At 37.9% G+C, this 72,089-nt stretch overlaps 1 pseudogene; it reads left to right on the top strand.

Annotated features, from left to right (window-relative positions):
- Positions 1–8,835: 8,835 nt before the first annotated feature.
- LOC142431046 (serine/arginine-rich splicing factor 11-like) lies at positions 8,836–18,233 on the top strand (annotated as a pseudogene).
- The last annotated feature ends 53,856 nt before the right edge of the window (positions 18,234–72,089 follow it).

A 72,089-nucleotide genomic window follows, 5' to 3' on the forward strand; every position in this document is an offset into this window, starting at 1 on the left:
AATTGGTGTGATTATAGTATATGCTCAAAATCTAGGTCCTTTATGATGGATTTTTGAAGAAAACTTTCTGCTTCCTAGCAATTACTTCAGAAGAGCAACCACATTCTGTACGGACTGCTTTCTGTTGGTCCGGCTCAGGTGCAAGTGACTTCCATGGCCATGGATCAGACATCGTGAGAGGGTTAGTACAGTGCCCAAGTAGATGGTGTTCTGGACTAGCTGTGGCCCCAAAGACTAATTCCTCGCACGTAGATTTTGCTTTATGTAGCGTAAGAGGTGATGTGACAGAGCGGGATTTAAAGTGTGAGGCTTCTGTTATTGTCCAGCATCATTTCCAAGCAGGAATTTTACTGGTTACGTAGTCTCTGAATTCAAGTACTTCCATGAATTGAATTAGTAGACACGTAATGACAATCCATGGGCAATAAAGGAATCTGTTCATGAGAGTGGTTTGAAAACTAATGAGTATGAAAGAAAACAATTAATTATAATCCCTTCATTTCCCCCCTCTTTACACATATTAAGACTATTTTAAGAATGAATCAAAACAGATGGAGTATTTTTCTCCCTCTAACATTTTACTCATATTTGTTCTTGCTTGAGACAATAAGGACCATGGTTTCCACTAATTGACTATATCTCCTTAAATAAATATGTTTAACACATACTCAATTTATTAATTTGTAGGATGAAAGTTAGAACTGAAGAGCCTTAAGATGAATTCTAACTGTCACATTCTATGCTTCTACTTCTGTGGTTCACCTCACTGACTAATAAGCCAATTTTTTTATCTGGACTAAAATTGCATCATAAGGGAATGGCCATCAGTGTGCTTAGTGCAGGGCAATTCAGTACATACACAATTTGAGACAATCTAGTTGGCTAGGTTATATTTTCAATCTTTTCTGAAAAGGTCTCACTGTGAGTAGGGTGGTGGTGTACAGAGTAGACCATCAGCTGTACATCCAGGCCTTTGTCCTATCTCATTTGTTGCACTACCCGCAAAATAACAGCACCAACCCCACTGCCCCTTTCCTGTTTTCCTGCCTCCAATCTTCTTTCCTAACCCTTCGGAAATGTGTTTTTTGGGGAAATCCTTCCCTTTTGATCTAAAATGTTTGTTTATACTAAGCTGTGCATGGCTCCCCGGGGCTATTATCCCCTTCACAGACTCATCCAGTGAGCCACGGAGATGGTTCAGTTCCAGATATGAAGGGTGACTAAGAAGCACAGTTTTGAGGATCTATCCAAACTCTATCCAACCAGTCAACATTGCCTGTTTCATGATTCTGAGGTTTGCCACATTTCCATCCCGCTCTATCCAGGATCGTTTAATGTGTGTCCTTTCAAAGCAGTTCGTAATGGCAGCTATGTAGTTCTGGTGTTTGAATTGTACACACTAAGGTTTGCATGGTTTTTAGTTTAGTGGATAAATTGTTTTCCCAAGTGTCTTTGATTTTGATCACTCATCTTTCCTCTGGAACCCAAGCTAGTTGGTTCTAACTCATAGGGATCCTAGAGGACAGAGGGACAGAGTAGAACTGCCCTCGAGGAAGGATGACTGAGACTCTAGCTTTTTACAAGAAGAGAAAGCCTCATCTTTCTCCTGTAGTGCAGCTGGTGGTTTTGAATTGCTGACATTGTGACTTGCAGCCCTGTGTGACCTGAGCTACATCCTCAGTAGGTCGCAATGACTGGCTTTATTGCTTGTTTGGGAATAGTGGCCCCACGCATCAAAGCAGGAAGACTGTGTAACAAGTGTTTGAAGAATTCAGGCACTTTAGGGCAGGAGCAGGGGGGGAATTAAAATGGCAAGATTATGTGTGTCTACAGATACGGTCCACAGGATTTCTTGTTGCGGTGAGGGAGGAGAAATTATAAATGACACCAAAGTTTGAGACTTGAGCATCAGTCAGAATGGCCAAGTTGGTGGACTTGAATATCCTACTCTTTCTTTCAGTAGCCCAATGCTTAACTCGCAGTGCTTGCAGTGCTACCTTCCAAAGTAGACCAACAACAACAACAAATTCACTGCTATTGAGTTAATTCTGACTCAGACCAACCCTGTCAGACAAGGAAGAATTGACCTTGTAAGTTTCTGAAATAAGCGCTTATGACATTGTTTTAAGGCATATTGGTTGGGGTAGAACAAATTCTGTCAGTCAAAAATGCTCAGAAATTTATATTAAGTACTGATAAATCAAAACTAGAATAGTTACACTTTAGGAGGTACTAGTTACACTTTAGAAAGCAGTGGGTTTTGCTTTCTTTTGGATTGAGATGTTTCTGTTTTATTTTGTTATTGCATTGATTAAAACATTTAAAAAATTCTTTTACATATATTCCAATCCCAGATGACCACAACAGCTTTTTTCATGGAATACCATAGACTACTTCAGTACTTTTATGGTATAGATAAAGAGATGTTAAAATTGAGACATTCTCTTTTGGAATAGCATCTGTGATCTTAAAGGCTTGTCTTAAAACAGTCAGCCAAAAAAGTGCAGATAAAATATGCTAAAATATAACATCTTATAATTTTCCCTTTTGATTCATTTTTAATTTGTTATGGTTTTTAGCATGTTCTTTCTTCTGGATTGTGATGGTTCTGTTTTATTTTGTTATTGCATTGTTATAAAATTCTTTTACATGATTTTCTTCATATGAAATTCAGGATAAATAGCTGGATTATTAGTATTTTAAAAATATGACAGGAGAGGGAGGGACATGGGGAGCTATTAATAACAAGTCCAGAAAGAAAAAAACGTTCTAAAATTTATGTGGTTAAGATTGCACAGCTCTTGTTAATTTGTTTAAACCAATGAATCAGATATTATGTGAGTTATATGGAAATAAAATGTTTACATCATGCTTATTTTGCATCATGCTTGTTTCCTAAGTGAAAAGGGATGTGGAACTCTAAACCAAAACCAAGCCCATTGCTTTCAAGGTGATTCTGACTCACAGCCGCCCTGTGCTTTGCTGTTAACCCTGTCTTCACAGGAGAAAGTAGCCTCGTTTTTTACTGCAGTGTGGCTTTTAGATTTGAACCACCAACCTATGGCTATGAAACCAATGCTTAAGCCACCTTGATAGAAATCCCCATTTCAATCCAATAGTTACACCACCTATCATGTTTTTGTCCTCGGGATGGAGCCAGGCTCCATGGACTAGATCCTATCCCCTTCTAGAGACGGCGAGGCTCTAAACAAAGACACCAAACCCATTGCTCATAAGTCAATTTCAACTAATAATAATCTCAGGTGTGTCAGAATAGAATTATGCACCTATGTCCAAATCACCAGGTTTTTCTTTGTGAATCCCAAACTTGTGGTTAATAGAGGAATGCTTAACCAGTTGTGCCTTCCAAGTGAGGCTTACTTCTCATTTGGATATAGGTTGATAAGCTTCAACTGTCTGCATTGTAACTGTGGATGGGTATTTTTAATAACCAGCAAAAACTCAAGATTTCTGGTTATTCCTCATTATCTCTGTAGGAAAAAAAAGCCTTTATTCACTCTGACTAATGCCAATATGGTGGTTATGAATTTCATGTTTACAATTTTTAAAATGAAGTGACCAATTATATTTCCAAATGGAAAACATTTCTTGAGATGTATATAATATCAAGTGCTTAGTTTATTCTATTAGCCTAAGAAGATTTTTTTTAGCCTAAGAAGATTAAGGAAAGGATAAAAAGAAAGGGGGATAAAATACAAGTATGATTAGACATGTTCTAGAAAACCCATGCAGTATATACTCAAAATATTAGAAATTAAATTTTAGTAAATCCGAATGATAATTTTTATCTGACAATTCCCTTCGGAATCTGATACTGACTACAGCTTGCCTCTCTCTGCTCGGATGCATTTATTGACTTTTCTATTCAGTGCCTTGCGATGCAGTACCACAGTGACTGGATCAGTATGTTTTCCCCTTGGGATTATGGTTAGAATCTTGGACATCTTACGGATGAATTTATTACATTTTCAATTTTTTAGTGCTTGCTTAATCAACCAGGGATTTAAAGTTTTATGTGGTGGCATTCTGGGGAAGGAAATAATTTACTTGAGCAAATCCAGATAGTTTCAATGTGATATCATAGTTTCTGTTAATAGAGCTTACACCCCTCAGAGAATAGCGTATGACTAAAATGGGCTTGACCAGCTTGCAAGAATGCGTAATGCTGTCACTAGCCATTTTTAAAAATCTAAACCACCTTCATTTCTTCCTCGATTTAAAGTCTAAACTTATTTTGCTAAATTCCACTATCACCACTGTACCTTTTTCACATAACCCCATATCCTACTTTTCGGGGGAGGTGGGAGTGGGGAAGAGTAAATTGTTATTTTTGTGCACACCATGAAGTGAAGGGATTTATTTAAAATTTTTGACAAATAAGCTGTTACCAAGGACTCGAGTAGAAATAATGTTTTGAAAAGGCGGATGGGAACAAATATACAGATGTGCTTGACCCAATGGATGCATTGATTGTTATAAGAGCAGTACGAGCACATAATAAAATGATTTTTAAAAATGACAAATTGAAAATTTTGCATCTAAATCATTTAAAATATACAGTTGCTATATTAAGTGAACAACATGTTTTTTTATTTTATAAAACATTATTGTAGCCTGACTGAAGACTACTTTGAGAGGCCATACAGCTTTTACTTATATTCTTAGCTCTAGATCTACAGTTTCTTTTTTTTTTACCCTTATCTTGATCTGCTCCCAATTCTGATACTTTTCCCTATTTTATGGCTTTTCTAAATTCTGAACCATTATTTAACAAATGATCTAACAGACTGGTTTTTCTCCATTAGGACTCAAGAATATGAAAGAATAGGAATCCTGTTATAAGCAGATAAAACCTGATTTGATTATTTTGCCTTAAAATTTCAACTTCATGCAAGACTAGCATCCAATCATGTTCTGTGTATTACTCACTAAAATCTCCAAAGAACCATATGATATGTGTTTCAGGGGACGTGAGCCTCAAATTGCAAAGTTGAGTTCCTGTATGTACTCGTGTAGAAGCCGAGTTTTTCAGCACATGTTTAGTGCAGTTTTGGTGGTAAAATTAGGTGCCTCGGCTGATATTTGGGTTGGCTTATACTCATGTATATGCTGTAACTAAATATTGTGCATGGATAACTGGACAGATTTGGCTATGCTACCAAAATAGAGCACATCAAATCTCGGTGGCTTAACTAGCAAGTCCACAGGCTGATGCAGAGTGAACTGCCCTCCCTCCTCTACTGAATGTGATGACTGGACTGATTATTGATGGGTATCATGAAAGGGACAGAGATGGTGGGGACATCCTGATGTCCTTTTATCAAAACTTTTTCCTTGGCACCAAACCAAAATGAAATTTCCATCACTCCCATTGAATGGATTTTGACTAAAGTGACGCCATTGGACAGAAAGAGATGTTCCATAGGGTTTCTGAGATTGTCAATATGTACTGGAGCAGGCAGGCTCATCTTTCTCCTTCAAAGCAACTAATGGGCTTGAACCAACCACCTTACAGCCTTCTGCCCAACACTTAATTACTTGTGCCACTAGGGTTTCTTAAAAGAAGCCCTGTTTAGGCACATGGGGTATTCTATAAAGAATAAATATGTTTCTGTCACATGTTGGAAGAAGTTGAGTTTCAAACATTATGATTCCATTGCTGTTTCCACATTATGCTCTCTCCAAAAAGTTTCATCTTTGTAACTAATGCAATCACTTTTCAGGATTTCTTTAACAAAGGAAATTTGAGTGGTTACCATCTTGTATGTATGTACAAAACTCACACAGTGCATACAATATGCACACATATATGAAGAGGATTTCAGAAAGTTCATGGAGAATTGAAATTTTAAAAATCATTTTATTGGGGGCCCATACAACTCTTATCACAATCCACACATCCATCCATTGTGTTAAGCACATTGGCACATTTGCTGCTATCATCATTCTCAAAACATTTGCTCTCTACTTGAGCCCTTAATGTCAGCTCCTCATTTTTCCCTCCCTCCCCACTGCCCCTTCCTCGTGTGCCCTTGATAATTTATAAATTATTATTATTTTTCCATATCTTGTACTCTCTGACGTCTCCCTTCACCCACTTTTCTGTTGTCCATCCCTCAGGTAGGAGGTTATATGTAGATCCCTGTAATCGATTCCCACTTTCCACCCACCCACCTTCTACCGTCCCAGTATCACCACTCTCACCACTGGTCCTGAAGGGATCATCTGTACTGGATTCCTCGCATTTCCAGTTCCTATCTGTACCAGTGTACATCCTCCGATCCTGCTGGATTTGCAAGGTAGAACTGGGATCATGAGAATTTAATTTTAAAATGCTATTTTTTCATGAACTTTTTGAAGTTCCCTTGTATATATAAATACAAATATAAATGGTGACAATACTAAATATAAGATAATGTACAATGCTTTGTTTTTATTCACTTAGCATGTTAAAATGAGTATTTTCATGTATTATTCCAAATAAATATCATCTGAATATCTGCACTATAATTTTTTGAAATAATTTTCTATCATTGCAAATTCAAATTGTTTCAATATTTTGGTTAGACTGAATAGCATTGTTATTTAATTGTTTACAATTCTTAATTTAATCTGTTATTCAGAGAGAATTCCTGATTGGAAATCATTACAAGAAATATATATTAACAGCATTAAGACTGCAAAAATATTACTAAATTTCTTTCCAGAAATGTCCTACTAGTCTGTACTTTGATGTTTTTAGGTGGCAGCAGTGGGTTCTGATTCATAGTGACCCTTGGTACAAGAGCAGGGACATAGTCAATTTACATACTATCCTAATAGTTGCTATTAAGTGTGAGCCCATTGCTACAGCTACTGTGTCAATCTGTCTCATCAAAGGCCTTCCTCTTTTTCAGTTCCCTTGCATTCTACCAAGCATGACATCGTTCTGCAGGGACTGGTCTCTTAACAAGTACAAAGTATGTGAGAAGAAGTCTCACCATCCCTGCTTGGAGGAGCATTCTGACTTTTCTTTCTCTGAGTTTGTTCCTCCTTTGTTTGTTCTGTTGCCAGATCATTTATTTTCTATTCTTCTCCAACAACCTAGTTCAAATGCATTGATTCTTTTTTTTTGTCTTCTCTCTTCAATGTCTATATCAGAGATTTAAAAATATCATGACTTTGGTCAGATGCACATTACATTCTTCTTCCTATAATCCAACGTCTCTGATTATTTGTTTTCAGACAGACAGAATAAGTATAGTGAGAACATTCAACCACATTGCAGAGCCTTCTCGATTTTAAACCAGGCAGTATTCCTCTGTACAGTTTGCATAACTGTCTCACGTCATTTAAAGGGGAGCATGGGCACAAGGTAACCGTACGGCATTTGAAGTGCCAGTGGCATAGATTCCAGCTTCACAGAAGCACACAAGCCACCACAGCAAGACAAACTGACAGTCAAGTGGTGGTGTGTGCATAAGAATACACCTAGTATTTGTGTGTATATTGGGAAATTATTTGTAGGTGGGTCTTTGATTTTTGTTTTAACTTTGGTAACCCGATCGTTGTTTTATCTCTTTGTGAAGAGATACTGCCTTTACATTTGTAATCATTGATTTGTGTTAACTTTCATCTGTATTTCAAAATGATATTATTTCTTTGGTCATACAGTTTCCAGTTTTATCTGCAGGATTGACATATTAGTTATGTCGGGCCACTTTCTCTTCTATGCTCCCCTATTCCTTCATTCGTAGTCGCCACACAATGGATTATTGTTCTTGTCTCTATGTTTATTCGATCTCATTCTATTCATTTGCTTTTCACTAACAAATTTCATATGAAACACTGTGCAAATATGGAAGCCTTCCATGATTAAGAGCTAAATGACACAGAAAGGGGACTGAGGTAACGATAAAAACGAGGGATGTGTGTTAAGAAGCAAGTGTACAGAGCACCCACCATATAAATTGCATAGAAGGTAAAATAAAAAAAAACAGGGTAAACCAGTAATGATTAGATTATTAATTTGATTCTTTGTGTTTATGCTTAAATGATTCTCTGTGAAAAGTTAACTGTTCACTCTTTAGATCATATTTGTAAGATGCAGCATGGCAAAGTCCTACAAATGACTCTGATCTCAGGAATCTGGCTTCTGCTTTATTTGAGGCACTGTGCTCTCATCACCAGCCACCTACTTTCTATTTTTCCATCTGCTTTATTTAATCAACATGAATTCAGGTTACCATTCCTGTTCTATTGATTTTGGGAGCAGATTTCAGTTGCACCCACAGACAGAAGCAAGACAGTTCCCCGCTTATCCTCTGATTGATGCATTCTTTTACAACACATGACAAAGTGATAGATGTACTTAGTTAACTTTCTCCAAAATCATTAATGCCACACTCACCGGTTGGCTACTCAGGGATGGGTTAAGTAGGTGTCATGCATTTTGCTACCTGCAACACTACTATACTGAATAAGGAGGCTATTAATTTTCTTTCCAGCTCAACTGAAAAGTCTAGGTATGAAATGCATAGTTACAAAGAAGTAGAAGAGTACACCTAGGCTTCCAAGTGATATTGGTTACTGCAAAATTACAGCCTGAGTCTGAGATTAAAAAGGAGAAAGCAAATTGATTTTCTCTGAATTTACACTTGGGAAAATTGTTTAAAATGCTAATGAGTTTCCTTGTAAGCTATAATTTAGATTCTGAGTTCTCAGGTGTATGTACATAGCATTTAATTTTTAATCTCAAACTTACAAATATACTTAGTCGATGGCAGATTCTAATTTTTAGGGAGACTGTTTATAAATGAGACAGGAATAGAGAAAATGCACAGACCAAAAGACAAGGTAAGACTTTTTATAGTTAGAAAAGGAATATAATGGATATATAATTAATGCGCCGCAAAATGAGGAGTTACTGAACTAGAAGAAATTCATTTATTTCTTATATTTTAGTGAAATAATTTAATAGTTCTTTTCTCCATTTCATATCAATATTACCCACATAAACTCTTTAAGCTATAATTGGATTTTCTCTTATGGAATAAAAGCTCCAGTTTGGCTTTGGCTTCGAATTCAAGACAATTTCTCTTGTATCTTTAATGAGGCAGTAACTAAAATAAAAGAACTGGTTAGTCAATTGAATACTATACAACCTTTAAGGCTTAAAGTGGCTGGCATGCTTTTCCTCTTGCTCTCTTCTACTTGCTATATCCAACTGGGAACAAAGACCTTACTGCTGATGTTGTAGTTTATTGTTTGTTTGTAGCATAATCTCTTTAAGAAGACACCCTATTTCTCGAATAATAGGTCGGAAAAGAACTAAATTAACAAAAATGCCTATCTCTCTCTCAAAATGAGAAATGAGAAATCTGGCCATAAAAAGAAATAAAATTTTAAATAGCACACTTTCCCTCCACAAAGAGTTAACATGTTTTCTAGGAGTGCAGGGGCGGGGGTGGGGTGGTTGAGGAATCGAAGCACAAGCTTTGAGGAAAATATAAGAAGATGACAGTTCAGGCATTAAATGTGGTACAGAACACAAAGTACTCTTTTTCAAGAGTGAATGGTGGGTTAGGCAGGGCTTTCTAGGGAAACAAACAAACAAACCAAGAAAGAAGAAACTCATGAAAATATAGATGGACAGGTTTATACACCATGAAGAAATATAACAGCTAATTAGTGTACATAGCAGTACAGAGGGCTCAGTTTAACTCACTTCCGTGGAACTGTTAATATACTGGAAGTCCTTCACCTGAAGAGGGCTGCTGGGTCCCCGGTCAAAGAAGCAGACAGCAAAGTCTTTCCTCAGGCAATGCAGGCAGCCTGCCCACTGCAGCGAGCAGCAGGTGGGTCACCAACAGTCAGCGGCTCAGGAACTTAGCAAAGCAGGCCTGGATGGGATATCAAACTCAAGCAATGTGAGACGACAAGGTCCACCAGCCTCAAGCTCAAGAGATGTATACGCCAGCAGTGTGGCGAGGCAGGTCTTGAAGGAACCTTTAGCTCTAGCGACAAGATCAACAGGTTGGCTTTTCCCACAGGTTGTGCAGCTCACAAGTTGAGGCAGAGAACTAGCTAAAGCAGCCTCCAGCTGTTCTGATCACCAAAGAACACGAGAGAGAGGGGGCGGGCCGTGGTGAGCCTTTTGCCTCTTTGACTTTCAATCAAACTGTGACCTTATTAATCCCACATGTTCCTATTGGTCAGGTTGGCACAATAAACCCACCTATCACAAATAGCCTGGTAGGGCTTCTTGGAGGCAGTGGCATCAACCAGAGATCCAGATGTGAAGAGCAGGCCATTATCAGTGAAAAGAGTATTCCAGGCACAATTACCAGCCAGGGTAGAGGCCCTGGGGTGGATACCAATGCCGGGAGTTAAAACAAATGAAAGAATGGAAAGAAATCATTATAGCTGGAACTTACCTGTTGTCTGTGAGTTGTAGGAAGGGCAGTTGAAGGCATGTTCTATTGGAAATGGTTGCAAGGGTTGGTGCTTCATCATTTTAACCTAAATGTCACGTCACACTAAAATACCTCAAGTGTATGACTTGAGGTATTAGAATAATAATGTTGAAAATCTATTATAAAACCATTCCCTTTCTATTGATCTTTTTTCCACAGAGGTCATCATAGTGTTATTATGATTTCCACCTAGTCCTTTCCCTTCTGTACTGCTGTGTTAAGCAATCAATACACTTTGTCTAGAAGGAGAAACCATCTTTACTTCTCGTATCATTTTTAGGTAGATATGGGGAAAAAGCACTCTGGCATTGGAAAGCAAACACATTGCTGTTTTCTGGTACATACTAGCAAATACATTGTTTATTCAGAAAGAACCACTTCTGCTTTCAGCCAAAGCTCTCTAACACCTGGCCATTTCAAAAGGCACACTGCAGCCAGGAGGCCGCTAATAAAGCAAAGTGAAGTCCTCAGGCAGTCCCACATTTAGAGCGAGAGCTGCCCTTTGAATCTAGACAGATGTAGACCGCTCATTGATTTATGGACTTATGACATGGTTTTGCTCTCAGACTCCACTTTTAAAGCAAAATCAACTTACCTAAAAGGCTTTCTATATCACCACCACACCATATCATTAGTAACAGGCCTCATACCATTTGTTTATATGCTCTACATGATTAAAAGTGGGTTATTTCCCCTCTTGCTCTACTGCTTTCAGAAAAAGTATCACAGAAACATTTTCCATTCTATCCATGTACTCATAAGGATGATTCAATATCTTTCATAGATTTGTCTGTCTTTACTAACTAAAAACAAAACTGCTGCCAATGAGTAAACTCTGACTTATAGTGACCTGGCAGGACAGAGTAGAACTGTAAATCTTTCTGAGGCTGTTAATTTTTGCCGGAGTCCACAGCCTCATCTTTCTTCCTTGGCTTAGCTCATCATGAGTTTGAGCTGTCAGTCCTTGGTTAGCAAGCTGACACTTACTCACTGTGTTATCAGTGCTCTTTATACCAGCCCCTAATTAAAACAAACGAACTAACCAAATCTTATAAATTTCTAAAAAAAAATAGAATGTTCCAAATTCACAGTCGGAATGTTGAAGAGAGTGACAAGACTGGCAGCAGATTATGTAATATTAGGATATGGCAGAAAATGAGAAACAACACTGCTTGCTAGTTTGTGTTTATCTGATGTATCTTTGAGAATAATTTTTAAATTACACTCCTTGAATATCCATTATATATTAAGAGAGATTCAGAAATTTATTCTAAATTTATATACATGCACTCATGCATTAGAGGGTTCAATAGTAAATTAATTTCATTGCAAAATATAATTGTACAAATAGAATGATAGAAAATTTCCAGGGAGAGAGGTCATGTAGGTAATACAAATCTCACGGCAGAGGTCCTGCATGGATCTGAGAGTAGGTAGCATCTAAGGTGAAGTTGAAGTTTATATTATAGCACATGGTAATATAGTTCAGGGAGTAGGAACTGAATAGACAAAGATATAGAGTTATTAGTGAGCACAATATGTATGGACAAGAGGAAAGAGCTCCTTTTGTTTTATCCAGATAAATTTTAATAGTTGGTAGGGATTAAGCACAAAATATCTTGTATACCATGCATGCAGGCTTAGATTTAATTTAATTAATAAGGGGAATCCATTTAATCTGTATATAAAGGGGAATCTTGGAAGACTCTTGCATAGATTTTCAGAATGAGAATTTTAAAAATTGAGGGCTCTGATAAAAACTGGAATATAAAGAAAAGTGGAAATCTTTATGAGAAATGAAGTCTCAGGCGTTTTCTTTTTCCCAAACCATTTTATTAGAAGCTAATCCAGACATCATATGATTCCATATAATTCAATCTCAGTGAGTAGAATTGTACAATTGCTATCACATCAGTTTCAAAATATTTTCTTCCTTCTTGAATTCCTTGATATCAGCTCCCCTTCAGTTTCCCCTCCCACCTCCCCAACCACAACCCCCCAGGAACCCTTATCAATTCTGTATTTCATATACTGAAAAATAGAAAATCACATAGCAGAGATTCATGGAGGAGATCCACAATGACAATCCTTAAGTGCTATATAGCAGAGACAGTGAGTGACTCTAACAAACAATTGTCCCCTGACAGTTTAGGGCGCTCGAAGTCCATGTCCAGGGTGCTGACTCGGAGAGAAGCTCTTCCCTCTGCACCAGGGTGGTCGGGGGTCGGGGGATCTTGTCCCTTTGCGCTTCTGCTCCTATGTGATGCTCTGTGGCTTGGCATCCATTTTACACATCTCTTCTTGCGGGCTTCCCTTTAGTTTCTGCTGTCGTTCAAAAGAGATTGACTACACTATTATATACTACATATACTGAAGCATGTAATGAGTTCAGTTCATCTCTTTTCTATCTTAAAAGGAGATTGACTATATACATCATTTATTGATGGATGGATTTGTACGTAAACTCAAACACAAGCCAGAAGAGCACAATGCCATGGAGTTGATTTTGATTCAAAGCAAACCTGTAAAGACATTGTAGAACTGGCCCCTTTGGGTTTGAGGGACTGCAGTTCTTTACAGAAGGAGAAAGCCTGAAGATTATCCTGACTAGGTACTGCTGAAGGCCAGCTGCTGACCCTGCGGCTAGCAGCCCGATGCATATCCACTATGCCAACAGGATCTGAACGTAAGGGCACATATTAGTTTAAGAGGTGGGTTAGTCTGGGTATATTAGAGAAACAAATCCAAAGAAACTCATGTACAAGAGAGGATTTTATATAAAGGTTAAGTGCACATCAAGAAAACATCCCAACCTGGTGCTGCCCAAGCCCACAAATCCAACATTACCCCAATAAACCCATATGTTCAACACCAATCCACAAAGTCCTCCTCCATCTCACAAAACAGACACTATGATGCTGACTGCAGGAGGAAAGCTGAGTCAGTGAATGTGTAAGCATCTCACCGCTGGCAGGGGTCTCCACACACCTGCTCCAGCACCCAGGAGTACAATGGGGTCAGTCTATGGGCTTCTCCTCAGGAATGTCTTACAGGAAGTGAGCCTTGCCAGCTAAAGCAGGGAACTGGCTGAGGCAGCTGCACCCTGGTCTGATCATCAGAAAGCAAGAGACTCAAGATCTAGAGCGGCGAGGCTCACCGAACCATTTATCCATCCGCCCTTCATTTAATCCCACATGTGTTTATCGGCCATGTTAGCACAATAAACCACCTCAAGGGGAAAGGGAGACAAGAGGGATGTCTGGCTAATGTCCCTAATTATGGGTTACTATCTAGCCAATCATTCTTGCACAAGCTCAGAGCCCTTCATTGGTAGGATCTATTTTTCTACATGTTAATCCACCACCAAACTTATGTCAAGAGTTAGCAGATGTAAAAAGAGGTCCCTAAGATTTGACAAATTTAAAATAATTTGATAAATTCAATGTAAGATTCATACACTATGCTTTGAAGGAAAATATACCAATTGGCAATCAGAAGATACTATGTATCAATGAAATATTTTTAGTGTCTTTATCTGATGTGGAATAGAAGATAATACTTAGGGAAAATATACATAGTAAATTTGGACCTATTTCAAAGGAAGTTTTGTTAAGAGGGAGGATAAAATGGGACTAAGGTCAGAGAAGAGTGTGTAATTCTCAAGTGGGGAGAAAATTTTTCTTATCAATTATGAAATATATGCAACTAATTTTAAACACATTTAATTGCCAACAGGAATCTGAGCTCAAGCTTATATTCAGTTTCTTAGGAGAAACAGACATTTTCTTAAGAGAGAAAATCTAAGTATAAAATTATAGATTTAAAATGCAAGTTGGAATGATTGTTAACACAAAAGAATGAGAACTATGAAAAAGGCCACCATTGTCTGCTTCATGCATGTTAATCATCATTATTCAATCACAGCAATTTTTCCAACAGAGCCCATTACAGCTTTAGAATGGATACTTCGATAAAGTATCCAGGCAGCTACTAATCCCAATAAAATAGAAACATTCCTAGCATTAACCAGTAACAATAACAACACAAGCATACACACATACACACACACACACACACGTGCGCACCCATAGTAATTGAGTAGATTGCAACTCGTAGGAAACTCTGTAGGACAGAATACAATTTAGAGTTTTAAAGACTAGTAGACAGCTGAATTTTCCTCCTGTGGAAAAACCTTGGGATTCTCCAGTGATCTAAATATTTTTTTTCTCTATAAGGACTTGCTTACATCTGAAGCCTTAGGCTAATGAGGTGAAGCTTGGATAAAGTCTGGTCATTCCAACAAACTCCCCCTCTTAGTATCAAGGAAGGTCCCTATGCTTCCTGAGTGTGCTAAACACTGGTGCACGTGGAGGGGAGCTCTTTATGCACATGGAACCTTCCCTGATCCCACTTTATGAATGTGTTTATTTGTATCCACTTTTACTAAAATACAAGCATAATCCTAAATATGTTTTTCTTCCTGAGTTCTGTGGTTCATTCTAGAAAATGATCAAAGCTAAGGGAGAAATGGGTTCTAGAAGATCATTCATGCGGAGGCTTGAGGTCTCTAACTTCCTGATGGCATCCTGAGGGGTAGAGGGAAACTCCAAAACTCTAGTGAGTCAGCGGGGAGTGATGGAGGCCTGATTACAGTTGTTTTTCTGAGGCATGGTGGGAATTTCCCTCCCCCCAAATTATGGTCAGACTGAGGATGTTTTAGGGACCCCCAAGTTTATGATCATCTTCAAGCTTGAATAGAATTGGAAATCTGGAAGGCTGTGTCCCTTTACATATTATGTCTGACCTAACTCTAATTTAGTAGAGTTGGAACTGAGTTGACTTAAATGTGTCTTAATGAGGATTGTCTTAATTCAACATAGTTGATGTCAGGGAAGGGGAACAGATTGAGAGTGCATTGACTTATTGTCACTAGCTTTATATAAAATGTGGCATTTACTCCACTCAAAACTTTACGAGTTAAGTTTTGTTATCATGGTTATTTCACAGATGGAGAGAGAATATTTGTCAAGGTTACGTGACTATAATAATGTATAATGGTGGTGACAGTCAGCCGTGGTATGATTGGGAAAGAAGGCTCAGAGTCCCAAATGACACTAGTTATAAGTCTATGATATAGTACAAGAAGGGGAGGCAATTATAGCGACAGCTTATTAATGCGATGTGCATCACTGCCAAAAATCAACTTCACAGTAAGAGGCCAGGAGAGGGAGAGGCCGACAGTAGGCTACAGTTACTCCCTTTGTGCAGATGAATTTTCCCCTTTGGATTAGGAACCATCAGTGTGTGCCTGGACCACCAGAATCAACAAGGTACAATTGGAGTCTGAATTAGGGCTTATTAGACCTCTTGGTCATATAATCATGTTTTGATATGTAACCAGTCCCAATGGGAAAGATCTGAGGTGCCTCACTAAGATTATGTGCAATATGTCTGTCTCATTACTATACCTAGAACTATTGATAAGTTGGTATAAATTACCCTTAAAATAATTTGGGTCATTAGTAAAAATGGTAGTATTATCAAAGAATTTCAAGCATTGTTGAGAGTCCATAGAGCTCAGGTAAATTTCATGCTTCAGTAAAATAACTCAGGCTAATTCTAGGTCTACTAGCATTAACTTTCACAGGATAGATGCTAAGCAATACAATGTAGACTAGATTTCAGTTTTGTCTCCCAGCCTTCTCTCTTTCGAAAAAGGTGTATCAAAATGATATTGTGTTAATAGATGTACAGCATCTGTGTTTCAGATAATGCCAACTTAATTAGGTTAACTGCACTGTGCACTGAATGGTGTACTTCTCAAGCGCACAATTGTATTTCAGTCTAGCATAAGTTAGTAAGTGTAATTTTGTTACTCCCATCCTACTAAGGATGTTTAAAAAATCTTGAAGTGCTTAGCCATGAAAAAGGAAGACAGAGAATTGGATAAATCTCTAAGGAACTCAACTTTTTTCAAATGCAGCTCTTACATATAATCCCAGTAACTTCTCAACTTGAAAACTACATGAACTAAATAAAGTTGCTTACTTGAAATCTGTATGAAATTACTTAAGATAGGGCTTTCAGATTTTATACTTCCAACTAATTTCTAAACAATATATATAATTAGTATTTTATTCTGGATCTGCACTGTTCAATAAACAGTCTTCAAGAAAGGGCATGTCTAGTGCCCATGTTTTCCACTGTGGAGCTACTCATGTCACAAATACATGAGATCCTGAAAGGTAAAGCTTTATCTTTTGGTGATTAAAAAATAATTTCATTGATTTGAATTCTTCAAAAATCTGGATTGAGTTTTACCAATGGACAGACCCCAGCTCCTCAAGAAGATATTTCATCTTTCTTGATGCACCTGTTTCTTACTAAATATACTGCCTACCTCAAAGTAAAATGTAAATCAAATGCCGAACTCTTGGACTTCTGTTCTTCTGTTGCTTTATCTAAGAAATAGCTAAAAGGCTTTAGGTTGTAAGCTTCCCAGGGTGGGCCCAGTGATGATGGAGGAGAGGTGGAGACTTGTCTTGAAATACTACTGATGTCTCTCTGAGCGGATTCTCTTTGATTTCCCAGGCAAGACTGGTGAATTGCTTCTCTCCCCGCCCTGATTCCCCTTTGCCACTCTCATCCAGAGTGCACTTTGTTAAAGTCCATAATCCTGACTGGGCACCTGCGCTACAACAGCTGACAAACAGTGCGCTCCCTGGCAGAGCTTGGAGAGTGGTACCATGCAGCGAAGAGAAACGGATGACACACACGAGTCTTTGTTAATGAAACAGCTTTTGAATGTTGAGAAAGACAACCCTAGAGCACCAACTGTGTTTGCTTATGTTTGGTTCAAGAGTAAAAGATTGAGCCTAGGAGTGATTCCTGCTGAGACTAAAGCTTTCTAACAGTGTTGGCACCAGCTAATGCAGTGGAGGGTCTTCTGCATGGCAGTGAACTACCTGCTCCCAGCCCACGTACCCAGATTGAGCTCGTCCATTAGCTGCTTTGGGAGCACCTACTTTTGTTCCTGGTTTTACAGCACTTTGACTTCCTGGAGCAAACTTAAACTCTCAGCCTCTTGTCAAAGATCAATTAAAACTGATAAGTACTGTTGATGGTAACTTGGATCATAAGGCTGCTGGTCTTGCTTCCCTGAGTCTGCTGTCAGATACTTGTAGTCAAGAAATAGAACCACTAAAAGGAGCTTGAGAAGCAGCATATCCTTAATCCCTTCTCCTGTAGAACCAGGTAAATAAAGTCAAGATCAAAGTCAAGATCGCATTCTAAGAGGAAGAGGACTCCTTTATCTTCTAGCCACAGGCATCCAGAAGCAGATCATAGAAGATATCACATTGTAAGTCAAGGAGCAGACAGTGATCCAAAAGTCCAAGACAGAGAAGATCTCATTTAACAAAAGAGGTAGAAGATCAAGGAGTACATAGAAAGAGAGAGAAGATCAAGAAAAGAAACTTTCCAGAACACCACCCCAAAGTTATAGAACAGCAAGACATTCCAGAAGTGCTAGCAGAGAGAGGAGATTGATAAAAATCAGAGGTTATGAATGGTCTCCTGAGAAGCCCGGATCTTCTACAAGAAAGATATCTGTCTCAGGGCATAAATAAGAAGAAAGACAAAGAGAGGTAGCGATAAAAGAATGAACAAAAATCAAGCAGAAGAAGAGTATGTGAGTCTGGGTCAATTAGAGAAACCAATCTACAGAAACTCATAGGTATAAGAGAGAGTTTTATATAGAGTAAGTGCACATCTAAAAGGCATCCCAACCCAGTGCTGCCCAAGCCCACATGTCCACCATTAGCCCATATGTCCAACACCAATCCACAAAGTCCTCCTCCGTCTCACAAAGTGCATACTATGATGCCGAATGTAGGAGGAAAGCTGAAACAGTGAATGTGTAAGCATCTCAGGGGTCTCCACCAGGCTGCTCCATCACCCAGGGCTGCATCAGGATGGGTCCTTGTCTTGTGGCTTCACCTCAGGGATGTCTTGCAGGAAGTGAGCCTTGCAAGCTGAAGCAGGGAACTGTCTAAGAGAGCGGCACCAGGTGAGGAACAGGGATATGATAGTGAAAAGGAAGAAATAAATGGGTTCCCCTAAAACAAAGGAATGTTCTATGGATAAAGGAACTGGGGTTCCAATATGAGACTCCAACGTGATGATCACCATGGAGAAGAAACAGATATGAGGGACTGGACAGTGTTGCCTCTGCAGGTCTCCCATGGAACACATGCATCAGAATCATTCGTTTGTGTGACTCCTTACTGCTGTTGTGATCTTCTTGAATCTGTGAGTTATCAGTGGTTATGGAAAGCTCCTGATATTGATAGAAAGTGATAACCTGGGCAACCAAGCCTTGTGATGAACTCTGCTTGAGTAAACAAGCAGTTTTATTTTTCTGGCGTTGCTTTAACTAAATTGACAAGCTGCATGCATCTAGAACAGGGCTGGATTATTTATGTTATGTGCGCTCCTTTCTGAACATTCACATTTGATTGCATGTTAATTGTGCCAGCAATATCCTAAATGTCATTCAAAGCTTTCAATCTGATGAATCCTACTTATGTTCTTGTTTGTTAACATAGCAAATTAACGTTCTTTTGTTCCACCTGAAAATGAACATTGGAAACAGCTAATCCTTTTAAGCCACGAGGATGATCAATGTTGTGACTTGTGTTTAACTTTGAGAGCCTATAGGTGCCCTAACCATTTTGATGGATGCATTAGGCTTTAATTTAAACACTTTTTCCCCCAAATAAAATGTTGGCCTTGAGTGACTAGCAGCGTATTTTGTAAAAGTTGTATACTTTTCCATAAGTCTTGTTGTTTTTTGCCCCTTAAGTACTTTAGTTCACATGAGTAAATTTTCGGAGGTTTGTGTTTGGCAAATGCTTTCCGTGTGACTTGACCTCCGTTTGTCCACATCATCAGGTTTTGGTCACATACGACCTCTCAACATGATTGAATGTCAACCAATTCGTATAGGTACAGTGATGTGTGTTTCTTTTACATTCGTTTGATATTTCTGACATTTGCTAAATATTTTGCCCCTTACTAGCTTCAGAGGTTAGGTTGTAAATCCGAACATTTGAATAACAGTTGCATTCACTGGTCTTCCTTTAGTTGTATAGATATTATCCTATCACAAATAGTACTGGGCTTCAAAATACATCTAGAAATATTTTGTTACTTTTTGTGGTGGGGGGGGAGGTTGATGATAATGATTGTGAAGCCATTCTGTTTGAATTTTCATTCCTGATATTGCAGACCACATAACTGTGTGATTAAAAAGGGACAATACATGATGCTTTCCACTCACTAATGACTAGGATAGTTATCAGTATGTATTTCATTTATTTATTTAGTAAATATGACAAGAAACAGGCACAAACTGTTTAATAACCAAAACATGGGATATACAAATTATGAATTCTTAGAATAACACCCCTAAAAGCCGCTTCTTTCAATATCCTATTGAAGTTTATGTGGAAAAGGAAAAGAGACAAGCATGTAAAACACTGAGTATTAGGCCACAGAGGCAACTTATTGCCATCAGTTGTAAGATTATCCCCTAATAATAGGGTCGCATTCTGTTGTAGTCCATGAGCTTCTCATTGACTAATTTGTTATTGTTGCTTTAAAGATCTTCCTTCCTAGTCTCTCTTAGTCTGAAAGTTCAACTTAAACCTCTCCATTATTGGTAATCCTGCTGGTATTTCAAAGTGAATAGACTCATATCTACATGCAGGCCAATACAGTGGCAAATAATGGCTACAATACTGAATGCAATTAAAGCAATAATCATGAAGATGATGCAGAGTGGAAAAAGTTTTCTTCAGTTCTAGAAGGGTGAATCAAAAAGTATTGCTGCAAAATCATAAACATCTTTATCAAGCAAATATATTAAAATATCATTTTTTCACCATGACAGAGCCTCTATGTAGACACATCCGAAGGAGTCGCTTTCATTGATCTGACCTTTCCCTGAGGAATTATGCACTCTTAAACTTATATCACATCCAAATGGCAGGTTTGGCATCTTCAAAGGATTCCAATTGTGTTCTTTTTCAATATTTATAAGTTTGGGCACCAAATAAAAGCCCTAAGGAAAATATCAGAGCTGTAGGGTAGATAAGGAAAGGTTACCCCAAAAATTCTCAAAGGGTAGTTTTTGATAGCCTAAAATGAAAATAATAACAATAGTTATAATTTTAAATGAGCAGGGATCATTGCAGTGATAGGAAAATCCTGTGTGTAATTTTCTTGAACTTTTCCCTCAGCACTGCAGGTCTGAATCCATCTTATTTAAACTTCCTCAGAAGAAGCTCATGTAATTTATTTGTCCTTTGAGAAATTCTATCATCAATTGGGAATACCAGAAACAGTTCCCATAACCTTCTAGATGGACATTTCTGCCTTGAATTAATTGGCTCAGCAGATCCCCTAGAAAGCAACTCTTTTGATTGAACCGACTTTTGAAGGCATTCCAGTGAAACAAAGGCAAGCGTACCACTGAGAGGACTGGTCTGCAGCCACCTGGGTGGGGGTAGAGTAAACGTTTTTTGATATGATTCTTCTCCCAAGTCTTTGCCAGTCCCACCAAATGATTGGTTGGAACTATGCAAACAGAACACATGCAACAACTATTAAGATGGGACAGGTGCATTTTTGTACCCCCCCCCCCCCCCCCGGTTATCAGGATGAGCTATCTTTGAAGAGAAGGGTGGGGAAAGTCCAAGAACCTGCAAGAGTTTTTCCTAGATCTCCATGCCAGAAGCCCCAGAGTCTGGCATGGAGACTCAGAAAGCAGTGCCAAACTATGGGTACCTTCTCTTCATCTGTTCCTAGACTAAGGAACAGTGGGGCAGAGTGACAGTTGGATTGCCTCCCAGGTCCATGGAGGCAAAGGCCAGATAACCACCTGGCGGGGAAGCTGAGAACTGCAGAGAACTCGGCTGCTGGCTACGGAGAGCAGGAGAGCAATAAGGAGAATATTCTTATTGTGTGTTGGTCCTGATTTTTATAATCTAGTAACTTCCCCTATAAACGTCCTTACGCATGAATATTATCCGTGAGTTCTGTGTCACCATTGCAATGAATTACCATAGATGTGGAGTGGTGTGACAGCTGTCAGATTAATTAAAGAAGGATGGAGCAGGTAGTCATGTGTGGCCCATGCCTCATGGCATTAAGGATGCAAGAGGAGGTCAGACGTGTTGACTGTTTTTGGACACTGGACACAGAACTATGTTTAGAACTATTTTGTTTGGAATATTCTTGTGCATGGATGGATTTGAACCGTAGGAGACACATCTCATGACACATAGGTTTGCCGTGTGTCAGAACTGACTCAACAGAAACTAACAACAGCAATATAGGACTGCATGGAGAACAATGTTAAAGCTCATTTTCCATGATTCACATCTGATCTCCTCTTCTGAAAAAATTTAGGGAATTTTTCTTTTATCCTGTAGCCTTAAAAAATTGGAATAAGTAAGAGTTATATATTGGGATGCATTTTGACCCACCAGACTACATAGGAGAAATCTGAGGCTACTTTCTGTTGTAAAAATGTCAAGTCCAGGGAAGCTGAGGGAGAAGTCTACTATGTCCTGCAGAGCCTCTATCAGACAGAACGGACTCAATGGCAGTGAACTTGAGATAAACCAGAAATAATGAACAGCGATCATTTCAGTGCTAGGTGAGACAGCCAGAGTGGAATATAATATGCCCCATAATTAGTTTCTTGCTTTGTGCAACTAGATTGTAATACTTATAGAGTAAGTAGGCAGAAAGTTATGCTTTGCATCATCATGATGCTTTGCATTTTGGGAAATGAACTCCTCTCAAGACTTCAAGATGGAAATGTAAAGAAAAAGATCTTTGGTGGCAGTAAATACTAGGAATGTGACTTTTTAATTATCAACAATTTTGAAGTTTATTGTTGTTTGACTTTCTATACCATAGCAAATCTACATACAACATAATAATAAACCTCAGTCTTCACTATGGTTGCTATAGACACTGTGTCAATCATCCTGTTGAGGGTCTTACTCCTTTTAGTGATAAGCTACTTTATCAAGACTGATGCCTTATCCAGGGAGCAGATCCTCATAATAATACTTCCAAAAACATGAGATATAATCTTGCTCACCTAGTTTCTAAAGAGCATTTGGATTGTGTTTATTCCACAATGAAATCTCTTTAGACCCCATAAGTTGATTTCTTTGTGAAATAAATAGCTTTATTTCAACACAGAAATAGGATTAAGCAGGTCGTGAAACTAAAATAAATCCATACTATTCAAGGATCTAAGATCAAAGAAAAGTAATAGCAAAATAATTTTGAATTCACGCAAAGATATGGACTTGGCTTTGAAGATCTCATGTTGCTCATATTTATGACCCGAGAAGCTCCCAGGAGGAGGCAAATAATGTTTAAGGGTGGCAGTCAGTGCTTAACTCAGCACTTCTAAGCTAGAGAAATATCTATCTAACAGTGATATTGAATGTTTAGCTCAGCACATCTTGTGATTGAGAATTGGGTATGGGCGTATACACACAAACCTGCTATTCAACTTAAAAAATCAGACAGAGCAAAAATACTTTTAAAAAACCAAGTAAACAAACAAAAAATCCTCCTATATCCTCTTTTGACAGGGTTAAACACTGACACTCTAAACAGTCCTGCACATATGCATCATGGAGACTGCAAAACATTGCAAAAACCTAAAATATTGTACTTTCAAAGATGGATGCTTCTAAAGCTTCAGATTAACGTAACACATGATTTGGCATTCCAACAGCATAAAATTATTGATATTCAGAGTAAACTAAGAGTGGAACTACTTATTGAGAGAAAGCCAATTCAAATGCAAGTAAATAAGATAAAGGGAAAAGGGAAGGAGTGGAAAAGAGATTTAGGATGAAGGGAGCCTGAAAATGAAATCCAAGATTACAATCTATATTGAAGTAGGAAAGATTACATTTGGCATTACAGAAAGTCATTGATAGGGAAGACAAAATTTTCCCTGAGAATGAAGAGAAAAAGGACCAAAAAAAAGAAATTTCAATGGAACAGCTAAGAAGTTTGGAGGTCAAGGAACATATTTAGATAACTTTTGTCAACATTAAGAAATTGCAATACAAAGAAAATAGTTGGCATTTTATGAATTCATTTAGAAAGCACGATGCTGAATTCTGAAGTTAGATAGGTTACGGATATGGAAAGCTTTGGCTTTCATGATAAGCAAGGCAGAAAATAAATAGATAAGTAAATATCAATAGTAAGTGTCTGAATATACCACAATATGAGGGGGTGTCTAAAAGCCATTTAAGGCCGGGGGGTTAGCAAAGCTGCTCTGAGGAACTGACTTTTAAACTGAGGCAAGAAAATATGTAGAGAGGTCTGCCACGGGAACATTCAAGAACATTCTAAGGAAAATAACAATTGTTATAAAGGACCTAAGATCGGAACGAACTTATGTGTTCCTGGAATTGAAAGAGCACAAGTGTGTTTTGAGTACACTGAGCAAGTCAAGGAGGATGTGCTGCCATCCGTTCACTTAGAAAAAGAGATGTTGGTCCAGAGGTCGTTGTAGACCAAGGCAAAGGCTTTGGATTATACTTTCATTGCAACTTAAAATCCTTGGAGAATCTGAAGTTGGAGTTTGCCAACATCACATTTACTTAGTTTCTGATGCGAATGGAACCTAAGGGAACATCCTGAAAAAAATGATTACAGTAGTATTAAAAAGAAAACAACACAATATTCAAATGAACTGCCATCACTATGATGCCGATGCATAGTTATTCTATAGGACAGAAGACAACATCCCCCATGGGTTTCTGAGACCGTGAGTCTTTATGGGAGTAACGAAGAGACTCCTCTTTCTCCCACCGAGTACACCCTTGTGGTTCGCAGCCCAGTGCATCGTCCACTGGGCCACCACAGCCCAGGGTGTACTTTGAAGGTACCTTTTATACACTTCCTGAGATACTGGATGGGGACTGAAGAAAGATAAAAACCCAAAGATTATATTCCTATCTTAAATTACTAGATCCATACTCAGGTGGTCTGTGTATGTGTGTGTGTGCAATAACTTTTGTATACATGTTTGTCTTTCTGTGTATTTGTGTTCTGTGCTATTGGGAAGAAAATTGAGACTTCTGAAATAAAACTGGTTAAGGATGAGATGCTTGTAAAATGCAAAAAAAGTAGATATGTATTAGTTTTCCTACATATGTCTTTAGTGTTCAAAAGTTCATTCAAGGCTAGCGATGCTTATGCGTGTTATTGTTATTGTTAGGTACCATCAAGTCCATTCAAATGCATGGTGGCATTGTGCAACACAGAATAGAACACTGCCTGGTCTTGTACCATCCTTATAATAATTATTCTATTTCAGTCCTTTGTTGCAACCACCATGTCATTCCATCTCATTAAGAGTCTTTCTTGTTTTAATGGCCCTTCTAATTTACCAAGCATGATGTTCTTTTCCAGGGACACATTTTTTGATAACATGTCTAAAGTACGTAAGACAACATCTTGTTATATTCCCTTCTAAGGAGCATTCTGGTTGTCCTTCTAAGACAGATATATTTATTCTTTTGGCAGTCGATGGTACTTTCAATATTATTTGAAAACACCATGATTCAGATGTACCTAATCTTATTTGATTTCCCTTATTTATTGTCCAAGTTTCACATATATAAGAGATGAGTTTAAAAAGCCAAAAACATTGCCTCAGCCAGGTACATCTTCCTCCTTTAGCAGCCCCTTTTCTCAGCAGCATTTTAAGGAGGTCACGTGCTCCAGATTTACCCGATGCAACATGAGATTTGATTTCTGTACTGCATCTTCCTTGAATACTAATTGCAGACCCAGGCCAGGTCAAGTCCTTGGCAGCATCAATTTTTACTGTTTATCATATGTTATCTATTGGTCCATGTAGGAAGCATTTTGTTTCCTGTACATTGAGTTGTCATCCACATTGAAGGACACAGTTTTTGATCTTCATCAGCAAGCACTTCAAGTCTTCCTCACTTTCAGCAAGTCCGGTTTCCTCATCTGCATATTTCAGGTTCTTAATATATCGTTTTCCAATTTTAATGCCACCTTTTCTTCACCTTAATCCAGCTGTTCAAATTATTTTCTCGGCATACAGATTGAAGAAGTAGGTGAAGGCATACAACCTAATCCCTGACACACACTTTTCTGATTTAAAGTATTTCATAGTCCAAGTTCTGTTAGAATAAATGCCTTCTAGTCCATGTACTGGTTAGTCATGAACACACTGAAGTGTTCTGGAATTCATATAGTTTTCTCCATGTTTTCCATAGTTTGTTATGATCCACAGTGTTAAATCCCTCTTTCCAGTATCTTTTGATTAGAATTAGTATCTCATCACATGCTCTTCTGAATCCTACTTAAATTTCTGACAGATCCCTGTCAATGTGCTGCTACAATTATTTTGAATTATCTTCAACAAAACTTTAACTTCGGGTAGTATTGATATTACTTGATAAATTCCACATTCATTTGGATCAGTTTTCTTGGGAAGGGGTCCAAATATGAATTTCTCCAAGTCAGTTGGACAGGTTTCCGTGTGCCAAATTTCTTGGTATACATCAGTGAGTGTTTCCAGTGCTTCATCAGCATTTTGAAGCATTACAATTGGTATTCTGCTGGTTCCTGGGGACTTTATTTCTTTTTAAGGCTTTCAGTGTACCTTGTCCTTCTTCCTTCAGTACCAACAGTTCTTGACCATATGTTATCTCAAGAAATGGTTGATTGTGGATCAGTTATTTTTGGTACAATGACTCTGTATCTTCTTTATATCATCTTTTGATGCTTCCTGCAGTGTTCAATATTTTGCCTGTAGAATCCTTCAGTACTTCAATTTGAAACTTGAATTTTCTTTTGAGTTCTTTCAACTAAAGGTATGCTGAGCATGTAATTGCTTTTTGACTTCTTAACAAGGCTTTCAAATCCTATTAAAATGAATTCTTAACATATAAATCCATATGTAAAAATATATCATATACAAGGCAATAAAATAAGTTGTGCTAAGAGTCTATGCATTAAGTAACAAAACCAAATGGAACTTTTGAAATAAAACAAATAGTATGTTACATTATGTAACAGATCAAGGCAAGAATAAGCAGGTCCAGGAATGTGACTATTCTAAAAATATATTGTTAGGCTGAGTTCTTTAGAGAAACAAAAGTTGTGATATATATTTGTGTCTCTTTAGAGAAAAAAATTATAAAGAAAGTGGCTCACACAGTTTTAGAAGTGAGTAAGTCCCATTAGGTACAAATCTGTCATTCAGCTGTTAAGCTGGAGGTTTTGTGAGTCTTCTTGCTGCCAGAGTATATAATTGAGGAAGCAGTGAGATGAACCTGGAAACAGGAAGGCCACTGATTGGTGAATTCAAAAGCAAGTGAACCCAAGAACACCAGTCAGATTCACAGCTGAGGAATTGAATTAATCTACAGTCAGAAAGCAATGTGTCAGGCTACTTAGACATCCCAGAGTTGGTAGGTGTTTTTGTCCGGATGGATTGGAAAAACAAATTCATAGAAACTCATATGTGTATAAGAAAGAGATTTATATAAAGGAGCAATTGCGGGAGAAAATATTCCTGTCCAGTCCAGATCAAGTTCAATATTAGCCCATTATTCTGATACCAGTTGATAAATTCCTCTTTCACACACTAAATGCAATGACACTGAATGCAGGAAGATTACAGGCTGGTGGGTAGAAAGTCTTGTAGATCCAGTGATGGTGGAAGCATCTCAGTGCTGGTTTGGGTCTCCACTTGGCTCTTCCAGCTCCAGAGTTCTGAATCTCTCAGCATGGCTCCATGTGGCTTGCCAAGAGGGATGTCTGGCAGGGAGATGGAGCAGAGTGTGTGTCTCACCTCCAGGGAGGAAGACAGGAGTTCCCAGAATCCTAAAGAGAAGGCCATGCCCATACAGAGGCCTCATTGTCTATGAACTGATTGACAGGCTAATTCCACCCCTTCACAAGTTGGCAGGCAATATGTACCTGCCACAGCAGGCAACATGGCCTCACCTCTGAAGAAATTTCTTCCAATTGAATCAGGGCTACAACTGGGTGGCTATGAGTTGGAATTGACTTGATGACAAGTGATTGATTCAGCTTCAAATTCCCCATAACTACATGGCTGCTCAGAATAGCACCATTATGGCTTTGATGATATTATATTAGTTCACATTCTGGAAGAGGCCTCAACTGCCTGTCTAGCTCGGCCAAGTTAATATAAAGCCTAACTCTCATATATCTACCTTTACTTGGCATTGAAAGAAAATACTTAGAATCATGCTTTTAAGTTGAGATTCAATCAAAATAAAGTGTTCAGTTTTTATGATGATATTGTAGGTTTATTCTCCTCTTCTAAAATTTCTTAAGAATATAATCTGTAATATAGATGCAAATTCATGCACAGAGAAGTAGAATTTTGTTAATAATGAATATTGATATCAACATTAGGTGAATGTCCATATGGTGGAATATAAGAAAGTCATTGAAAACAGTGCTTAGGAACATTTTAAATTACATAGAAAAATGATTATGAAGTACCATTAAGTTAAAAGAACAGGATACTAAATAACAGGTGCAGTACTATCTTTGTGAAAAAATGTAGAAAATATTTTGGAAGAGAAAATTGTGAATGTTATGAATGCTTGCTTCTGAGAGATAAAATTACATTTTCAAGACTCATTGTTATTTTTGGGGTTTGTAAGATTCCAAATCTGTATTAATTCTCTCTATAAAATGATACTAAAATTTTACTCTTGTAATGCTATGTAAAATGTATAAAGACATGAGATAACTGATATACTTAAAGACAAGTGAGAAAGCAAATTAAAATTAAATATGTATGACAGTTTTAAATTGAAAAACTATATGTAAATGGAAAAGCTTAAAGAAACATACCAAACATGCCTTAATTCTTACTTGCTGTCAGAAAAAGTAGGGAACTTCATTTGTAAGTATGAATATGAACAAAGGGTTTCTTGTTACTTTTGGAACCCGGTGAGCACTGAAAGCTTATCAAAGAAAAATAAGTGGGTGGAAAGGGTCTACAACGGCTAAAAACATAAAGTGCTTTTGTAGACAATTTCTAGTGAACTGGCTCCACTGAAGTGGCAACCACAAATATAAGATAAAGAAATGCTGCCTAGTCCTGCCCCATCATAGTGATCCATTGTTAATTCCAATGCATGAGTGCGGCTACTGTGTATGCATTGGCTTTAAAGTGTTTATGGATATGAACTGAAAAGATAATGGAAAATTTCCATGAACATTTAGAAATGCCACTCATAGTCTGAGTGCCTTCCAAACTAGAGACTCTTCCTACAGTGTGTATTGGACAATGTTGTATTGTGATCTTTAGGGTGTTCATTGGAAGTGGATTGAAAGATTGACAGTCATTTCTTCCAGAAAATGGATTGGAGGAGAAAAGTGAGAGAAGAGGATAAACAATCAACAGAAAACAATATCAATTCTGAGAAGAGAAAAGTCAAAAAATAACTGTCAAGATACTGAACATGAGCCAAAGCTTTGTGGTTCATGATATCAGGGAAAACAAAGGGCTTAACCAAGGTGACCTTGGAGGTAGACACTACAGAACTCTTACTACTGAAAGAGGAGAGAGACTCCTTGCAGAAATAATCTCTAAAGAAAAGATTATCCAGATAGCGTATGAAATGACATTACAAGCCCAATTGTCCCAACCCCGGAGCACCCATGGTACCTATTAAGGCCACTGCAAAGCCATTCTACTAGTAGAAGATGAAATCTGTCCCCACATGCACGCTGTTCTTGGCCGTTGTCCAGTCTGTTCTGACTCATACCAAACAGATGTACAACAGAAGGAAATACTGCTTTCCCGGGCTGTCCTCACAATTGTTCTCAGGTTCCAGCCCATTGTTGTAGCCAGTGTGTCGATCCATCTTGGTGAAGGTATTCCTATTTTTTTTGGGGGGGGGAGGGGTGCATCTTTACTTACCAAGGATTCCTGGTGGTGTAGTGGTTGAGCATTGGATGTGACCCACGTGGTCAGCAGTTCTAACCTACTTTAAAGAAAGTTTGGGCTTTCTACTCCTTAATACAGCTACAGTCTTGGAAACCACAGGGGTCACAATGAGTCAGCATTGTATCAAGGCCAGTGACTTGGTGTTTTGTTTTTGCTTTGTCAATCACAATGTCCTTCTCCAGGGGCTGGTCTCTCCTTTCATGTCCAAAGGACTAAAAAGCAGTCTCGTCATTTACATCGCTAAAGATCGTTCTGTTGACATTTCATCCTAGACAGAGTTCTTTGTCTTCTGGCAGGCCAGTGGACTTTCACTACCCTTCACTAGCACCATATTCCAAAAGCATTGATTCCTCTGGATCCTTCCTTATTCAGTGTTCCATTTTAACATGCATGTAGGTTGATTAACATAAATAAGGTTTGGGTCCTCAAAGTAATCTTGCTTTTGAAAATTTTAAAGAATCATCATACAGCAGATTTACCTACTGCAATATAATATTTGATTGCTTGATTGATGTGTCGTCAACAAATGCTTTAAGTCCTCCTCATGTTCAGCTAGCATGGTTGTGTCGTCTGCATATCTCAGGTTTTAATCAGCATTCCTCAAACTATGATGCCACATCCTTCATCATATACTCCAGCTTCTCTGATTATTTTCTCAAATGAAATAAATATGTTGAGAGGATACAACCCGATGCATCCCTTATTCTGTTCGCAAATTTCCCTCTTGATCATGTACAGGTTCTTCCTGAGCACAAAGAAGTGTTCTGGAATTCCCATTCTTCTCAAGGCTTTCTATAGTTTATTATGATCTATGCAGTCAAATTCATAGAAATAGATAAACCTAGAACAATTACTATCGTGTATATATTAATAGTATTTATCCTACAAAAATGGAATTTTTAGGTGTGCTCCCGATGGTTCTTGGCAGGTGCTATGGATTCAGTCCATACACACCATGTCCCTGTGCTTCACAGAGGAAAACATGCCCTCTGCCAACTTCCCAATGATTCATATGTTTGAGCCACTGGTGAAGTTACTTTGTCGATCCATCTTATAGAGCGTGTACCTTTTTCTGTTGCCCCCTTTGCTTCTAAAGGCAACCTAGATGTACTTCCTCTAAGACAGATGTCTTCTTTCAATATTCTTTGCCAACACACTATTTCACATGTATCAATTATTCTCTTGTCTTCCTTATTCTAAACCGAAGTGTTACATGCACATGAGACCATGGAAAATACCATGGTTTAGTCAGGTGAACCTTAGTTCTTAAAGTAAACCCCGTTCATTTCAACACTTTAAAGAGGTGTCAGAAAGGGACTTACCCAGTGAAATGCTTAATTGTCAAGATGTAGCTTAGGAACAAGAACCATGGTTCTGAAGGAAGTAGTTCAAACTGCACTGAAGGCAATAGCCAAAGCTTCCGAACTTTGATAATGCCAATTGACTTATTTCAACATGCTGATGAAGCACTGGAAGCACCCACTCATCTAAGCCAGAAAATTTAGGCAACAGCTATTTGATCAAGTGTGTTAGGCAAGGTTCTCTAGAGGAAAAGCAAAAAGGGGACACTGTGATATATAATGAGGATAGGTTTGTACAGCAAGAAGGAATATAATGGCTAGATAGTCCAAACAGAAGTACAGAGGGCTCAGTTCAATGCGCTTTCATGGCAGTTCAGATAATATACTGAAAATATTCAAATTCCAAGGGCTGCTGGTCCAAGGTCAAGGGCACATACAGTGGAATCTGCCCCCAGGCACAACTGGCAGAGAGCCAGCAGGCAGCAGGCAGCAGGGTAGTGTAGCAGTGCCAGAGCTAGGGAAACAGGCCCTGGTGGAAGCAGGCTCCGCAGGGTCTTTGGCTCTATGTGCACTTCGCCCTGGGCCACCAGCAGCACGGCGAAGCAGGTCTCAAAGGATCCTCAAGCTCTAGCGATGCTCAAAATGCTGGATCATGAAGAAGAACTTGGCATTAGAACTGAGGAAGGCTTAATAACCAGCGGCAAGGCAATATGCAAATGAGAGAAACTTGCTTGTGGAAAGTGTGGAGGATTTAAAACACTTGCTGATGTAGGTTAATGATTCTAGTCTTCAATCTCATTTACAACCCAATGTAAACTAAACCAGAATCTTCATTACTAGAACAAGAAGTAACATAACAAATGAATCAAAGTTTCAAGTTGTCAAGGATTTCATGTTTTGCTTGTACCTACAGGAAGTGCTCATAGAAGCAGCAGTCAAGAGATCAAAAGAAAATGTGCATTCGGTAAATCTGCTGCAGGAGACCACTTTAAAGTGTCAACTAGCAAGCTTATTTTGAGGAAGGATTAATGTGCACTTGACCCAAGCCATGGTATTTTCAGTTGCCCATACATATGCGAAAGTTAGACATAAAATTAAAAGACTCAAGAAGAATGGATGCATTTGTATTGTGGTGCAGGTGAAGAATGCCCCCAAACAAACAAATCTGTTTCGGAAGACGTATGGCTCAGGTATTCCTTATAGGCAAAGATGCCAAAATGTCCCGTATGCTTTGGACATGTTGTCAGTAAGTAGCAGCCCTTGGGGAGGGATATCCTTCTTGGTCGAATAGAACAGTACAAAAGAGAAAGGCCTTTGACAAGGTGGATCAACACAGCGCCTGCGTCAATGAGCTCACACATAGGAACCATGGTTAGGATAGTGCAGACCAGGAAGTGTTTTCTTCTGTTTTATATAGAATTGCAATTAGTTTGAAAAGACTCGGTGGCACATAACAACAATAAAGGAATTAAAATATTGAAATGTTGGCACAGGAACGGATAGAGGGATGATTCAATTATTAGAAACCACATGCATCTCAGAACTGAATATGAAAATAGTTCAGCATATGATAAAAGTAATATCTCAAATCATGGAGGGAAAGGACATCTTAATATGGTGTGTTGGGTCAACTGGATAACCCTTCGAGTAGTGGATCAAATTAGATAAACTCACAATATCACATAAGAAATAAATTCTAATGGAATATAATGGAATAGTTTTTAAATGCAAAATATAAACCTATATGAACTCCATGAGAAAATATGGGTGGATTTTTGAAAATTCGTGGATACAGGTGAGGTGTTTCAAACTATGAATATGTATATATATTCGTGTGTATTTATATATATATATATATATATATATATATATATATATATATATATATATATATATATATATAACAAAAAAGGCAAGATATTGTCAATCATCCCCCTGGGGAATGAGGCGGTTGCATTGACTTGGCTTCAATTTACTCAAAGCTTACATTTTTCTTACTTGTTCCTTGATAGAAATTTTTTCTTTGGATTTTTTAATATCGCCAGTGGTCTTTTCTTTCTGGGTCTTTATTTTTATGTTTATATTATTCTTTCTGTTTAGTTTTGTTTTTTTATGGTTTCTGTTAGGATTCTAAGTGTGATGGGTAGGCTTATTGTGCCAAGCTGGCCAATAGTAACATGGGAGATTAACAATGTAACAGTTTGATTGGAGGCCAAAGAGATAAGTGGCTGGGCAAGGCCCCTCTCTCTCTCTCTCTGGTGATCAGACCAGCTTGAGGATGCTTTAGCTAGTTCTCTGCATCCACTTGTGAGCTACATTACCTGTGGATCATGTCCCTAGAGCTTGAGGCTCCTTCAGACCTGCTTTGCCACACTGCTGTGTGTACATCTCTTGAGCTTGAGGCTGGTGTATCCTGTCGTCTTGCATTGCTTGAGTTTGATATCCTATCCGAGACTGCTTCGCTAAGCTCCTGAGCTGCTGACTGTTGGTGACCTGCCCTGCTGTTTGCTGCCTGTGGACAGACTACCTGCATTTCCCGAGGGAAGACTCAGCTGTCTGCTTCCTTGACCTTGAACCCAGTAATCCTTGAGAGTTGAAGGATTTCCAGTATATTAACTGTTCCACAGAAGTGAGTTGAACTGAGACCTTTGTACTGCTGTGTGGACTAATTAGCTGTTATATTCCTTTATGCTATATAAATCTATCCTTATATATATCATAAGTGTCCTTGTTTGTTTCTCTAGAGAACCCTGCCTAACACAATTGGTACTGGGAGTGATTCTAGAGAAACAAGATCATAAACATGGGCTTCTCAAATTGGCTCTCCAGCCTGATTAGGTTTTACAGCACTAATAATGATATCTCTATATCTAAAGCATGCATAAGTCTGCCACCATTATGAGACAGGGTGGTTTTAATCCATGGTGGGAAGTTGCAAAATGAATATCCACAGTCTCACCACTCAGAGACGAAGTGCTGGATAGAGGAGAGGTTCGGGGTGATCGTATATTTGCTATTTTCCAGCAGTTTTGTCAGGATGAGAAGTATAGGGAAGCTGGTTGGCTGGGCCTCCTTATAATAGAAAATGTGATCAAGGAAAAGGAGAATCTCAGAACCTCAGAAGCATGTCTCAAGTGCCGAAAAACAGAACTGAAAGCTTCTGCATGCGCTACAAAGGAGAGTCTTCTCTCCTCGACTAATAGAGCTGCCATTGCAGAAAAACAGGTCCAGAGTCTCATCTTATAAGTAGCTGAATTACAGCGTCAGCTGAATTGCAGCTCTAGAACAGTGTCTGATATTAAAGTAAAAGCATTATTTGTAAAGAATTGGGACCCTGAAACATGGCATGGGAACGTATGTGTGGATGAGCCAGAAGAGGAGACTATTGAGCCCCTAGAGTCAACTGAGCCACCCCAGTCAATAGATCCACCCCTCCCAACTGAGAGGAATAATCCACTCTCAGTAAAACAACTCATACTTTAGCAAATTAACCAAACTGTTCAATCTGAAATTCCAGGCGGGGCTGCATTTATAGCATTGCCTGGGGAGACGCCTTGCAAGATATCGCTGAGAGGATCATGGAAATACTCCCACCACCCATGATTTCCTGTAGACTAATAACTAGAAAGAATGAAGTCTCAGAGAGCTCAAGGTGAGGTTCAGATGATGATTCAGGAAATAGTGCACTTTCTCATAAAGACCTGCTCAAGTTTTCTTATCCATACAGGCAGAAGTCTGGGGAATATCGCCAGGAATGGTTACTAAGGGTGTGGGATACCCATGCAATGAATGTAACCCGAGACCAGTCTGAGTTTTTTATATGGGCTCTAAGCACAGATTCTTCCCTCAGTGTCTCAGTAAGAGAGGTTAAGCAAGGATCCAATTGTATATTCTGTTGGTTTACTGAAGCATGAGCTACCAGATGGCCTATATTAGACCTAGAGGCACCTGACCTCACATGGACACTGTAGAAAAGGGTATCCAAAAGCTTAGGGAAATTGGTATGTAGGAATTGATCTATCAGAACAATCCCATAGACCCCAAAAAGGAGTGCCCTGAGGACATACCCTTCACCATGACCAAAAGGAACAAGTTTGTGAAGTGGACCCCAGCATCTCAGAAGACTCCTGTGACTACTATTTTATGTGCACCAGGATTAACAGTGGGCAAGCCCTAAGTGAACTCTGACATTTGCCCACAGTGGGGCTGATTTGGCCCCATGATGGTAGAGGGCATGTGTCAGAATTGAATCAACAGAGATGGGGTGGATATGGTTATTGAAACAGACAGCAAAGTTTCTGTAGTCATCAAAGCAACCTGTCTCAGGTGGACTGATGGCATTGGCTACTTAGCCATGGTGTCCGTAGTAGTGAAACAAGTGGGAAACCTACTAAATATTTACTTGATCTATATAGGCGGAAGACTGCTAGATCAGGTGAACAGCAGAATCGACACTCAGGATCACTCAATCAATTCCCAGATCTCAGTCAGTTGACAGACCCACAACCCCTTGAATGAGGGGATGGCCAGGTCCCTTTGAAGGTGGACCCTGCTACATCACCGAAGATTTATACTGTTAGTCTTTCTTCCTGCCTTCCCCAAAGGGACCTGCAGCCTTTCACAAAAGTGACTATTCCTTGGAGCAAAGGAAATAATCACACTTCTGGGGGATTATTGGACACTGGCTCTGAACTGACACTAGGAGACCCAAAATGTTTCAAGGGCCCACCAGTCAAAAGTGGGGGCATATGGAGGTCAAGTTATCGATGGAGTTTTAGCTCAGGTATGCCTCACCATGTGTCCATTGGGCTTCCGAACCCATCCTGTCATTATTTTCCAAGTTCCAGAAAGCATCATTGGAATAGACATACTTAGTAACTGGCAGAACCTCCACATTGGATCCCTGAAATATGAAATAAGGGCCATTATGGTTGGAAAGGGCAAGTGGGCATTAGTAGAAACCCATTTCCTAGGAAAATCGTATAATATATATATATATATATATATATATATATATATATATACATATAATTATTATTCAAGAGATGCTAAAACTGAGAATCAAAATGTTAACAACCTTATGAAATTAAGCATAAAATATTAAGTGCCATTTCAAAAACAATGTAATGATACTTAAACATGTGTAAAGATGATCAGTTTAACTTTTACTCAGAAAAAATATATTTAAACTATATAGAGAAAAATTAAGAATATATTTAAACTATATAGAGAAAAATTAAGAATATATTTAAACTATATAGAGAAAAATTAAAAATTAAAGTAACTGAGAAAAGTGATGAGTTATATAGTCCATATAAGAATCCAAATATATCAGATAAATAGAATAAGTAGATAGATATTAGTGAGAGAGCAAGAGAGAGGTTACAGAAAGGAAAGGTTCTTTACAATAAATTGCCAAGAAATATAAAAGAAATGATGGCTATAAAAATTGACTTTTATAACCATAATTCACTGCATTCAAGTATAGATACCTTGTTAAGTACAGCATCTGTGGTAGTTACATAATCTGGTATCAACTTGTGGAGGGTGGAGTCTATCCTGTCAATCAGGTCACAGTCTTATGACCTCATTAGAAGGCACTAGGGAGATACACAGCTCTCTGGACACCAGATACACACACACTCTCTGCTTTATGATCCTGTTGACTAGCCATATGGAGACACACTGGTGGAGTTAGATTCCTGGAGCTGGAGGGGCCACGTGGAGGTGGAGATCCACGCCAGTGCTGAGATGCTTCCGCCTCCACTGGATCCACCCACTGGCCTGTGACCTTCCTGCCTTCGATGTCATTGCATGTGTTTCATGAGTCCATAAAGAAAATTATAGACTGGTATCAGACATATGAGCTAATATTGGACTTATGGACTTGATTTGGCCTGGACTAGGATGTTCTCCTAATATAAAAATACTCTTTTATATAAAGCTCTTTCTTATACACATTGAAGTGTCTATGAATTTGTGTTTCTAGTCAACCCGGACTAGCATAGCATCTTAAAGGATGATCAAGTCTGATGAGAGCAAGGTATTTATATAGTGTATAATCTATATATTAGATATAAAATAATGTTAGTTTAATATATACACCTAACTATGCTCTTCTTTTCTTAAATTCATAAATTTAAACATTGCATTCCCCCTTAACCAATTAATTAAAAATTAACATCACCAATAAAGGGCAACTATTTCTCAGTAGTCTTAGATGGTGATACCTTTATGCTATAACATGTTTTGGACATATTCCAACCTAAAATGAATGCCTTCATTCTAATTTTGAGGAAACATTAGACAAACTCTAACTGAAGGTTACTCATTAAAATAATGGAGTTTCCAGAATAGAAATGCAATGAAAGAGAAATGTTGAAAAGATTTGTTCCCAATTAAAGGAGCTGTAAAAGAAGTCTGTAAAAGACATTATGGGGATTCTTTGAATATTGGAAAATAAGCATTCATGTATTAATGCTACATTTTCTGAACTAAAAAAATGTAAGTCATAGTATATCTTCATAGGTCAGAAGAGCTATAAACCCCCATTCACTGCCATTAAATCAATGCCTACTCACATTGATCCTGTAGGACAGGGTAGAGCTTCCCCTGTGAGTTTTCTAAGATGGTAACTGTTTACCAGAATAGAAAGCCTCCCCCTTCCCCCCACAGAATGGCTGATGGTTTCCAATTGTTGAACGTTCTTATCACAGACCAACACATAACCACTATGCCACCAGGGGTCTTTAGAAAAGTCAAGGAAAGCAGTAGAAGGAGAGTACGGTGAAGGGGTTTAGTGGTGTTGGATGCATAACGTCTTCCTCTTCAATACCTACTCAAAGAATTGTGTGGCTCATCAGTGAAGTCCACTTTCTTGAGACCTTCTTGGCAGAGTAACAGACTCCACCTGGCTTCCTGTGTTCTTTATGCCGCGGCAAGTGCTGCAGACACGTTGTATTGTCACTGCACTGAGTTATGTGCCCTTCGCCAAAGAGAAACTTGAGTCTGTGGATAAGCAGGCTTAAGAAGGTGATTCTGTGCATAGCTAAGGTATTCCTTTGCTAAAAGGATGTAGGAAAACCCACAGATCTGAAATCTCATAAATCTACAAATATGGATATTTAGTAGGTAGTTCCAAATACCCCTGCCTCAAATACAGAGGAAGAAGAGAATATATAAGTCCACACACATTCATAGACAAACATAAATTACTGCTCCATCATTTAAAAATTCTGACATTCTTACGTTGAAAATCCATTTGATATGGCTATTTTTGTTCATTTCTTTAAGAGGCATTAATTGAGCTGTTTTATAGGTTCTGAGTATTGTCTCCTTGAAAAATTTACCTTATTTTCCTTTCTAAACCTATATAGGATGAAGTAAACTATATCAGCCAGTATTGCTCTCTCCTAACTTTTCCTGCAGTCCAGGCAGAGCATGTATGCACTCCAGTCTATCCTTGTGCTTAGAATACCATTTTCGTTGTGTTTTCAAAGTGCATGTCATATGACCACCTCTGAGTTGTTGTTGTTTAGTGCGATTGGGTCAGTTCAGATTCATAGTGACTCTCTGTACAAAAGAATAAAACGCTGCTTCATCCTGCACTATGATCACAATTTGCATCCATTTTTATAGCCACGGGGTTAGTCCATCATGTTGAACGTCTTCTTCTTTTTCACTGCCTACTTTATCAGGCGTGGCATCTTTCTTCACAACGGGTGTCTCCAGATAACGTGTCCAAAGTACATATGACAGAATCTCATTATTCTTGCTTCTAAGGAACAGTTTGGCTGCACTTTTTTCAATAAAGATTTATTCATTCTTTGGCAGTCCATAAAATATTCAATTTTGCTTTTTCACACCGTAATCCAAATGTGTCAATTCTTCAGTCTTTCTTATTCATTGACCATTTTTTTACATATACATAAAGTGATCAAAAATCTCAACATGACATCCTTGCATTTAAAAACCTTTAAGAGGGTTATTGCAGCAGACTGTCCAGTGGAACCTACTGTTTTATTTCTTTATTGCGTCTTCCATGGGCATTGATAGTTAAGGCAAGTTACAGTCTTGACAACTTCAATATGTTCCTCATTTATCGTGATGATTCATCTTCAATTTTTGATGCTGCTTTCTTCATATAATCCAGGTTCTCAGATTATTGGTTTATCCTAAGATTACATAAACATGGTGAAAGGAGAAAAACCTGATACACACCTTTTCTGACTTTAAGCCATAGAATCACTTAATTTTCTTCTTAACATATTGTACTGCTGTCATGTGAGACACATTAAATATTCTGGAATTTTGATTCTTCATAATGTTATTCATAATTTAAAATTAATTCATCCATTTTCATGCTGTTGTGCAAATTAATAAAGCACAAGTAAACCTCTCTGTAATTCTCTACTATCAGTCATGATCCACCTGACATCAGTAATGATATTCACTAGCCCATGTCTTCTTATGCATCTGGCTCCAATTTTTGGAAATTCCTTGTTGATATACATTTTCAATCATTTAAAATTATTTTAGCAAAATTTTAATTGTGAGCTTTATTAATGATAAAGGGTAATATTCATATACTTACAAGGAAGACCAGTTAATATGACTCTTAATCAATAAATACTTGTCCAATGGAAAGATAAATGTTCTCATCAGTACCTAATGATATCAACTGGTAGAAAATAAAATGTTATTAGATTACTATATAGAAAAATATCCCCCCCAAAATTAAAAGCTAGAGCACACGCTTCTCTTATATTCAGGATTTATGCTCTGCCCATTAAGAAGTTCCAAATTGTGCCTAATTAGACTCCATTAACAACACCCAGGATGCTTTTGAAAACATTAAAGATGTTGTATCACATTAGACAGCTGGCTGGAAACAATTCCAGTGGGATGTGTGCAAACCGCCTCTTTGAAGGAAAAATGTGTTTGCCACACAGCAGAATCATCAAATGCCTACCTACTGCCAAATACAGGCTGCCTCCAAGTACATCATGCAACAGAGAAAAGCGAGACCACAGTTTTCTCAGTGAATATAAACAAAGAATAGGACTTAATTAAATTGTGAATGAGGGGGTAAGTTTAAGAGTATTGACACTTGGGCTCCTGTTCATGCGAACATTGTCTTATTTCAAACAAAACATGGTTTGACAAATTTGTTCTCTCAATAATATACTTATCATAGTCTTATTAAAGTACCTCCTAAAAAAGGTCCAATCAAAACAGTGGTATCACAGAATCTCTGCTTGGCCTTTTAAAGTCAAGGCAGAGGGTGATCTTTCCACCCACCCCCCCCATTCAAAAGGGATCATTTTGATAGAAAATATTCTTGGAGGACACAGGACAATTAAAATTTCAAGAAACTTGCACCATGTAATTTTCTTTTTTGAGCACAACCTTACGTTTTCTGCCTAATAACCCTGATATTTCCTCTTAGATGTGTAATTCCCAAATCAAAGAATGTTGACAAGGGACGCAATCTACATTCCTGAAGGATGCCCGAACTCACACTGTGACCAGGTGTAAATAGCCTGGTACAGGGAAAGGTTAGAGAGATGGAAACATTGCTTTCAAAAGGATATAGACGTAGGTTGAGGATCTGCCAGGTAAAAGTAGCTTTATGTATTAATATATTAGTTTAGTAAACGTTTCTATTATTTTATACCAATATTTTTTTTACTAACTTCTGTATTTGAACAGAAGCAATGCATTTATTCAATAACATTTAACACACAAAACAAGAAGAAAGAAATGACAGATAACAATTTGGAAATTTAACTCATAAAAATGTGCTTTTGTCATATTAGTCTATCACTCTGAAGGAAAGCTTTGATATCAATCAAGGACAATATAAAATCAACCCAAATAAAATATGAGCTTAATTAATTTATACAGAGTATAAAATTCTCTCTGTATTTGATTTCATAGATAGACATGTGGATATGTGTTTTAAAGTAGACTTTCGTGAATGCAGCTGGCCCTATCTTAAGAATGAGGTCTATTTCAGTTTTTGCCTTTAAATGGATATTGCTGTTGAGTCAGAACAGGTACACATAGTTCTTATTCAGACTTAGTTTAGTGCAAGAAAAAGTGCAAAGTCTTTCAATGATTTTAAAGGGGCCTGAAACCCAAATGAAGTTGATTGTGATGAAGAATTTGCTGTGGGTAGGCATTAGTTCAGCAGTATCAAAGAGGGCATACTAACAGGACAAGGGCAAATAGGAGTTGTTTGCAAATCAGACGTTTGTAACCTGGGGACTGCCTATACCTCAAATGACTCAATTATTAAAAGCAGTTAATTTTATGAGCAGCATAAAATTATATTTCATAGCATAGCTTCTCTCATTTGCATACATAATGACACTTACTTCCAGCGAAGAGGCTTTTGAGAGGTGCCTAGGTAGTGGATAATGTATAGAATTATAAACATTACACCAAGATCTCTTTATACTTCCCTCTGCAGTAGAATTTGAGTTAATATCTTGCAGACGATAGTATACCCATAAATTAATAAAGCCATCTAGTGGATTCTGACTCACAGCCATCCTACAGGGAAAAGGAGATCTGGCCCCATAAGGTTTCTTTTCAAGGCTGTAATTTTTAGAGAGGCATACTGCCCTGCTAAGAAGGTAAATTCACCACCATTCAGCCACTTCTGCCTGTGAAGTTCAAGCTACCAAGTGCTTTACCGCGGCGCCACCCAGCTCCTACACAACACTTGAACTGAAATTTCATGATCACAAATTGAATATATGCTCATTACATATTGATCTTATTTTCTATTCCTCCTACCTTGAGGTGATCTGGGAATTATTACTTGTAGCTTTGGAGATAGTTAGCAAGCCATCTTGTATGTTTTATTTTCCAGAAAATACTGCCCAAGTCTGTCTTCCTTTGTGAGCTTTCCACCGTAATTGCTGCAGTAAACACGGTGGAGGTAGCCATGTCTGACGTCCTCTGTCTTGCTGATTGCCATGAGGCAGGTGTCAGACATACCTCCATGTTCCATCATTCTTTGCCTGCCACCAATCCCTCCCAAGTCACTCTGCACCAATGCTGGGTTTGGTAATGCATGGCAATAGACACAGAGAACTCAAAGACAATACTCATGGTTAAGGGGCACATTAGGGAAGTGAATGTGCGACCCCAAGTCAGAATTAGCAAACAGTAAGCAAGTAGTTATTGATCTCTTCAAGTCTACCCAGTTCTCAGTCTCTCAGACTTGTGGAAGCAAAGACTCTTTGGTTCTTGGTCTCTCGGTCACGTGGTGCCTTGCCTTTGGACCAGGAAGGCAGTCTGCCCTTCACTCTGTCTCACAGTTCCACAGTTCTAGGATCACATGAGAAAATGGTAGCCACAGTCTCAGCCCTGCTCCTCTGGCTTTTCTTTATAGCAAAAGGGAGAGTAACAAAATTGAGCAATCTTCTCTACTAGTGTTATGCACACACTCTTTGCATTGTCCCAATGAATCACGTGCTGGGACGTACAGAAGGGAATCCCACAGAAGGGAATCCCACTAAAAATCGATTTTACACATCACGCTGATCCCATGTGCTATAGATTGAATTGCCCTCACCTCAAAACTCTCCCACAATATGTTCAAATCCTAACCTGTGTACTGTGGATATAGCTGGAAATAGGGTTTTGTATGTCACATTAAAGAGGTCCTATCAGAGTAGACCATGTCATAAAGCTAGGCATTTCAATTCCTGGTGACATAGTTAGTTGGAAGTTGGGGTGCTAATTGCAAGGTGGATAGCGCAAACCCACCGACTACTGTGAGGGAGAATATGAGACATTCAGTTCATGTGAGATTTACACTTTCAAACAGCGTCCCTGGTGTGCTTCTGAACTGGAATCAACTCAATTGTAGTGGACTTGGTTTGGACTATATAGACAGAGACGCTCTGAATAGCTAGGAAAAACAAGCACATAATGGCAGCACCAAGGAACGGAGACATCCCAGGTCCAGAGAAGCCGAGACATTACTGAGAACATTTTCTGAGAGCCAGTTTCTTTCAGACAGATTTCTATACTTCTGAATTAAAAGAAAAGTAATTTCTGTTTTGTAGAACCCCTCCCCCCATTTGTGATATTTCTGTTATATTAGGACTAGTCAGCTAAGATACTTTGGGAGGCAGTCTATCTTACTGGGACTGCTCAGTCCAAATCCTCTACTTCTACTTGACCCGAATATATACTCACATTTAATCTTGTTTGGTCCTGTGCATGCTCAAGAGAAGCACTTTTCTTGCTATCTCTCTGCTTCTCTATGGTAAGTAGGTGCATCTGTCTTGAGCACAATACCCCTCCCCAAATAAAAACAAAAGAAAATCTTCTCTTACCTTTTTTCTTTCTGCCCTACATTTGATAGGACATGGGACAAACGATGACCCTCTTTACTCAGCAGATTTTTTTTTCCAGCAGAATATTTTTTAGCCCAGAATTTCCTCCCCAATAAGCTCTGAGATGTAGATGGTGAGTGATGAATGTGCACCTTAACCCAATATATCAAAAGCTTAACCCAATATATCAAAAGGTATCTAAGAAAAGCTACCTTGAGATCAAGCAAGTGTCCACTCTCCATCTTTGTGATTTGTTTCTCTAGGACCCTACTCCTGGTACTCCTACCCTACTTTCTGACATTTTATGGTATATTCACCATTCTTCCCAAATACATACCATAATTCAAATGCCTCCATTCTTACTAGTTCTTCCTTATTCATTGTCCAGCTTTCACACACACACACACACACACGCATACATATATACATATATATGTCAAATGAAAATGCCATACCTTGGATCAGGTGCTCCATACTTCTCAAAACAATATATTATGCTATAACACATCAAAAGGACATTTGTAGCAAGCAGATTTGTCCTATTCAACATGTTTGATTTATCAATTGCTGTTTCTATGGGCATTGAAATAACATCTTTGAAAATATCACGTCTCTCCACTTATCATGATGTTACTTATTAGTTCATTTATGAGGATTAGAAAGATATTTGTGGTTAGACAAATGATTATGCCGGCATCTATCCAGTATCCAAGAGGTCATGGAAATTTAAAGCTTTTAATTATGCAGCAATGGAAGGAGTAACATATTTCTACACTATATTTTAAGGCATCCCGATGCTGGGGTATAAACTATTACATACCTTTACATAATTTTGCTTCTAGAAAAACATCCTGAGTATATTGAGAGCAATTTCAATTTCAGAGTTATGTACTAATTCTATTTTAGTCCTAAGACTTTTAAAAGGATACTGTCCTTGACATCAAAATCTTGATTCTCTTTTTTAAAAATATACATAGATTGAAACAAATGTAATAATGATTACTGGTGTGTATGTGTACCAGTATATGTTGTCAGTGTGCTAAGTTGATTTCATGATCAATTACGCAAATGAGGAATATGAACTTAATGTTTGTGTACAAGTTCTAAAAAGGAAGAAGTGATTAAGCATTTGAGCAATACTTTTGCTAAGGACAACAAAGTTGAGAAGGGTTAGGAAAGGAAGGAAGGCAAATAATAAATTTAGGTAGGAAGTGATGGTATATTGTGGAAATTACAATCAAAGAAATGAAACAGAATTTATATCAATTATTGAATTGTAAATTGATTTTTTGTAAACTGTCACCCAATATACAATAAAGCATTATTTTTAAGAACTTGACAAGAAATTGTAGGTTTTTTACATTAATGAATTTCAGGAAAAATAGACAGTTAATATTGTTCATCTTTGCCTATTTTATGAACAGAGAACTGTTTAAATGAATTATTTTTCTTCCAGGCTGTCTTTACAAAGATATATGTAACACTAAAAGGACTTGAAAGATGATGGTCCCCTATCTCTCCAAAGGGCATTGAGGTAGCAAGACCATGTTTGTCCGCCTACCAGTCTTGGTACCGTTGACTTCCACTACGTCAGACACCATGCATTTTCATTCTTCAGTCCTCGGGTGACAAGTGTGTCTGAGATCAAGTCCAATTCACCCAGTGTGTTTTCTACATTGGATATCAATGGTAAAGCCTGTTGAAGGTCCAGGATTCAAAGCCCAGAGTTCAATGTCCGGGAGTAGAAATCTCCATCTTTCTCCCACGGAGTAACTGGTTGTCTCCAACTGCTAAACTTGCAGTTAGCTCCCCAACATGCAACCATTTGCTGACCAGGACTTCTATGCATATGTTTGTAAGGTAGTTAATTATAGATACTAAAATAGGATAATCTTCATTCAAATCCTAGAATTAAATAAAATACAGCCTTAGTACAGTGCCACTGATTATCTTTTTAAGTCATGAATATTCTTGTACTACTTAGGCAAGACCATCATTTCCAAGTAGTATAAAAAAAGTCTCCTTACCAAATGTTTGATTAAGAAAGTGTGCTCTAGAGAAAACATTTCTCTGTTCAGAAATGAAAGGCTATTTTAAGCATATTTGTGTTTGAGTAGTTAGAAAAATATTACTTTTGACTCAGTCATATAAAACTCTGTAGTTTCCACCTAAGAGAGAATGAGGGAAATCAATGCAAGATGAATCATCATGACTCATTAACTTACATGTAATTATGAGAGCTAATCTCCCTTCAGAAGGGACTCATTACTTATTTTTTTCAGAAGTACAAAGTAGAAATATTTGCTTTTCATCACTCATAAATATGAAACCATCTCTCTACGTCACGAATCCTTCATAGAAACCAACAGACTCGAGTCTCTGGGATAGAGAGGGCAGACAGGTGACAATATGCTACCTCTCACATGCCATGATCTCAGCAAGTATTACTGATTGTTCTATTTCCCGCCAACTCTAGAAGTGGCAACTCTAGGTTTTTGACATTTTTTCCCTTTTGTTTAGGCAAACATTATGAAATAATTAGTTTGTCAGGGAATTGAAAATGTATTCTTGCTCCAGTGATTTAATACGTCTGCTTTCTAAGCCACATTTGAATTCTGATCCTGCTTGAATTTACCATAGTGTATCCTGGGCATTGCTGTCCTTAGGTAGGGATAGAAAAGCTTTCTTTATACTAAGGGCCATTTAGACATTTATAACATAATTTGAAGGCCATATAAAATTTATCAACTCAAAAATTAGCCTGTTATATTTGATCAAACATTTGATTAGCTCACTCCTATTATGATGGCTAGAACTCCTTCTCTTTGGTGAAGTATGTGATGTTAGCTGGTGTTGATGATTTTGCGATCCAAATAGGATCTATTATGCACCAGTTATTCCTCACCCATGCCTTACTTGATGTCAATCATTTAGTGCTCAGCCACCAAAAGAAAGATTGGCCTTTTGAACCCACTTACACGTGCCTCAGAAGAAAAGGCTTGGCATGCAGTGGATTTTACTTTATACTGATTATCAAATATTTTATGAATATATGCCAACAGCCTTCAGGAATTTATCCACTGTATGTATATTCTTTCATAGCATACAACATAATGGTAAGTTCAATATTACATTTAATAAACTTCAAAAAATTCTATATGAAAACTGAGATGGAGGAATATGAAATTACAAGTCTGTAAGAGGACACACACATACACGCATGCATGCACGTATGCACCCCCTTCGTTCCCCCCAAATACACAAAATGTCAATGGCCTAAATATATGCTCTACAAAAAGTATCAATCTTGATAATAAGTTAAGACAACAGACACAAAAGAATACATATTACATAATTATATTTGCAGAAATGTTCAGAATAGGCTGAAGAGATTAGTAGTTCCCAGAGATTTCATATAAAGAGGTAAGCTGATGGTGCTCGGCTATCAAAAGAGATAGTGTCTGGGGTCTTAAAGGCTTGAAGGTGAACAAGCGGCCATCTTGCTCAGAAGCAACAAAGACCACATGGAAGAAGCACACCAGCCTGTGCGATCACGAGGTGCCAAAGGATCAGGGATAAGGCATCATCAAAAAAAAAATCTTACCATAGTGAATGAAGGGGGAAGTGCAGAGTGGAGACCCAAAGCCCATTTGTTGGCCACTGGAGATCCCCTCACAGAGGGTCTAGGGGAGGAGATGAGTCACTCAGGGTGTGATGTAGCACCGATGAAGAATACAGCTTTCCCCCAGATCCTGGATGCTTCCTCCCCCTCAACTACCATGATCCGAATTCTACCTTGTAAGTCTGGAGAGAGCAGAGATTGTACACTGGTGCATATGGGAGCTGGAGGCACAGGGAATCCAGGGTGGATGATACCTTCAGAACCGGGGGGGGGGGGGGGCATACTGGGAGAGTAGAGGGTGAGTGGTTTGGAAAGGGGGAACTGATTACAAGGATCTACATGTGACCTCCTCTCTGGGGGACATACAACAAAGAAGGGGGTGAAGGGAGATGCCGGGTAGGGAAAGATATGACAAAATATAATCTATAAATTATCAAGGGCTCATGAGGGAGGGGGGAGCAGGGAGGTAGGGGAAAAAAGAGGACCTGATTCAAAGGGCTTAAGTGGAGAGCAAATGCTTTGAAAATGATTAGGGCAAAGAATGTACAGATGTGCTTTATACAATTGATTTTTGTATATGTATGAATTGTGATAAGATTTCTATGAGCCCCTAATAAAATGTTTTAAAAAATTATAAAATGAAAAATCCAAACAAAAAAAAAGTGACTGGTAATAGTATGTTGTAACTTTTGTGAATATGAAAATATTCTGGAAGTAATTAATGATAGTTGGACAATATTATCCAACTGTCATTAATTACTTAGCATATATTTTAAACACTCTATTCTACTGTGTTTATTTAGTAAATGAAATTCTGTTTTTACCCCAACAAATTAATTTTAAGATGTGCTAGCAGGTTTCAAACTATAGAAGCAAAATGGATTTAAAGAAATCCCAAACACTAAAATTTGAAGAATTAGCAAGACAGGACTGGTGATTTGACATGTTGGCACATGCAAGTAGTTTTGCCCTATTCCTAACCTCTAAATTAAACTCTTCAGCATTCCACTCACATTTTGCTGACTTCAGTAAATAACTCAGTGCAACAGATAAAATGAGAAACAAAAATAATAATTATAAACCTATACTTTCTTCTTGTGGTAGATGTTGACTACATTGTCACCAGGCCCTCTTTTCTTTTTGAAAAATTTTAACTGATTTTTAGAATTGCTTTTAAATCATAAGTGATAAGGCTCATCTATATTTTATAAAATTATAGCTTTTGGTTTATTGGTCAGCAATCTAAATGAAACCTGTATTTTCTATGACTTTAACAGTTTTTTTCTTTGATACCCTATATAAAATAAATATTGGTCTTTGTCTTTTTTATGCATCTGGAGATAAAATATAGTTTGCCTTCCAAAAAAAGTGCTTCAAGTGATTGAAATAAGCAATTCTATGTCCTGGAGTTATATGTTTTTAATGTCCTTTATACTTTCAGATATATTTCCAAATCAGGAAAATCAACTTAGAACATGCAGTAGGGAAAAGAGAGAGAGAGAAGAGAAATTTCTCACTCAACTGCAAACATCTTTAAACTTTGAATATGTTGATTGTAGGTTGCTGACAAACATACTACATAGAAGGCTCTGACTAGGGCCCTCTTGTGAATTAGTGATGTTTAATTTTAAGCCCAGGCATTTATGTGTATATTGGGTTTAAATAAATGAGTCACATATTATATAAAATTGGGGCAAATTAGAAAGCTGATAAATGAAAGTATCATATCTGCTCTCAGCTGTTAGAAAATGAGAGTAGTAAAGAAATTCTGGTCAAAAGTGGGGATAGAGAACAGAATGTTGAATTCTCATACTCAGACTTTCTGGAACTAAGGACCAGATAAATCCCTGAAACTATTGTTCTAAGATAATCTTTAAATCTTAAACCAAAAATATTCCCTAAACTTTTTTTAAAAAAGAAAATTTTGAATGAAAATTTTAATTTTAAAAAATGTCTGCCTTAGGCACTATGCTCTCTAAAAAAACAAAATACTGCATATGATTAGGTCAGAGTCTTTGAGTTTATGCTACTAGGAGGAACAGCTCAGAAAGGAGGGTGGGAATGTTTGTACAACCAAAGGCTATAATTAATGTCACTGGATTGTACTTGGATAAGTGGTTGAGTTGTAGTACGTTTTACTGTGCACATTATTAATGACAAAATGCATTTTAAATAAATCATTTTCCAGAAGGTTTGGTTGTTAGTCTGATATTCTCAACTAAGATCTAACTATCATCATATTGATTATTATATTTATGGACAACTCCTCTCCTTTTTTTCCTTTATTAATATAACTTGCACCACTCCCCTGAACAACTCCTAAACTATAAATAAGTACTGCTTTAAAATATATGTCAAGTGATATTCTTACAATCTGTAGTTCCTTTTATGATTCAATAGAACTAGATATCATAGAAGACATATTCATGAGGCCTTTTAATGAAACCTTTATAGGGATTCATATCCTTTCTGCACCACGAGATATTTGAAACAGGAGTAAGGAAGCCCTGTACCTGAAAAGGCATTTATTTCTTTTTCATTTTGTCAGGGAGATGTATTTATTTATACACATTTTCAGTATATATAACTTTTTTTCATAATGGAGGCTGTATTTCTTTTTTTTTTCAGTTTCTTTCTTTTTAAAATTTTATTAGGGGCTCATACAACTCTTATCACAACCCATACATATACATACATCAATTGTATAAAGCACATCCACACATTCCCTGTCCCAATCATTCTCAAGGCATTTGCTGTCCACTTAAGCCCTTTGCATCAGGTCCTCCAGTATATATAACTTTATAAAAAGTTTAATTAGAATAATATTAAATGTATTTTAATTTATCCAATAATAGTAATTGTATCCAAAATATTGTGCAATGAACACTCTTTTTGTTCCTAAAATTCTTCTTAATAACCTCAAACAAAAAGTAATGACCTCACACATTAATAATAACTCCCAAGCCCCTTGTAACAATTAATTTATTTTCTAATCTATGCATTTGATTATTCTAGATCTTTTTATAAGAATCAGATGAGAGTTGTTCTTTTGTATTTAATTTCTTTTATTTAAATGATTTCAAGGTTCTTCAAACTTGTGGCATATGTCAAGATTTCACTTCTTTTTATAGTTGAATAATATTTCATTGTATGCATGTACCTTATATTGTTTATACATTAATCCATTGATGGACACAGTTTGCTTCTAATTTTTGCCACTTATGAATAGTGCTGCAAAGAAAATCACAGACAAGTGTGTATTTGAGTCCCTAATTTTTAATTTTTGAGAGTAAATATCTAGGAATATAAACTTTGGGTCATCTAATAAGTCTATATTTAATTATTTGAGAAACCACAGATTATTTTCCACAGCATCTGCTCAGTTGTTCATGCCCGCTACCAGTGCATGAGAATTCTCACTTATCCGCATTCTCTGCAACACGTGTTCTTTTCCGTGTGTGTTTGTTTCCATTACAGTCATATCCTACTAGGTGTGGAGTGATATCTTATTTGTGCTTGATTTGCATTCCATGGGCAGAATCTTGGCTCTGAGTGAGCATTAACTTGATGGCAGAGAGCGTGAGACAAGAGTGACTGAGATGCAGCATCTTTCTGTGAACTGGCTTCCATTTGCATATCCTCCTGAAGGAATGCCCATTCAATTCCCTTGACCCTTTTCAAATCTGAGTGCGTGTCCTCTTGTGGTTGAGTTATATGAGTTCTTCATATATGCTGGACATTGAACCCTTACCAAATATATGACTTCCAAATATCGTCTCCCATTTTGTAGCTTCTCTTTTTGCTTTTTAAATGTTATGTAAAAGAAAGATATGCTTTTTTCTCCTGAAATCCAATTTTTCTTTTTTGCTCATATTTTGTTTGATTTCTTTGAATCTATTGTCAAATCCAAAGCTGTGAAGATTTACTCTCATGTTATTTTTAAGGAGTGCTATGGTTTTTGATATGTAGGCCAATAATCCAAACTGAGTCTATGTAAATGTAATATGTAATATGTAATTTAATATGTAATGTAAACTAGAGTCCAACTTCATTTTTTACAAGTGAAAATCTAGTTTCCTCTCATCATTTGTAGAGTTTTTTTTTTTGCTCTATAGAGTGGTTTTTGCCCCTTGTTGAAGTCAATTGAACATACGTATATAGGTTTATTTCTAGACTTTCATTATATTCCATGAAACAATATATTTATTCTCTTCTCACTGACACATTATGTGAATACTATGGAATTGTGTCTTGAACTGGGAAGGCTGAGTGCTACACTTTTGTTTTTGTCTTTTAAATTTTCCTTTGCTATTCATGGTCCCTTGCAATTTCATATGCATTGAGTTGTCTTTTGTATTTATGCAAATAAAGTTGAAAATTTTTAGTTACAATGCTACATAGGTAGTATTGATTGCTTAATAATGTCAAATATTATAGTACATGACATAAAGTGTTCTATTTATTTAGATGTTTTTAAATTTCTTTTAGCACTGCTAAGGGAAGTGAAAGCTTTCTTTGGAATTCTTTAATTTTGTGATATTCTTTTCTCTTGCACGTTTGACTATTCTTTGTCTCCTTCACTGACTACTTTCTTAACCCTGTATATGCTATATAAACACATGTAGCTGGTTCTTTCCACATTATCTAGTTACCAAATCATTTAATATTCCATAGACTTAATTTTTCATCTTTAAACTTAGCATTTTTAAAATCCTGAGCAACTTTTTTCTGAACTTGAAAATTTACCTATCAAAAATCGATGTGTAATTTAACCTGTACATTTTTGTACACATCTCATGTCTTTTCCTATCTAAATGTTATCATTACCCACTATATATTACAGGATAAAAAGCAAAAGAAGGCAAGCAAACAAAAAGTGATAGTCAATGTTGACATTGTCTATAACTTCCTGTGCAAATTCCAATCACTTTACAAATCCTATTGAATTTATGAACTTTATAATATAAGCCACTAACCCAAAACTAATAATGTGATGTGAATTTTAAAGTAGCAAAAATAAAAACAAACAGAAACCAACTCACTACCAGTGATCAATTCTAGCTCACGTTGATCCTCTAGGAGGGATTCGAAGTGCCCTTTCAGATTTCCAAGGCTGTAAATCGTTATGGCAACAGCAAGCCTCCTCTTTGTACAGTTGTGCAGTTGGTGGGTTTAAACTGCTAACCTTTTGGTTAGTAGTCGAATCTATAAGCCATTGTACTTCCCAGATGCTTAATGTGATAGATACTACTTTTAGCACTTCATATAGATTGTGCTTTAAATACTGAAAACAAGTCCACATCTTGAACATGAATGAGTCCAGTACATATACAAAAAGCTCTAGTAGCAGAGTGTGTAGGCACTTACCTGCCAACTAAAAGTGTTGAAGGTTCAAATCTACCCAATGACTACAAAGGAGGAAAAATCAAAACATGGTAATTTGCTCCTATAAAGATAAAACAACAACAAAAACAAATTCACTACCATTGAGTTGATGCCAACTCCAAATGACCCCTTAAGACAGGTGAGAACTGTCTCTGCGTGTTTCTGAGACTGTAACTCTTTATAGAAGTAGAAAGCCTCATTCTTTTTTTTTCTTTTTTAAAATTTATTTTATTTGTCTCACTGTGCAACCCGCTTCAGTGCCTTAAGCTCACTGGGTAAAGCCAGGCAATGGTTCAGGGTGACAGTTTGCTTTGGCATGGGACACTGTGAGAGGCCCATGGAAGCCTCATTCTTTTGCTACAGGGTAGCTGGTGGTTTTGAACTGCTGATCTTGTGGTCAACAGCCTAATCGGTAGCCACAATGACACACTGAATATATGTCACCCAACATTAATACATGTAAGCAACTTGCCCAAGAAAAAAAAAACTAGGAAGAATAAGGGATTCAAAGTGAGTTTTGATTTTGTTTTTGTTTTTAATATAGATTACTTCTGGTAAATTATTATGGATATCTATCTCCATAATATCTCATATCCCTTGCTCCTGTTACTCATAATTCTATATAAAACTGCATATCCTTTTGTCTGGACTCTCACTCTAGGTCCATGTTGCTTAATCATTCCCCTAAATTTCATATTATCACATGACTTCAATAAATTTAATTACTGTCCATTACTTAAAAATACGTGCAAATCACTTAAGATTCATCTGTTAAAGTCATTGACTTATGTTTCACAATAAATAAAACTTTTCAAATTCTGCCTTGCCTTGTTGTGTGGGCTTACTTTTGAGTTAAATGTGAGCCCTGTGATAGGACAAGCCTCATCTTAGTCCTCTCAGTATCCTTTCTGAAACGGAACACAAATTTCTATATGTTGCAGTAACAAATACAAATAATAATCATGTTTCTTATGGTACAATGCAATAATGCAATCTACTCCCAACCTTATTGGAATTTCCTTTTCAGGAAATTACAAATTGCATTTAAAATACTTAACTTAGACTAAATAAGTAATGTCTAAGTGTGTTGACTCAAACTTAATTTAATGAATTTTTCTCATCATAACAGATTATTTTGAGAAGTATAAACTTGCTTATAATAGAAAGGTGGAAAATTGATCCAATATTGTCTAGACATTTTAAGTAATACTGATGGCAAGTAGATTTATTTATGCTTATTCTACAAAAGAGGAAATTGAAGCTTAGATGGGGTTAAGAGACTTCCCTAATTTATCACAGGTAATAAAAGGCAGATCTAAGACTTTCTGCTACTTGGCAAATTTTAAAAACCAATGTAACACAAATAAGAGGTTGTAAAGAATCAAATACAACAATAGTTTTTATGATAAAAAGAGCAGTTGTTTGCCTTACCCCTCACGATTCCAGGGGCTGCCACTTAGTCATTTGCTTTAGGGGTTCCTCTGGTGACCACCTCCATTTCCCTAGCTAATATGCATATTATACTCACAATCAAAGATTGTAAGTAAAATATGTGAATCTTAGGTAACTGTGCTTCTAAAAGCAAATGTTAAAATCCAAAAACAAGATTAAAAATACTATTAAAGGGAACAGATAAACCCATGTAATAAACAACTCAAGTGGGGAAAAGGAGTATATCTTAGAAGAAAAAAAAAATAAATCAACATAGAAAATATTATAGAAAGCTTCAGGATGATCAAGTCGACTACCAAAACCAAAAAAATCTCACTGCCATTGAGTCGATGCCAACTAGTGAGCCTATAGGACAGGGTAGAAAGGCCCTTGTGTGTTTCTGTTACTGTCACTCTCTAAGGGAGTAGAAAGCTTTGTCTTTCCCAGACTAGTTTATCACAACCCTTTAAAACAAAGACCTGAGACATCAAATGGGAAAAAAATCATGAGAATACTTATGGCCCAGAATCCAAATGAAAGTATGAAAGGTGGATTAAATATCAACTGTAAAAAATTAAATGTAAACAATAAGCAAGAAGACACATGGGACGATGGACCACCAATTTATCCAGCAGTTGCGTACTTTTGAATTGCTGCCAGCCGTGTCCCTTTTGAGTAAACAGATAACCAGCGCCACCTGCCCAGAACTCTCTGAGCATCCATTCCTAAGACCAATGACCAGAGATGGGACCACCCTTCTTTATCCTCACAGCTTACCAGAGCCTGTCCCCCACCCCCCTACCCCCCCATTCCAACAACCTGGCAAACCAACCACTATTTCCTGATGGAGCCCTAACTCCACCACCACCCTCCACCCCCAACACACACTTCCCACATTTTCCTTGGAAGGGCGAGGCTTCTTCCTGCATGCTTAGTGACTGGAGCTGGCACCAGGCTGTGCCACCCCCCTACTTCACTATTATTTTCGTTGTAAAATGTTTTATTCTTTCATCTTATCCCCCTTTCCCTTTCTCTCCCCCAGCACTTTTTCCTTACTTTCTCTTTTCTGTATTAGACAGGAGGCCTGTCCTATAGCCAGCCCTGCAAACACACCCATGTATTGGGTAACTGGTAGTTAGCCAGTGCTGTGTCCTTATCGTCTTAATTTTCATTTCTTCCCTCTTTTTCACTACCTTTTCTAAGCGTATTTTCACTTTTCTCCCCTCTCCCTGCCTTTTTCTTCTTCTCGCCCTGTTAATTGAGGGTCAGCAACTCTACTCAGCCATATTTGCCACTGTTTCTGCCCCACCTGGTGGGTGAGTGCTGCCGATCACTGTAGCAGTGCTACACGCATCTCAGATGGTGGGCAACACTCAGCCAGCTTACCCACCGCTCTCCGCACAACCAGTGACTTGGACCCATGCCTCCACCCACACCATGCCACCGAGAAGCAGTGGTTAGTGAGTGATGGGAGTAGCATGCCCAGCCCATTGCCCAAATATATTTAACCAAAACAAAACAGCGGAGTGAAGCAAACCAATAAGCGGGTGCAGCGGGGAAGGAATTAAAAAGATTTATATGTACGTCCCCTCTGCCAACTAAGAAAGAAGGCAGTTAATCACAAGTTGGAGGGTGAAACTCATTAACTTGAGTTAAAGGGAGTGTATATATAATAAGGGGGAGGTGAGTGTAAACTGACCAAAGCAAAGGAAGACAAGAGTTAAAGGTAAACACCATTGGATGCTGTGGGAGTTAATCAGGTGTGGGAAGATGAATGGAACAATACCACCCATATATATATATATATATATATATATATATATATATATATATATATATATATATATATATGCTTGGCAGAGGATATCTATGCATGTGTTTATATGTACAACAGTGCACCCATGGATAGAGCTGAGAACTCAAGGGTCAAAGTTATGAAAACTTCTCAGGATCCATTGGTATAAGATAGTCCACAAAGACAAGGTTTTACGTCCTTCTACTCGAGTCTTAAAAGCATGTTAGTAGCCATCAAAAACACACACAAAAAGACTTTTGTTTTCCTATCCAAACCAAAGAGTAGACAGAGGAGGTAAACGTGTTACCCTGCTATGCTATTATTCAAAACATTAAAAATACAGTATATTTAGCTTGTTAAAAATTTAAAATTTTATTTAGATTGTTAAAAATCTAAAACATAACATCCTTCACCCTTGCAATGAAATTCATTTATGTGTAATCAGTAGAGATGTCTAAATCAGAAAGCAAGGAAGCAAGGCCAGTTGGATAAACAGTGGTGCCTAAGACCTCAGGGGATGGTGGTCTGATGACTCCTGAGGAAATGTATGTACCAACAGGTGATCTCGAAACTGCAAAATCACAGCAAAAGATTTATAAATATTGTAAAGAGAGTCTAGCCATGGCTACTCATTTGAGAAGCACACAAATCTATTAGCAAAATCTCATTTTTTTAACTATTAGACCAGAAAAGGACAAAACTTATTCTAATACCAGGTGTAAATAATCACCACCACTTTGAAGGGCAAAATTTGGTAGCATCTTTGAGGCAAACCAAAGTGCACATGCATGTGTGTATACATATATATCTTTGCTATACCAATTCTTCACTTCTTTGGACCATAAAGAAAAAGATGTAGACATGTATAACTAAAGGTAAGGCTGGGTTATTTACTGAAGCATGTGTGAATTTGGGGGAAAAGTGCAAAATAAACCAGCACTCACTTTCTCCAAGTTGCTAGCTCATAGTGTGTCGATCATTTAATTGGCTTTTTGACTTTTTGTTTTTAAGCATTCTTCTAAATGTTGGCTATCTATCTTTTGTCTCATAAATATTGAAAACATAATTTCCTAAACTATCACTCGTCTTATAAGTTCCAATGCTTCTTCTCCGTATCAAACCACAAATTCTGCTCTAGTTTCACTGATGGGTTTCCTGGCTTTTCTCCGCGTGTCATTTCCAGGGATGCCCTTCTTGCCTTGAAGCCGGGAATCCATTCTCCTGTATTTTCTCCTCCAACCTTCAGATCTTTCCCTCGTTTATTATTTCATGTCCTTGGAATTCTTATTTTCATTATCTTTTGATAAACAAAACAAAACAAATAGCCGGTTATAACTGGTTTGGGCTCATTCTATTCCATCTCCACTTCCATAGGAAAATTTCTATTTCTTCTTCACGGTAGGATTCTGATTTCATATATTTGGGTTGTAAATGTAAATTATCATCAGGTTGTAAATGTAAATTATCATCTTATTCCATATTCTTTATGTTTGGACCAGATTTCTTAAACAGTCCTGTTGATGCTTGGTTTTCGGATTGCATTTCTTTCTTTCCTGTTTGAGAACAAAGATTCCAAAGAGCATGGATGTGGGCTTCTACGTATCCCTTGCTTTCAGCCCAGTTTAGCATATTCTCCCTCACTCATCTCACGCCCCGTGTGTCATCTCAGAAAGGGCGCACACATGGTGTTGGTTGGACTGGGCTAAGATCTTGCCCCGGACCTGCAATCCACTCACCTCTGTTCTGCTTCACTGTTTTCTCTCCGAGTTCAGAAAGGAACCTTTCAACACTGAATTATTTTCTACTTTGATTTCCTTATTGGTATCATGCTCTTTCACTAATTGAAAGTAGCTGAAATTAAGGGAATGTTTTAAAGCAATATAGATTTTTATATGATTATATGGGACATACATACCCCACAAGAACTCTGGAGGGATTACTTGAGGTGTGAGGCTGGTTTCCTCTGATTTGAATGTTTGTACAAGTCCCTGCTAGCCAGCAGCACGCTCTGCAAATTGGATAAGTTTCCCAAGAAACATAATTCTGGAAATACGAGTAAACAATATAGGTCCCACAGGCATGAAAGGATTAAACCGGATTGTTATTTCTTCTTCCACCTTTCTCTGAATGAGGATTTGCACTTTTTACAATCCTTTAGAATCATTGCAATGGCCACTGTGGGCCGACATGGCATGGATGCCTTCACGCACCTCTGTCTTTAGAAAGAATCTACCACAAACTGACCAAAGTTGTCACTCTCCCACCTGTTAAAGTCAAGTGAATTTATGTTCTTTTCTGGGAGAGAATCATGAGAAAAAAGGTTTGTTTGTGCATATAAATGAAATATCTTCAAGTTTCAACCATTTGCTCTCTAAATTTTCCTCATTAGCAAGATTGGTGGCTGTTCACTTCAATTACATCCTTACACATTTTAATCAGGATTCAATTATGTTCATCTTCTTTTTTCCCCTAAAGCAGCTTATCTCAAATTTCTAAAATGCTTTGAGATTTTCACAAATCATATAACATTTGATAGTCATTCGCATTACTACAGAAAAAATAAACTTGGCTCATATAAATAATTACTTAAAGAAGCATTTAGTCTCTCTATAAATGTTTTAACCCTCTTAAGATGTCTGCACATTTCCCTGTTGGTCTCCCATTCATTTGGTTCAGGTGTCCCATGTTTTACTCCGGCTAGAGTTGGCCATGTCCTACTGACGACTGGCACTCTATCGTTATCATTATGTAAGGCACCTCAGCTGTCAACCATTTGCTCTGTTCTCATTCTCTGTAGATTCGCACTGTTGTGATCCAGGGCAAATCATGACACACGACGAGTACATGCAGATTGAAAGGGGAAACATCTCCCACATAAGCCCAGCCACCAAGTTCTCAGCAGATTTTAAAGTAATTCACATTTATGTAAAGTGACATGAAAGTTCTTGAATGACTTGTAGAAAGTCTAAGATATGATCTTTCAAACTCCTATCTCTCTGTCAGAGAATAGGTACCAGGGTGTTGTTCATAACACTATGTATGTATGTATGTATGTATGTATGTATGTATGTATGTGTGTAAACTGAAAAGAATTCATTGCCATTGTTAGATGGCCTGGTGCAATCCTTGGTTCTTTCCTACAACGGCCATTCCAATAACAAGATGGAGAAAATAAAGAGAATTTCTAGTGCGGACAACACCAATAAATAAACTATTGCAACCTCAAGTTCACTTGAAAATGAAAACTGCCCATACGAGAACTTTCTCTTACATTTTCCCCCTTTTCAATACTCTTTTTATTCTCATTCCTTAATAGATATTATTATTGTTCCATAGAAAGGTAAAGTGAATACCTTTATGCTAAATATTGTCAAATATTTTGTTTCTAAGAGGGGAGATATGTGCCGTCTTAAAAATATGCGGTGGAAATGGTCTACAACCGCATTTCGATCTAGGCAATGGAAAGACTGCTGCTTCCATGAGCATTGACTATGGATACGAGCGAGACAAAAGCCTTGACAGCTTCAATCTTGGTTCCCGTTTAACGTAATGTTATCCACTGGGTCAGTGGTGGGGATTTTGTTTTCTGTGCATTAAACAGTAATCCGTGTTGATGGCTGCAATCCTTGATTTGCATCAGCCAGGCTTCACGTTCTGCTTACTTTCAGCCAAGTAGTGTCCTCTGTAAACGGCAGGTAGTTAGTAAGGCTTCCTCCAATCCTCATGCCCGCTCTTCCTCAGACAGTGCAGCTTCTCTGGTGATTTGCTCAGCATGAGTACGGTGAGGGGATTCAGCACTGACCCTGACCTGTCCTGATTTTCAACAGCAGTGCTTCTCTGGGCTGTTGAGACAACTGACTCTTGGTCTACCTTCAGGTTTCCCACGAGCAAAATGGAATTTTCTGGAATTCCTAATCTTCTCAAAGTTAGCCATAGTTTGTTATTGTTCGTACCATCAAATCCCTTTGTGTCGTCCAGAACACACAAGTAAATGTGTTTCTGCTCATCTCTGATTTCGGCAAGATACATCTGACATCATCAGTAATATTCTTGTTCCATGTTCTCATCTGAAGCCAACTTAAATGATAGGCAGCTCCCTGTCAATGTACAGCTGCAAATGTTGAATGATACCCAGATAAGTTTTTCTTGTATATATTATTGATAATATGTTTAATAATTTCTGCATTCTGTTGATCACCTTTCTTTGGAGCAGGTGAATATAAGGATTTGGGGGATCATTTGGCCAGGTAATTGCCTCCCAAATTATGTGGTGTGGGTAAGTGGGCACTCTCAGTGTTTCATCAGTTTGTTGAAACATTTTATTTGGTAATCTATCAATTCCTGGAGCCTTACTTTGTTTTAAATAATGCCTTTAGGCAGCTTGGACTTCTTTCAGTACCATTGGTTCTTGATTTATCATATTCTGCTCCTTAAAATGGGTGAATGTTCATTACTTTTGATACAGTGACTATAAATTTCTTCTATCTTCTTTTAATCTTTCTGTATCATTCAATATTTTACTCATATAATATTTTAATAATGCAATTTGAGCCTTGATTTTTTTCTTCAGTTCTGTCAACTTAAGGTGCTGAAAGAGAGTGTTTTCTTTTTTTGTTTTTATAACTCTACAAGTTTGCACATTGAATTAAAATATTTTACTTTGTCTTCTGGAGCTAGCTTTGAACTTTCCTGTTCTGTAATTTTACTCCATAATTTCTTCCAATTGCTTTAGGCCTTCTATAATCAAGAGTAAGTTTCAGTCTTTCCTGATATCAATTTTGATATTTTCTTTCCTCACTATGATTTTAATAGCCTTTTTTCCTTTCTACATGTACGTTGTTCTGGATATAATTCTACATTTCATTATTTTGTCATTAATCTCAGTGAGTCGAATTTGAATGGTCTCAAATTTCAGATAGGACAGCTTCAGTTCATATTTTGGCTTTTGTAGATTTGTTCAAATTTTATTCAACATCAAACTGAACTCAAAGAGGAGCAATTGGTATATGCTCCCCAGTCAGCTCCCAGTCTCAAATTTAGGTGCTGATATTGACTCTACCATCATTATTTGCCAGAGATATTATTAATTTTATTTCAATGTATTTCGTCTGCAGAAGTCCACATGTATAGTCACCAATTATGTTATTGGAAAAAAAGTGATAATTTTTTCTCTTTCAAAATTCTATTATATTCTCTCCAGCTTCATTTCTATTACCAAGACCATATTTTCCAAATACTGTTTCTTCCTCTTTGTTTCCAACTTTTGCCTTCCAATCTTCAATAATTATCTAGGCATTTTGAGTGCATGTTTGATAAACTTCAGGCTGAACAAGTTGACATAATTCTTTAATTACTTCACCATTGATTTTCGTTGGTTGGTGCATAATGGCACGATAGTTATACTGACCAGATTTCTTTATGTGCATATAGATATTATTCTCTCATAGAAAGCATTGCACTTAAAGATAGATCTTAAAATGTCCATTTTGACTAGGAATGCGACATCATTCCCTTTGATTTTTTCATTTCCAGCACATAAAATCATGTAGTTTTCTGACTCAAGATGGCTAAAATATCACTAATGCTTAGGACATCAATTTTTATACATTTCATTTAATTTTTGAAAACTTCCAGTTTTAGCAAAATGATACTTTGTATATTCTAAGTTCCAATTTTTCAGCTATATTTACAGCTGTTTCTTTTCATTTTGAGTCATGCCTCATCAGAATATGGAGATCCCCAAAGCTTTACTCCACCCATGTCTACATTAAAAGGAAACTTTTCCTCCATCATATTTAAATGCCTTCCGAGTCAGATGGCCATTTTATGACAGTATGTCTGACATTGCTGTTGCTATTCATGTGACTTGACATATCTGTTAATGTTTCCATTCTTTCAAAAATCTTTTCAGTGGCTAAATCCTCTGATGTGGACAGCCTGTTCCTTCCTTGAGTCTGATCTTAGTCTGGAAGCTCTACTAAAACCCGTTTCCCTTTAAAAACCCTGCTGGTATCTGAAATAATGGTGACATATCTTCCAGTATCACAGCAATAGGCAAGCCACCACAGTCTGCCAAACTGACATACAAGCAATGCTTGGGAGACCTAGAGTCTTGCCATCCTCTTTGCTAAAGAGCATTCTGGCTATATTCTTCCAGGACAGATACATTTCTACTTTTAGCAGTCCATGGTTCTTTCAATATTTCTTTTCAGCATCATAATCTGAGTGCATCAATTCTTCTTCAGTTGTCCTTATGTATTTTCAGCTTTCATATGATAAAAAATATCAAGGCTTTGGTCAGGCACACCTTCACTCTCAAATAAAGCCTTTATGCTTTAACTCTCTAAATCTATCTTGTGCAGCAGATCTGTCCAAAGCCATGGGTTGCTAGATTTCTCAACTGCCGCTTCCAAGAGCACTGGTTGTGAATGCAAGTAAAATGAAACCTTGACTATTTTGTCTTTTCTTTGCGTATGATGGTTTTGTCTGTTGCCCCAGTTGTGAAGATTTTGGTTTTCTTTGCAATGAACTGTCATCCATACTGAAAGCTGTAATCTGTCATTTTATCATCACATGACTCATGTTCTCTTCGTTGTCAGCAAGCAAGTTAAGCCAGCATCATATCACAGGTGGTTAATGAGCCTTCTCTAGTCCTGATGCCCTTTTCTTCTTTATGCAGGCCACCTTCTCTGATTATTTGTTGAGCATGAGATTGAATTAGTATGGTAGAGTCATAAAACCTTGATGCACACCTTTCCTGATTGCAAACTATGCAATATTCCTTTATTCTGTTACATAGAATGTACATAGCAAAAATAGAAGAAACAGAGACAGGAAATATGAGTAGATATATTTTGAAGAGGGACAGAAAGACAATTAATATGACTCCTTTCCATCCCTATAAAGTGAGTAAACACTAGGGGCCAATGAGTGAAAACTAAATTCATTAATTAAGTAGGTAATTGCCAGTTCATTATGAGAAAATTTTGAAATATCCTCTGTGAGAAAATAACAAGTCAGGCAACGAAGAAATTGATAAAGATTTTATCATACAAAAATGTGTGTACAGGTGACATGTTTAAATTTGGCTTACATTAAAGGACAATCATGTGTCTGTCAACTTGTCATACTGTATTGCTGGAAGCTATGTCACCTATATTTCAAATTTCAGCAGGTTCATTCAAACAGGTTTCTTTGGAACTTCCTTACTAAGAACAGGCAACAAAGCAAGTCTCAGCTCCCACGTATAGGGGATGAGGAGTTGAAAACCTTTTGAATAACTTTGAAACACTGTCAGATACTGAAGGCCTAAAGAATGAAAACAGAGCATTGTGGGAGGTAGTACCAAAGGATGCCTCCCCCCCCCCCAATGGATGGCACTCAAAATGTGATGGAGGAATTTCTTTCTCAGAGTGGAGGTGACCACCTTGACATGAGTCACTTAAAGCCTGTGGGAGAGGACCCCTCCAGATCTGTATCTGTTGATGGGAAACAATTCAAGATAAAATGAAAAAGCTGCAAAGATCTGCTAATCATTGGAACTTGGAATATGCAAAGTATGAATGTAGAAATGTGTCTGAATTATGGTGCTGGGAAGAATATTCCAAATTCCATGGATTGATAAGAGGACAATCAAATCTGGTTTTTGGAAGAAGTGTGGCCAGAATGCTTTTCAAAGGCAAGAATAGCAAGACTTCATCTCACATACTTTGGACAGATTGTCAGGAGAAACAAGTTCCTGGAGGATATCGTGTTTGGGAAAGTGGAGGGGTAACAAAAAGAGGAAGACCCTACATGCGATGGATCGACACCTTGGTGGCAAAAACGGGCCCAGCGATAAGAACAATGGCGAGGACGAAGCAGGCCTGGGCAGCGTTTCGCTCTGTCCTGCAGAGGGTAGCTATGGGTCAGGACTGACTACATGGCATCTAACACCAACAACATTAAGGGATTTTTCACATTTCTAAATTAATTTACACTACTCAAATTCCATGATTTATCTAGTGCCTGTGAAGAAAGAAAACAAAATATATTTTTAAACTCTTCTATTTTAGGTTGTTTGCCTTAATTATATTTAGGTTTATTGTCTTAATTATATTTTGTGAAGGATATTTGTGGAAGGCAAAAATTATAATTTACAGCTACTTTCCATCAAATACACGATGTGTGATCTGCAGCTGTTTAAATAAAGTAATCAGTAAGTAAAATCAAGTAATTTATGTGGAAATACATTTACTAAAATTCTTATACTAAGCTTGAGTGAGAAATCACTACCTTTGGCCAGGGGCAGGTTATTTGATATTATATATAACTTATGTCTTTCATCCACATGAGCATTACCAAATATTTCCCAAAAATAGCACAGCAACCTTTTGAACAGCACTGTGTGTGTATTAAGGTCCGTTTCCCCCCCAAATTGGAGCTATCATTTAATTAAATTATTATTTATTTAATTGCATTTTAATATCTGGCAGACTTTTTCCTCTTGACTTAATTAACATAACACTTTAACCAGCAATTGTACATTTTGCTGTCCTTTTATATTCTCTTATTTGTAAAGTGGGAACTTTGCGTTCCCTTCCATATGGTGATCCTTGTCTATTATGATCATTCCCTTTTAATTTTGATCATTTACAAGTGTTTACAGAGAAGAAGAAGGTGTCCAGAGACCCAATTCTGTGTCCTAAGAGAATATAAAGTTGTTTGTATTATGTGACCATTGTATACAGGTTTTTTTTCTCTTTGGAGAACAATAAAATCCTGTATAATTTACAAGAAGAGCGTTCTCCCGTGATGCTCTATTGACCCTCCATAACAGATAGCCCCACATTATGAAGAGGTTCCATACTAATGTAGTTTTAATGTAAGTAGAATATCTCTTATGTTTGTCTGTTTATTAGTAATATCAGTTGTTGGAAATATTTTTATAACTGTAATCTGTATTTGGCTTTTTTGGTTGGAAAAAATCTATACGCCGTAATGGACATGATGCCACTGAAAAATTATATGCTGAAATGTTGCAAATTGTATATGTTTATAAAAATAAGATTTGAAAAAAGAAAATTCATTTGTGTTAACTCTGTTATCCTTTAAGTTGTTGCCAACGATTAGTCTGAACTGAATGTATAGTGGTTTTTTTTGTTTTATACCTAGAAAGATGTTCAGCACCACGGACAGCATCAGGAAGCCTCGAGAGCAGAGCAATATGAAAGTTATTAAGGGGGCAGGGGGAAGAGACTTGATCTAATCTAGGATGTGGTTGTCTATGTATTATTCCCCAAAGTCATGGGTCCAATGACTAGGAGGAATGACTTCTCAGGGATGAGCTTTGCTCTGTTAGCTGCCATCACATTGGTCCTCAGCTAGACATGGGGACCACATGCATTGTAGGGTAAAGCTGTTTCATAGGATCTTCTTGGCTGTAATTCTTAGAGAAGACATTTACCAGGCTCCTTATCACGTAGTTTCTGGATAAGTTGGAATTGTCAACCTTTAGGTTAGCACATGATCATAAACCATTTGAGTCACCCAGTCTTTCTGAAGTGTCCTTACATGCCCAATGTAGAGCGAGAGTACACATACTGCACATCCTTGCATCTATTGGGAATTGTTATTTTACTTTAATGCTAGGTTTTTTATAGCATTGCGGAGAGAACATTCATTTTGAAAGTTAGAAAACCTATTTTTAGGTTTGGTATAAGACTGTGCTAGAACATTAAATCCTTGATACTACATCTATTCTAAGATTACACAATTAAATGATATGAGAAGTATAGCTACATAATAATTAAATGCAGATTTATCTGTGTTTCATCACAGGAAAGCCATATGTGGCTTGAGTGTTTTCTTGTCACTCTGCTGTTCAGCATCTCCACCAAAGGCAGCGCCAACTGCTCTGCCAACTGAGGCTTTCCTGTGTTTTTAATTATCAGAGCCATACATCATGGGAGACAGTGGTATGCTGTGTATTCATTTCCCTCGTGGCAAGTACAATATCCTAAAACTTTCTTGCATCTTAGCTGCACTATTATAGACTGTGGCACGCAGTTTAGCCACAGTATTGAAGGTGTTCATTACCTTAGCTGACATCTTGCATCATTGCTGCCAGTGTATCTTGTCACCAAGTACGTCAGACCCATAGCTGCCTCCTCCCTAGATCTATCTTAGTCACTCAGACAAGTTTATTTTTGATGAGGCTTATTTCAGGCTGCAGAAAAGCACAGTATCTTACTCCATGGTTACACAAATCACTTTCTCAATCAAAGCAGACAGGTTCAGGTGGCAGGATTCGCTGACTCCTGTTAGTGAGAAAGCTTTCAGTCCAATGTGCTTGGAATATTGGAGTCACATTGCCAAAAAATAAGCCTACTGAAAATGTCCCAAAACACGATACAATGAGATCAATGTGTGACTTTTCATAAATGCCTATGCCCACACAAACATTCTCAGGTCAAGGACAAGGAGTTAATTTTTTAAATCATCCTATTTTGAATTTATGTGCGAAAGACCAAGAACGGTATGAAATAAGGTGCTCTGGCAACATAAATATAAATTGTAATGTGCCACATGGTATATTTAATAGAATGACTTTAATCCAAAACCTTCTGATTCTAACACAGCATATACTTTTAATTACACCCAACCTCTGTGGCCCTCCACTTCTGGATCCATGTGGTTGGGTTGAATATGGACACTTCTAAGATGGGTCTGATCTAATAGTGCTTGATTGTAATGCTCAGGGGAAGAGTGCTTCTGTCTCTTTTACAGATTCACTGCGAAGCTCTTTTTCTTTTCTTTCCCTGCCCCCAATGGCTCTGTTCCGCATTTTCTCTAAGAACACGACACATCTTGTATATAGGTCAGCAAAACAATATACACGACAATTTTAAACATCTTCCTGAGCCCCCAATAAAATGAGTTTTGAAAACCAAAACATCTTCCTATGATTTACATGGATAAAGAAAAGCTATAATGGCAAAAAAAATCAAAACCTCAAGAAAATACAATAAAAAGTATCCTCCATACTTTAAGGAATTCTGATGCTGCGGTTGTTAAAACACTTACCTGCTTACTAACAAGTTTCCAACGCACCAGCCTGCACCATGGGAGAGCGAGACGGCAGATTGATTGCTTCCTTAAGGATTTACAGCTTTGCACACTATATGGATCAGTTCGAATCTGCCCTATTGGATCACTGGGGGGAACATATCTACCCCAAACCACTACCGTGGTTCATTCTGAGTCATAAGAAAGTGTTCAAAGTTTGTAACACTTTAAGTGAGCAGCTAGCCAGAGCTTCCTCTCTAGAAGCACCTGAGAGGTTTGGATGCTGACCTGGTAGTTAGCAGCCCAGTGCTCACCTAATGCCACCAATGCCCCCATCGGAATCAATTTAAACCGATGCTGGTGGAATAGGGTCACCAGGAGTTAGAAGTGACTTGATGACCATGGGTTTTGGTTAGCTAGTCCTTTCATCCAAATGACTACGGATGATATTTGATTGCCACCTCCATATCACAATATAGAGAGACACCCCAAATTGGGGATATAATCTGTGCGAGCTCATTCTTTGCCTCCATTTATCACGATGTTTCTATTGGCCTCGTTGTAAGGACTGCATCATTATGGTGGACCCTAACTGAAGTCGTCAAGAATTTCATCATGCTGGGATCCACAAACAGTCCTCATAGAGGACTGAGATCAAGAGATCAAACGACAAGTTTCATTAGGGAAATCTACGTTAAAATGTTGAAAGGCAAGCGTGTTGCTTTGAGAACTATGCTCCCTCTGACCCAAACCATGGTATATCGGTAGTCACTTATGCATATCAAAGTTGGACATTGAATAAGGAAGGTGGGAGAAAAATACATTTGAACTATGGTGTTGGCGAAGCACAATGAAAGTACCGTGGACTCCACACAGATATTTCTTGGGACAAGTAGAAATTGGTTGCTAGCCCAGAGACATACTTGCATGTGCTAATGTTTACAACTTTATGATCCAAAGTTTCAAACCAGAAATGTTTGTTTGGCAGTAAGCAGACTGCATACAAGACTTTCTTATAGCCTTATTTTTTTCACTTTATAGTCTTAACACACTGTGAGAGTGTGTTTTAACTCCACACATCTCACTGAGAAGCGAGAACGTTGAAATTTTATGACTACATAATCACTTTTCATATGTGCCTCGTATTTCTCTGAAGAAATCAGGTGAGACAAAGCAACATCACATTCTTCTTTGTTTCAGGTAAGTAAAAAAAAAAAAGACAAACAAACTAAAACGAGTTGTCATCAAGTCAGCTCTGACTCATGGCAATTCCATGTGTGGCCGAGTGGAGTTGTGAACCACAGTCGGTTAAATGGCTGGGTTTCTGAAGTAGATAGCCAGGCCCTACTTGTGCGTGTCCCAGCAGGATTTGGTTAGCAAGCACGCGAGTGACCTATTTGCATCCCTAGGTGCAATATTTTCAGTACAAATAACCTTTTGAGTTAAAGGCAAATAGACTCCAAAATAATCTAAAGTGAATTGCCAATGTCCTCTAATGATACAAAATATTGCTTCTACCCTCATCCTCTAAGCTAGCTGCATGCTAGCAATGCAGTCTCTGAAAAGAAATGCTGTTTTTGGAAAAAATTTCGGACTGGGTATAAATCTATTATGCCAAAATGAAGAGAGACAGCATAAAATTAGTCATAGGTTGTGTTGTTGTTGTTGTTGTTGCTGTTGGCCAATGAGTTGGTTTTCAGCCATACTGACTCTCTGTACAACAGAATGAAACACTTCCAGGGCCTGTGGCAACTGTAAGGATTGCTATACTTGAGGCCATTGTCGAAGCTATTGTGTCAATCTAGCTAATTACCATAAGATGATTAGATAATATGGCATTTGATTAACATCATCCTATGTTCATGTATATGAGAAAACTCATTGGTGTGGCAGAGAGAGGGAACCAGTTTCACCTGGTTTTAGCGTATCATTTACACATTAAAACAGCTAATAAGAACCGGTCAACCTTTTTCTCCTACTTTCAGTCCATAAATAACTGAGTCAGGGACTTGGGCAATATGAATTGTCACATCTAACTGCCCAGCTTGACTTCATTGCTTCAATACCAGTACTTTTTTGCCAAGTGATCTGATTTGAAGAAAACACCTGACTCAAATGGGTTAGCTTCCCATAGTCAAAGCAAAGCAGAGAATAGAAGCAATTATCCAGACATTTTAGGGAAAGACAGGTAAGGGCTTCTGGACACATCAGCCAAATTGGAAATTAGCGCAAGAAAAATGGAAAGCATCAATTCTCATCACAGTTTGGATCTCACTTTGCAGAATACAGTACAAATGGTGCCCCTGTGTATAAATGGGAAAGACATCGGAATGAACTAAATGCCAGTTATTTATCCACCTCAAGTCAGACACTCAGAACTGTTGGCCTCAGTCAATCCCCAGCCTCTGTTTTACTTCTGCTGAAAAAATTCTAAAACATAAAATCCCTGGCCATTACTTAAACCATTTTATTTAGAGATGAATCTCCGGGCAGCCCACGCTGATTGGCAGGCAGTTTACAGAAGCTTGCAAACCTCACTTTCCTGTTTATTCTCCTCTCTTTCCTGTTTATCCCTCCAGATTAGCGTTTCTTCTTCCCTACCCATTTCCATGTACCTCACATAAGACACCGTTCCCTGACATTTTGTACCTGTTGCTCCTGAATGTGGAGGTCTGTGTATTGGTCTATCCACCAGCTCTCCCATGTCTACAGTTCACTGACAAATTTTTCAAGTATGCTTATTATTTATCTCATAGTTTGCCTTGGAGTTATAGCCAATTAATATGTCATTTCTCGCCATAATTCCTTATGTTGCATAATTCTGGACTCTGTGTACTTTTGGGTATAGTTCCGTTTGGTTGTGGGGGGGGTGGTTAATGGAAAGGATTAGGGTGGGATTACATTCTCAGCTTGGTAGAGGGTATGAACCAGGCCAGATAGCCACATTCTTTGTTTCCTTGGGGACATTTTTTATTCTACCTTAATAAAGGGTAAACCTAAGACACGACCATCCTTTGATTTCTCTGGATGTACCTCAGTGTAGTTCTAACACACCTCACCTACCTGCAAAATCATACCTCTATTTCCTGAATGAGTTTGATAGAAGCAAGAAGACCTGCGGTGACTTCTGGACATTTTTGGCTTTAGCTCTGGACCCTGCACCTAGCTCAACTCTGCCTGACATCTGGTTTGGGGACTAAAAGCATCTGCCTTTACATGAGACTTTTCCTAAATGTTTCGGGATTTTCTATGGGTGATGCGGGAAATTGGGAAGTCCAGAATGTGAGGACATCTATTCCATGGAGGAATAGTGGTAAAAAGGAACAGGATGGCGTCTTGGAAGAGTGGAGCCTTTGTTACATCATGAATCTCCAACTCTTCAGGGCTTCTCTGGTATTCACTCTTCTGAAAAATTGTTATCCCAGCTTTGAATAGGATGTTTGAGCACTGATGGGTGTTCTCATTGCCCTGCAGGTTAGAGTTCTACATGGTCAAAGGGGACTAATGGGCGACAGGGAGTTACACCTTCTAAACGCTTACAGAATGGAATTGCAACAGTTTGGCCATTTCAAACACTGTGGGTGGGAACTTTGGTGGCACGGTGTGATAAGTTGTGGACAGCTGACTGCAAGCTGGCAGTTCAAATTCACCAGCTGCTCCTTGGAAGAAGGTTGAAACTCTCTGTGCCCATAAAGATTTATAATCCGGGATACCCAAAGGAGCAATTCTATATTTGAGAATCATAAGTCAGTATCAATGGTCGTGGAGTGTGGATGGATAATGAGTATCATTGTGGAAAAGGTTCGTCCTTGTTGCCTGTAAAACCCCTCCCTGTGATACCATGCAAAAAGCTGACAGCTGACGTTTTATGCGTGGGTTTTACTGTAGGGCTGCAGTTCACTGTCATTATTGTGCCAGGCGCTTCCATCCTTGCCTTATCTTTTCCGTCTTTATTAATAACTTTGGTGCTGCTTCCTGTAACATTCAGATGAGGAAGGCGTCCCTGCTCCTTCTGTTATACTGAAATGTCGATTTTTTCCTTCTCTGCCTGCCCACGAACAATGCCCAAAGAAAATCTCTTCAGTTCTGATCATGCGAGTATGTGATGAGAAAGAGGGGAGAGAGGAAGCTTTATAGTGTTCGTGCTCTGATGAATGGTACAGACACATGTAATTTTGGAGGAAAAAGAGACTCAACTTTGCTTGTAAATGCACTTAGGTTTAGTTATTTGTTTATTGCCGATGATGAGAAGTTATCAAGATTCCTTGGACTTCAATTCCTTCATCTCTGAAGTCGAGGTAATGCTTCTTTCTTGCAGCGCTGTTACTGACATTGACTAAAGTGTACATGGAGCCACCTAATGATGCCCTCGTAGTATAGTGAGTTGTCAGTTGAACTGCCAACTTCAAGGTCAGCAGTTCCAAATCTCTAGCTGCTCTGCGGGATAAAGAAGGAGTCTTCTTCCTCAAACAGCACAGTCTCAGAAATCCACGGAATCAGTTCTCCTCGGAGTGACCCATAAGGCCCATAGGAACACCGGAATCAGAATCGACTCAGTGGCCGTGGAAAATGTAAATACCGCACGTGCAGTAAATGGCAGCTAGTGTTGCAATTTACAGAGCATTGAACTCAACGGCACAGGTGTGGCAAGGAATTACGGAGTAAACGTCTGCTCCTCAAGATTGTCACAAGCTAATGGTGAGCTAAACTGAAGCTCAAAGAAGTCATGGTTTGACCATCAGGTGCCACGTTACATCAGAGAACTGTCAGCCAACTGCAGGTGTTCAGAGAAAGAAAAGTGCTTTGTTTGCTTACTTGCTTGCTGGTTCCTCAATGAGAAGTCCACATGGAGATAAGTCTTGGGGAATAGGAAGGTGGGGAGTTGGGAGATCAGGAGGGCAGGGCATTCAAGTACAAGGCAGAGTCAAGTACAAGGGCAGGGCATTCAAGTGCAAGGTCAGTTCCAGAGGTGGAGACCTAGGAGACAGGTAAGGGACAGTGCTTTGTGGATACTTGAACATAGCATTATCTTTTTCACTTCTGGAGGCCATGCCCTTAAGCCACATTTGAAATATGTGGACATGACTTTATGGCATTCAAGTAACCATAATGTACAACTAGGTAAAACAAAATTGTCTCTATTCCCAGGAAGTTTTGAAGCAGTGTATTCTATGGTAACATAGTGTATTTCATCTATTGCATTTGTATTATATAGGTAAAGAACATGTTTTGAATAACAGAATGGGGTGTATCTTGAAAATGACTTCTCTCTTAGCCCAAGACATAATGGAACTGGCATATCTCTACACACTGAAGTCTTGAGCTCAGATGGGTTTGATTGGATGCCTATCTCTTCAGTTGACTGGCACTTTGCCTTTGTCAAAGTTCAGCTTCTGTAAACTTCCATCCCCATCTGGCAAGACGATACTCTCTTCTACCGCCTGCCTCCCGGGCTGTGGTTTAGAGAATGAAGTGAGGACAGCAGTTAGTGCAAGGTGAGAAACCATTCAATTAAACAAATACAAAGTAATGAAAGGCGGTAAGTGGTAGAATCAAGACTCAAACTCAGGTTATATAGTTAGTACTTTTTT

Source organism: Tenrec ecaudatus, chromosome 17, assembly GCF_050624435.1.
Source record: "Tenrec ecaudatus isolate mTenEca1 chromosome 17, mTenEca1.hap1, whole genome shotgun sequence".
Classification (NCBI taxonomy): Eukaryota; Metazoa; Chordata; class Mammalia; order Afrosoricida; family Tenrecidae; genus Tenrec; species Tenrec ecaudatus.